Below are 65442 nucleotides of genomic sequence, written 5' to 3'. Positions count from 1 at the left end.
CATTTCTTTTCTGTGGCAGCATCTTCAGATAATAGTGATCTCAGTGCATGAATCCTATTTGCAAGTTTAATTAGCAAAGTGAATTTGTCCAGATAAACCCTTGGGATGTGGGGTTTTTTTGTTGTTTTTTTTTTTTTTTCTTTTTTTTTTTTTTTTTAATCTTTCTCACCTCTGGTACCAGCTAACACCTATGACTCAAAGGGCTTAAGACCCACGACATGTGCCTTGGTATGTGTGAGATGCATATTGCACTGAAACCTTGGAACTGAGCAGTGGATGCAGGCTGTCGAGCTAATCCACCCACTTCTGCCTGTCTAAGCCACGTTGAAAAGAATTTAGAAAAGGCTTCAAAAGCTCAGAAACTGGTGACTTAAAATCTTTCTCCCTGGTGATACAAAAGTGACACCTAAATGAAAAAGAATGAACTATTTGCTGTCGTTGGAAGACAGGGGTATGGTTTTAAAGATAACAACTGTCCAAATTCCAAACTCCTCAAGAAACAGATCTCTTGCTTGCTTGAACCTCATATTATTACAAAGGACTGTGTGGTAAGTGATGTGTACTTGACAACTTTTTCCTTTATTTCTCTTAAAAGCATTGTTTCACAATACTGTCCGCAGTTTTATTCCAAAACACTTTCCTAACAGTTAGCTGTTACAAACTCTAACTCAGCAAATCATTTAAACACTTGCCATTTTTAAGCTCTTGCTGTCATTCCTAAAGGGAAGGCTTTTGCCTGCAAGCTCACTGAAAACATAGGAGAAAAGAAATTTTCTTATCTCTGCAAATAAAAGGCTTTTCTGCCAGCAATCCCTGTGCCAGTATTTGCTGAAAACCAATTAGGAAGCACCCTTATGTGAAAGGGGACCACAACCGTTGCTACTGAGCTTCTGCCTTTGTTGTTGGAGTATTTAGAAAGTGAAATACAGAAAAGAAGAGCTAAAAGAAATATAACCAGCAATAACAAAGTGGCAACTAAAGTAATTATAGATAGGGACACACTACTATATTTATATTCAGTGAAATGGTCATTGCTGATCAACACAGGAAGGAGGTGGACCTGCTAGAGCAAGTCTCGAGGAGGGTTGGAGCTTCTACCATATTCCCTGATATTAGCTCAATTGGCTAGAGCATGGTGCTACCAACACCGGGTTGTGAGTTTGGTCCCTGTATGGGCCATTCCCTTAAGAGTTGGACTTGATGATCTTTGTGGATCACTTCCAACTCAGAATATTCTGTGATAGTCTCTAAGATCTCTCCTATGAAAACAGGCTGTGAGAGTTGGGGTTGTTCAGAGAAGGCTCAGGGGAGACCTTAGAGCACCTTCCAGTGCCTAAAGGGGGCCTACTGGAGTGTTGGAAAGGGACTTTTTGCAAGGATATGTAGTGATAGAGCATGGGGCAATTGCTTTTAAGCACCAGAGGGTAGGTTTAGATTAGATATTAGGAAGAAATTCATTACTGTGAGGGTAGTGGGACACTGGAGCAGGTTGCCCAGAGTTGTGGATGCCCCTTCCCTGCCAGTGTTCAAGGCCAGATTGGATGGGGCTCTGAACAACCTGCTCTAATGAAAGGTGTCCCTGTCCATGGTGAGGAGGTTGGAACTAGATGATCTTTGGAGTCTTTTCCAACCGAAAATGTTCTGTAATTCAGTTTTCATTAAACCCCTCACACCTGCACTTACACAGCAAGACCCAGAGACACCTTAGTATTAGATTTATGGCACATCTGTCTATTAGCATGTAACTCAGAAATGTATTGGCAAAGTACCAGGCAACACTCCTACTCTTTATCTTGATATAGTAGATGGCAGAAATTTTGAGTATCTTCCCTAATACTCATTCTTTAAGAGCTGCTGTGATGGGGAGTGGAAGAGTTTGCATACTTTATTTTGTAGTTTTCACGACTACATTCGTACATCAAGATTTCTGACTGTACATGTACTCAACATCAGTGTGAAACACTTAAGAGTCAGATACCTAAATACCAAAGCAGTTGAATTGTCAGATTAATAGCCATAGCAAACAAATACACTGATAATTAGAGCATTTATTTCAGTTTTCTGACATGGATTTCTGCTATTTTCAGAACTCTGCCATCTGAGCATGATATGTGCATGTCTATAGGTACTGCGTATTTATACCATTATCTTTGCTGTGTTCATCCTGCCTAGTTGCAAGAGGATGGGTTGCAGTGTCTTTGAATCCCGTTATGGTCATTCTATGCTTCTTGATCTGTGGAAATAGTTCCAATTTCTTTGGAAAGAAATTGGTAGAAGATTCTTACCTACTTACAGGTCATCTTCTGCTTAGTCTGCATGCAAAGTTTCGTGGTTTAAAGGCGCAATTGCTAATGATTTAAATAATGTTGATAGTCCAGACATTTACAAATTACTTTCATTGTGCTTCTGATCAAGCAGTTTCTAAACTGTCCTGTGTAAACCAGTACAGAAATTTTAGCAAGCAATTGACAGAATTAGGTTACCTCTACAACATTCTGCAGGCAAATAAATAATAGTAATTCCAGAAGGTACTTTAATTACATCTTGTAGAAGTAAATCCTTGGAATTCCCTTTTGTGAAGGGGGGAGTAGGTTTTTACTGAAGCTACATTTCACAGGCTTAGTGCTATATGCCTCTCTGTGAGCTATTCATTGTAGCTTTTGCTTGTCTTGTGCTAGAAACACTTGTGAAATCATGGAGTAAAGTTTTTATTTTCAAACAATCAGGGGTAGAACACTCAAGCTGTTTAAAAATTGGCTGCTTCCCTAGAAATAGACAAGATAGAGCAAAACAGTCCAAGGAGATCTGCTGCTGACTTGCCTTGTCACTTTAGGTATGCTGAGCTTTGAGTTACTCCAGTATTAGTGATGTCCCAGTCAGAGTCAGTATCTCATGTAGTTTGGAGCAGTCTGCATGCATTATACAACCTTTTTCTGAGTAAATTTACATTTCTAGTAGTTTTGGAGAGGGTCTCCAAAAGTAGAAGAGCCATTGAACATAAAGTAGCTTGACAAGACTGAAGCAGAGAAGGTAAGGTGGCTATTTTCTATGGAGAAAGTTGGGTACTTCCTTATGGTTTATGGAGCAAAAGAGCACTGAGCTGAAAGGTGCTGGTTATCTGAAATGATGTTTCAGATGTCAAAAGACACACAGAAGGGAAAATGCTGAACACAGGTGAGTTTCAGACCCTCTGTATCATTGTAGCTTTGACTGGGGAGAGTCTGGGAGTAGGAGAGCAATCTGAAGTGTGGAGCATGGAAACCTTCAGACTTATCCCTGTCTAAAAAAGAGATCAGAATTCTTTACTTTCCCCAGGAGACAGACAGAAAAAAGTTTGCTTGGAGGAAGATGTAAAACTTATGTAACAGCTAAGTGGCTGGAATACTTCTCTAGGCTGCTGAGACGGACAGGTTTCGAATTCAGCCCTCCTAGCAGGATGCTCTGAGCCATCAGATATCAACTTGCCTAGAGAAGCATTCACTGCAGCTGATGCTGAAGGTACCTAATTCAGGATTTTTTGGGACCAGAGAGAGGGTGGAAGAGGGACCCACTCAGGAAAGAAATACATGCATTGAAGTTGCAGGTGCCAACACAGTCATCCTACATGTGAAAAAAACCAAAACACCAGACCTTGGAAGGGGACCTGCACCTCCAGTGTTGTTGGTGCCTGGTGTCCAGGTGTCCAAAAGGTTGAGTCCCGTTTCTTTGATAAACGACTGCTGAATTCATTGCACAGCAAAACAGCCTCAGCAGGGGAGATGGAAATGCCAGCAGCCTGGAGACCAGACTCATCTTCTGCTAAGTGATAATGTGGATGTGGAGTTGAACCTCGATCTCCTGTTCCCTGGGAGAATGCTCTGATTCAGAAGTTAGACAATAGTGACCATTTTACAGGGATGCTCATGGTATGCAAGATCCTTGAGGAGTACTTTACTGAACTAAAGTAGATGGTGAGAAAGAGCTGCCTATTTTCTGAATTGTGGTTGGACTTACAGGGACGCAACATGCTGAGCTGCTCAGCCTTGTCAAAATACAGCAGTTCTGCATGTATTATAGATGTACAGGGTCAGACCACAAGTGTAGTGCAGAGTATTGTCTTGGGTTTGATATTGGCCAATTGCTAATCCCTCCCATTTTCTTCTGAAGCCCTTTCCTTTCCTCCATTCAGTCTTCTGCTTTATAGGTTTAAGTTCATAGTGACATTATCTTCAAGGTAATGAATGCTGCTTCACAGGCCATCCCCATACTGATGAGGCTACTCCTGCCCTTGGGTCCATTAAATGCAGATATTAATATTGCTTACATAACTCTATCAATTTTAGAATTGGGAAACTTTAGGACAACTGGTGCTTTGCTTTTGCAAGATAATACAAATTATCTTGTATGATAATTTTTCACTGGAATAAGTTAGCAGTGCTATTGTATTTATTTGAAACATGATATAAAGGCAGATATAAAGCCTTTAAATACTTTGTTTTCACAAATCATGCAAAACCACATTTTCCACAGTTCCTAGATAAAACATGGTCAAGTTTCCTTAGAAGATGCACTTTGAACAGTTAACAAGGAACTCTCGGCTAGAGACCTGCATAAAGAACAGAAATATCAAACTGAAATGAATAAGTGACAAAAAACTGTCAGCTTTTCAAGTTGCTCTGCTTGTCTCTGTAAACATGCCTGGGCAACTCCCACTTTTTCTTGACCCTATCACTTTGAATGTCTTTGCTGTTCAAGCTGATGTTATTCAGACAACATTAAACACCAGCTAATAGGAAGAAATTTCCTGATGTTACATTCACAGTTTCTCACCATTCTTCACTTTGGCTGGAGATGTCTGATGTTTAAAAAAGGAATAAACTTGTAGTACAATGAACTGTACCTGTGAGCTGGGGTATTTATAGCTCTATGTTCTGCAACAGTCTGGTTGTAGGGCGAAGAAAAGACTTTGGTTGTGTGGAGTATTTTTTGCTTTGTGAATTAGATTGCTGATTTTTACTGAGCAGTGAATATGGATGTGGAGAGGAGATTTTTGCCTATTTCCACCACCAACCTGAGTACATAAGTCCTTCTTTATCCCCTCACCTTGCCCACTTTGTGTTGTCTAGTTGCTAAATTGCTAATTCTATTGTTTTTTGCTGGAGGATCTTTTTGAAGCTCTTGTGGCTTGCGAATTGACAAGATAAACATGCTTAACTTTCCCCTTTTGAGGACCTAGGTTAGACAAATGCCCTTTGTCCAGGAGGACGTATAACTCTCTCGAGCAGCTGTCAGGATTGGCTGAAGCTTGTCCAAGACTGGTCATAATTCCCCAACTGGAAAACATTTCCTTCTACGGGTAATGAGCTTTTAATAGGAACTGTAACCACCTAGTAATACAGCCTGGGCCTTTAATTGGCAACAGTGGTGCATCTGCTTTTCTAATTGAAGCCTTTTGACTGGAATTGCTGGAGCACAATCTGAAGAAGTTATGTCCTTATGGAAGAAAGGACACAATCTTTCCAGGTTCACATTTGTAGCATGGACTTCCATCTCCATGTTCCTTGTAACTAAAACTGGGGTAAGAAAGAAGAGAAAATGCCACTTCTTGTCTGATGCTCATCTCCCAAGTGTTGTCCCAAAATAGGGTACTTTCGCCTGGTGTGCACAAGGCCAATCCCCACGGAGAGTCGAAGTATTTGATTTATTTATAGTTCTGTACAGAAAGGGGTGCTGGATGGCAAATCCACAAAGCCAGCATGATGACAGTCAAAACTCTTAATTATTGATACATTTCAGCAAACAAAGGCATTAATGTTCATTGGCTACAAGTTACACAGTTCTCTTATGAATTAGCATTCTACTTTCTATTGGTTAAATGACTCCCTCAATTCTTACGCTGATTAGTCCACATACTCAGTTTTTCCCTTCTTTTCAGTCACTGGGTTTCTTGGGTCAGTGGTCGCAGACTCCCTCTGTTGGAATTACCTTTTACCCCATTGGAGCTGATCTCAGCACAGCTGCTGAATTAGCTTTGCTATCTTAGGAGTTCTGCCAAATATCCCGTGGCCTGTAAATTCTTCATTCTTTGTGCCCACTATCAGTAGTACATCCTTGTCTCCAAGCTTTGTTAAGCTCCCCCTAGGTCGGAGATCATTAAAACATGTCAAGCTCTAAACCTTAACATGACAATTTTCCATCAAAAAGTAATTCACCTTTCTAACACCTGGACATCACAGCCACGCCTATTTTGTAACTCATTCTGCAAAGATTACTAAAAAATTACCTGAAAATGTACCTAAAATTATCTGTCTACCTAGTTTGATTGATGGATAGGCCATTAGAGATACTTGGGAAAAATACTTCCTTTGACCATTCAAACTGAAAAAAGTCCCAAACTATAAAAACCTTTCTCTTTATGAAAGCTGCAATATTCAGAGTAAAAATGAAGCTGAGGTTTTTTCGAAGTTGGGAGGTTTCACCTCAGTGATAAATGAGAAAGTATCTCCCTTTTTCATCTAATTACTCTTGTGCTTTCTGTTTCAGCAACATCTCAAGACCAGACCTTGAGATCTGGACTAGAATACTAACTGAACGCAGGTTTTGATATTCTGTTTAGTTACACATGGTGGACAATTTTGTATTCATAACCACAAACTTTCCCCCACTCCTCATAGTGCCAGATCCACCAATTTAGAATTGTTGCACATGGGCTTAAAACCATAAGATTGCATTGTGTGTTTAATGAAGTTTGATGCTTTCTTATATACCTCTTTTTCCTGAATCTTTTAAAGTGTCTTCAGACAAACTTAATTTTCCTCCCCAGCCAGAGGTGCTTGACTTACTGCTTTCTTTCAAAGAAACAGAAAATCTGAAGTGAGCACTTCCTTCCAGGAGCCAAGTATTAAAGAGAAATACCAATTGGTCATGAGACTCAGAGTTAAACCTCAGAATTTGTCAATAATGAAGCATATGACTGAATCGGACTGTTTGTGACAGGGAAAAGAGAAAGAAACATGGTCTGTGGTTGGATATCCTCTGTTTCTTTTCATTCCTAATAGGTAGGGTGGAGATGATCAGCAGTGAACACCATGTGGGCTTTTACAGCAGCTTTTTAGTCATCACCTAATAAAATGTACTGTAAAAGCCTCTTTTTACACAGAGGTATAGCTAAGACGCAATGTCATATTTCAAAATGAAGCACTTGGGCAGTGGGTGTGTGTGGAGGAGAGAGTGGGATCATGCTGTAAAAAGTGCTCACATTTTTAGCCAGACAGCATTTCTGCAGCAAATAAAATCTCTCTCTCCAACAGATGGAGGAGAGGTGAGTGGGAGGGAAGTTTGGAAGCGCACTTTGTTATTTCTGTTCGCTCATTGCTTCGTCTGCAAGGGAGAGTGCATGAAATACCATTTGATAAAGGAGTGTATAAAAAAGTGTAGCAGCATCAAGGAGATAGAGGCAGTTCTCCATGGAGCAGCTTCCATCTGGGACTGTCAAAATGCTTTACAAACATTAGACAGCTGAGCTTTATGATATTCCGGTGGACATGTATCGATCATTCCTATTTTGAGATTAAGAAATTCAGGAATAGAGAGTGCATGACAGTATTTAGGTGCACAAGAATATTGATTTGCATGCTACTGTCATCTTCTGCTCCTGTTACAGGACCTCACTCCCTATATGTTGTTCAGACTTTGACTAGCTGCCTGGCAGTAACATGAACAATTCTGCCTGACCCAGCTTCCCCCTGGAATACACTGTCATTTGCTTTCCTTGATCAGGTTTAATTTACCTGTCATTTTCATTAGCACTGATGACTTTAAAGCTCTTCTGGAAAGCAAATGTTCTTATCTGAAAATGGCAAGGAGAGAATCTCTAAGTGAGAGTACCTGTACTGTTTCCAACTGCAGAATCTTACTTATTCCCCCTCAACAATTGTTTTAAATGGGGGTAGGTGGATAAAAAAAACACCTCTGATAATTTGTTGCAATATAAATTAATTAGCTTTCCACAGTTTCTCAAAAAAGCACTGCTTTTAACCTTAAAAAAAGGTTAAAACCACAGTTACGTGAAGATATATATATTTTGGGTGAAATGTTTAAACATGGGCTCAGAGGGCTGTAAGATTTGCTGTCCCTGCACTGGAAGTAACTATGTGGGTATATTTGCACCCAGCATAAATGCTTCCAGACACATCTTAATCTTATTCATACTTAAGGGAAAATTGAGTAAATCTGGTAAAAATCAGGTTACCTTCATTGTTGTAAAGAGAAAACAAACAAAACCAGAGTCAGATTTTTCAGGTCTTACTGCAGGGCAGTCAGGTCTCAATGTACGAACTGAAGTGTACCTTCTGAAGTACTCTGACCTATTCATCTAGTCCGAAATCAAAACAGGGATGTTCTCTTGCCAGTTGGGCTGGACGTCGATAGTATTGAACTGAAGGCTGCAGGGCAATGAACCTCTTGTTTGCTCTCTCAGGTTCTTAGGTGTTGTCGAAAGTGTTTATTCCCGTGGCTGGGAGAGTGTGTCTCTGAGGATTTCCTAAGCTAACCCTCTGAAATATTAGACTGCTTGGCTGTTTTTCTTTGTGAGGTGATTCTGCCTGTGTCGCACAAGGGCCTGGTGTTCTGGCTGCTTGATTATGTAACCAAAACATGGATTCATCTCCTGAGTTTTTGCTTTTTAACTGTGATATCTCAAACCAATCAGTCCTGTTTGTTCTTGCCTTACTAAACTGAGGTAGCAAAATACATTCTGCAAATGTCTGGCATTCATAATTTTACTATATTTATAATTGCAAACTATTTATATAATTGCAAACTATTTATGTCTTCAGTGCTGACTCATAAAACAAGGTATTTCACTGAAGCTGAAAGGGAAATGACCCTGCATCTTTTTCAGCTTATTTGTCATTTCATTTTTTTGTCCCTCTTTGGGGATCTCTGTCCTACTTTCTGTCACACATATTAGTCTTGGCTGATTGATATGAAGAGATAAAGAGCCTTGAGCAAAACCAGCTTTGTAAACAATGATAGAAAATTATTTTGCTTCATGTACTTCACTCTGTTTAAGAAAAATATCTTAAGCAGAGTGAAAGAGCATGAACTGACCCATTCCCAGACTAAGTTAGAAGTAGGTTAACAAAGCAACTAAAATGTATATTTGGTGATTTATTTTTCTGCCATAGCTTGAAATAACAGAATAAAATAATAGTGGCTTCAAAAAAGACATGCAAATGGGCCCACTGTCAAGAATATTTTCTACTAGAATGTGTTTACTGCTTATGACCTGCATATTGCTATGAAAATGTATATTGCAGATTAAAGTTAATTATTAAATGCTTGTGAATTGCCTAGGAAAAAGTCTGTATTTGTTGTCAGTCACAGAAGTCCAGTCAATGTAATAGGTGAAATCACCTCTAGTGATTTGGTGCTTAGGATTTGCTGAAGCAGTAAATTATATGCCTTTTGCTGCATGAAAAGCTAAATTCAATACAAGGACCATTAGAACTTGACAAGTTGATTAGGTGTTGAAACCTGGGTGAAGAAAATTTACAACCTAATGGCAACCTTGAAGAGGAGGAGTTAACTTCCTCTGCTTCTAGATTATCTTGAAGGACATATGACCACAAAGAATTCCTTATTCAAATAGTTTTGACTTCAAAATATAATTCAATAAATGTTTTGTTTTTATTCATAGTATCCCATGTAATTATATTTACTTACCTGAAGTTGTGAAGTTTTTGCCTATTATATGTAATTGAAATTTCCATCCAAATTAGCTTAACTCAAATCGTGAATAGGAAGGAATCCCCTTAGAAACAAGAAGCATTATCTGCCTTTTTCTAATAGAATACAGTCTAACAATTAAGTTACCTAATATACATTCTTCTACTTACCAAAGAAAAGATACCAAATTTAGTAAAAACGCCTTACTTACTTGCCAAATAGCATGCCTTAATAATTGCTAAAAGTGAGAATCAATCTTCAGAAAAATAACTAAGTATAACCAATGTGAGATAAGAATAAAGCCACATTTTGAATCAGGATATGTTCTTTGCTGAACTAAATCATGTTAAAATTAGCTTTTTCAGCCTTACCCATATGTTACCTTTCTCTTTGAGCTCTTGTAGGCTTTGTGTGCATTTGATGATAGCTGCATTTGTGAGTTTATTTTATTTAGGTTTTCTTTCTGGTATCAGTTGAGTAATGAACAGTTAATAGATGACCTAAAATGATGCGGAGATCTCGAATGTACATCTTTCGCTCTCTCTCTCTTCTCTTTAGTGAAAGCACATTAAAGCAAATGTATTCAGTGAATGTGTTAGGTACTCAAATGCTTGGTGCTTGGCTCCACAATGAAATCCAAAATCTTCTGTTCAGAAATACATGCAGTTCATGTAGAGAATAAAACTTGTCAGGATGTGATCTAGTGCAACCATTACACTTATTTATGAGTTCAGCTAAAATGTAGAGTTACCTCAAGCTAGGCATGTGGAAATAATGGAGAGAAGAATCAATCTCTGCTTGAGGTGCCCTGGTGCCTACATGGGATCCATCTCCCTAAGACATCTCCTAGAGCTCCATCTTGAAGACACAAGTGAAATGGTGGGAGCATTTGTACACAAAATGTTAGCACAAACAGCCTTTTCTTACCCAGAATGTTCAGACCACCAATATCTGCCACTTTGAGACCATAACACAGACAAACTGAAGGCAAGGTTCCATCTTAGACCTAGTCCTTTCATTAAGAGACTTACTGGGTGAGAAAGGAAGGAGGTACAAGGACCAAGATCTTGCAGCCTAGTGCTGGGGCCATTTGGTGATGAAACCTGCTCACCTCTCTATGGTTATGCATTGTACACTAAACAGCTTCTGGATAAAACAGAGGTGCTGAGAGAACTTAGACATGGCTAAAGGGAAGGGGAGATGCTTAAGAAGGTGATTTTGGTTTGGTGAACTTAAGTCTCGTTGTATGACTTTCATCTCTGTCTTAAATCTAGTCCTTGGTCACTCCTCTGAGAATTTAGAAGTAAAAGAACCATCACTGCTTTGTTTCTCAGCACATGAATACTAATTGTTTCCCTTTGGATTTATACCATGTCATCTAAGAAAATATGCAGTGAATAAACAAAACTGTAAGTCATGTGCAATCATTCCCAACCTACTGGAGTTATTAACAGCACCCACTCATGGACTTCATAACAGAGATATTCAGGTTTCCTTAAAATTCTGGCTTAGAAAAGTGGCCATAAAAAATCCCAGGCTCAGATAGACTCCATTCTGAAAGAATTCTTATGGAAAACTTTCCTTATTTACCACAGCATGATTCTCTCTAAATTGTCCTCCTTTGAAGTGCTCACTGAACATTCAAAACTGATATTGCCTCCAGATATTTTCTATGCCCTGGCAATATAGGTGCCTGTATTACTGTAACACAGAAATTTGATTGAAACATTTACTTTTTTACATGTCTAAAATAAATTAATTTCCATTACTGCCTTAAAAAAACCAAGTCTAAAATATGAAGCAAGAATTTGTTCACATGGCGATGCTCCTTCCCTTATCAGCTTACTATGGTGGTAATTTTTTTTACAATCTTGATTTTCAAGTGCAGTTCAAACTCACCACAGGGTATGAAGCACTGAGTAGAGTGAAATAAGGGGTGTAGCTTCCTTCAATCTTCCAGTGGAAAGGGCAGGGGAACAGCTAGCCTGCACTCTTCTCAAAACGTAGTGTTAAAACCGGTTCTGCACAGACTGGATTCAGTTCCTCCTCTCTGATTCTTGTGAATTTGTCACACACTGGACCATATTGACTATGACAATGTGTGCATTGGCACATGTATGATCTATGTATTTAATACACTCTGTATTTATATCCTCAACCAGTCACTTGAAGTAGGTAAAATTTATACATGGAATGCTCATTTTTTTCTTTAAAGAGTAGTGTCTCCGTGTTTGTCCCTAAAATGAGAAAAGTTGTCCATAAAAGCTTCTCATCTGCTTGGCTTCAGCAGACAGATTAGGACTTTTTACATCTTTAGTTACTTGACTTGCTATTTTATTCATATTTAATGGCAAAACTCAGCAGATAATTCTAATTACTCTCAGATAAAATGAGGGTATGTTGATCCACATCTGCATCTGCAGTTTCACACAAATGTCTAACACATGTTTCAGCACCAGCTTCTTGTAAGGGAAATGCATCCTAGGAGTGTGTTTCACAGTCTTTCAGTGATCTTCAGCACAGGCACAGGAGGATAAAGCACTGGCTAACAACTCTGATCAAATTTTCATAGTAAATGTCACTCCTTCTCTACAAAAACTGTAAGACAGCTGCTGTATTTGTATCTTGTTAAGTAAATAAAAGACATAGCTGGTGAGATGTAGGACTTTTCATTCAGATTAGCTGGCAGATACTATCCACAGGGCTTTCCTGCTGATGTGAATAAGTTGCCTGGGTAGCAGAATATTTTCCCCAAGCTCTCAGAGAGCAAGTACAACACCACAGAACTGTTTCTAATATATATAGAGGGATTAGAAAGCGTTTGCTTACTTTAGACTGCTTCACTTCTGCTTCCTTACTTGAGAGAAATTTATGGATCATTCAGGAGAGGGATAATTGCTGTTTGCAGAGAACATTTTTGAGGTGAACTTGAATTTTTGGGTGACTTTGCTTGTTTTTAAGACAAATTACTGTTTAACTAGATGAAGTGATACAGGCAACTGGCTCTCACTGCATTGTGGTGCCTTTGTTTGAAGTGAGGTGCCACGTGGGATTTTGTGAAGTGATCTGCAGTAGAGCTAAGATGGCTTTAGAGAGACTGAATTTTCTCAGAGGGATGGAAATTGCAACCTGTTTTTCTTTTCTCACCTTTTCACCATTGAAATATCAAGTCTAATTTTCCTTGGTTTAGACAGAGACTGTCAGAAACACTGGCAAATGAGAAAAGTATAAATTAAAGGTTGTAGCTGTCTGCAACCACAACAACAAATATCATTGTCTGTACAGTTAATACTTCATCCATGTCTTCTGTCTGAGGAGACTGAAAAAGCATTCATGTCAATACACTATTTCTCACTATTCTGCAGGTACAGAAAAATTTCATCCCTTTCAGCAGGAGGAAAATTTGGCTAGTCTCAGGTCTTTTAGTTCAAAACAGTTTAAAACCTTAGTATAGCTGTTGAGGAATGAAATTTGAGTGGAGGTGTAGATCTGATAGAAAGCTGGTGTTCACATCTTGCAGAATGGCTAATTTAACCAGGTAACAACATCATTTCTGCAGTGGTGCACCTGCATTAACTGTTTCAGTTCGAATATCCCATCTAAGCAAGATGTTACAAATAGCATTGGATTGAGCAGTAGAGAATGAGCTGGAATCACAAATCTGTGCCAGGGAAGGAAAGCAGAAAACTTTTTAAACAGAGCATCTTATGCCAAGTTCTGTTCCAACAAAATGTCTCAGAGACAGGGGCAGCTCTGATCTGACTGAGCTGGGAGGTGGAATGACTGATTGTGCCCACACCATTTTATGTGTAACATATATGGATAGATTGTTTCTCTCTCCCTCTAAGTGAGCTTATTACTGTGTCTGAAGGACACATGGTAGAGGAAAGGTTATACCAGGCAGTCTTCTTGGCTGAGGAGCCATGGTTTGGGATGTCCCTCAAATTTTTCTCCACTTTCTTTCGCTCCACCATGAGGAGAAGGACAAAACCAGAAAAAAAAATTGTCTTGTTGCCATGTGGCTGTGTGCTAAAGCACCATATCCACCAAAAATCCTAATAAAGCACTTAGCTGCCTGCTCTTGCCTTTTACATCTTTCTCCTTTACTTGAGTATGAGTACATTGGCAGCTCTATGGAAGTATTTTTAGTACTTCAGCTTCCCCTGTGTTCTCTGGGGTCAGGCAAGTTCATTAGGGCTGGTAGAAAACCACACACTATCTCATGATTTTTCACCTTGTCCAGTTACATGCATCTCTTGCACTCTTGTTTTGCAAGACTAAATCAGGAAAGCAATGAAATTAATGCATAAAGAGCTCGAAAGCTTATAAATAATGTATTGCTGCATATTGGCATAGAAAGCAAAGAAAAGTGCTATCAAAAAGGTGACAAGGCTTTTAAAGTGCTTTTCTGAGAAATTGAAGTGAATGCTGTGTTGCTCATTTTACTGTATTGTCTTCAAATGGACAGTATGTCTGCTGTGGTCCCTATCAGAAAACCAGTGAGATTCAAGGAAGTTTTTCTGGGAGCAGTGGGTTTTCATAGCAATCCTGGTTTGCTATGAATTGTCCTTTGCCTCCAGTCTTTTATCTTCCTCCTTATGTTTTCCTCCAATTTGAGCAATGTCAGCTCTCCATCGTGTGCTGTTGATGCACCAGCTATCAACACTAGCCATGAAAAGCAGGGCCAGGGCTAATGTGAAGCTGCCCATGGATGATTACACATGTTTGACTGCCAGTGGGTTGTCAGCAGTTTCATGTGTGAAGAGCAGCTACATCCTGGTTGCTTTGCTCTCTGGAGGGAAAATAATTTGGCTTGCAGTGTATTAGCCAGCTTTAAGTTTTCACAAAATGTATACAAGACAGTTATATTTCAAATGTCTACTCTCTTGTCAATTTTGGTAGAAATTAGTCACTGCTGTCAAAATTATTGTACAAGAAGAGGGAAAAAGTAAAATGAGAAATTGGGGAGAAAATCACAGTCTCAAAAGGCTTTCTTCCTTGGCAATTCAGTCTCAAAACAGTCAATGCCAGTATTGCATATTTTTCTGCTGCTTCTTCAACCTGTAATGCTGGTATTTTCAAGATACTCTTTCTCAATCGGGAGGGCTGAGCATTTTTTTATGATAGTGCAAATTCTCATACAACTGTAGCTAAGACTTCAAAAAATAGTTGTTGGATTGTGAGATTAATTAAATATAAAATGTTGCTAGAACAGCTTCTCCTGTTTTAGTTCTCTTGCTGGCTTGGTATCTTGTTCATCAGAGTCAAGAATAAATAGCTAATTCTAGTTGGGGCTCCCAGAATTTATGGAATGGCACCAGTCATCCTAAGCATGCAGAAAAGGAACAGCTGGTGACTGTTTTTACACATAATCTTTCCCTAAATATTAGGGGGTGCTTTGCAATGCAATATTATTATTTATACCTCAGTAATACCAAGAGGTCTTAGCTGAAAGTGGAGCCTGAAGGTACTATTTTTTGTATCTACAACGCTGTAGGAGACAGTCCTGTCTCCTCTATCCCTTTCCACCAAAATATCATAGCTAATTAGGCAAAGGGTGGAAGAGGAAACACAGGCGCCATGAAATGAGGTAACTTGTGCCAGGCTCCAGAGCAGATTGGTGTTGTCTGTGCTGAGAAAAGAGCTCAGTCCCCTGCCTCCCAATGGGAATCTTGTCCCAAATAAAATGTTGCATTTCTAATATATTGTTACAAACCCCAAAGTTTTAAGGAAACATTATAAAAACTTAATAAACTTAGAAAACTCTTCAAAACACTTGAAATACTCTGGATACAGCTGAGCAGTGTTCATTTACTCTTATGCGAGGTTGCTAAAATCATTATTGAGACAAGAGAAAAAAGTGGGGAAAAAAGTAATTTTACAGAATCGCAGAATATTCTGAGTTAGAAGGATCATTGAGTCTACCTCTTAAGTGAATGGCCCATACGGGGATCGAATCCACAACCTTGGTGTTATTTGATTTTAAGAATTCTGCTTCATCATATGCTTCTCAGACACTCATGAATTGTCATTCGGCTGTGATTTCTCATGAGAATTGCATTCCTGTTAGGTATATTTGTGTTTACATTGTCATTGGCATAAAAGTGTGAACATTCCATGCATTTACCATGCACAAGCTTGTCTTGTGTCTTGGCCTTGTCAAAGTGATACACTTTTTTCACCCACCACATTCTGTTCTTTAATATACTTTTCTCTTTTGTAGATCGTTTCTTTCTTCGTTACTGACTTGGATCACAAATGCTCTTTATTTCCCTGTTTTTCTGAACTAAATAGCTAAATTCAGGATCCTGTGGATGTGAAAGGGGTTATGAGTCATACAAACAAAAATATGTTAACTTTTCCTTGTAGGGGTTGTATTAAGTTAGAAACATTCCATGTGGCTTAAGCTTGTCCTTTCTTCCTATTATAATTGACAATCAGTGATTAATTGAAGTGTAAATTTGGACCCAGGTCATCAGACTGTTGGACCTGTATAATTCCAGGTGCAATGACAGGCCACTTTACATTGTCACCTCTTAGTATTACTGTACTAGGACAATAATGGATTGATTAACTGGGATGGCAAAACAATCTTTTGAGGGTTAGTGTAGTAAAAGTGAAGGTAAGTTACACGCTCTAATTTCTCCTCCCTATTGGATACAAAGCCCTGTTGCAGGGGCTTTGTAGTTCTGTACAGAGAGAGGTCTGGCTCTCTTTAACTATCAGTAAGAGCAAGCTAGTCCTGTCTTTCCAGATGGTTTGACCTGCCTCATGTGATGGCTGAGGAGTCCTGCTGAGGAGTGCCAATGATGTCTGCGTCTGTGACATCACCTGCTGTGTAGGCTTTCTGTGTGAATTTTCCTTGGGGAGTAGGGGCAAAATGCTGAGTCTTTGTGTGCCTGAGTTCCTCCATTTTCTAAGAATCATAAGCATTATTAATCAGACTGAACCTTGCACAAAAGACAGTTTTCAAGTATTCTTAATGAAAGCACAGAAGATGGGATGTTTCTTATGACAATGCTAAACCTCGCATTTTATATTATTTGTGAGGTTTCTCAGATCAGATCTTCAGTTTTCAGATTCTTGCTTTTCCCACCAATAATGGACATTGTTTGTGTGACAAGTCCGTATTTCAAAAGGTAAGTGAGAATGAATTTAAGAGAGATCTACAACTATATTACACAGAACACTGACTGCAGTATCTCCGTGAGTCCCTCCCTTTTGCATGTATGAACATGACAGGCTGTAGCCACATTTCCCAAAGATGCAGCAGAGGCGGGGCAATTTGAGTCCTGTTCATCCACCTCTGGAAACAGAAACACTTTCTTTGTTCCAGCCTTTTCATTCAGTGCAGAAGTGAGGAATTGAATGTACTTGTTAAGCCCAGCTGCTGAACATGGGGAGAGAAACATATATTGCCCATCAAGTTACCTGAGAAGGTGCCCAGAAAATCAGTGATGCCTCTCTTGCCTTCCCAGTAGTAGCTGCTTTGCTCTGGTATCACTCAGAAGTCAGGCATGTTCATCAATACTGACCTGTGTTAGATTAAATGACCTTGGGGTAAAAGAGGGTGTCAGACTGGCATTGTTATTTCTGGTTTACTGGTCTGTTTTTCCCATCCATCTTTATTTTTCTGGTAGTGATCCATTTCTACAGTAAGAACATAGACATGATTAGTAAGTATAAACTGCCTGCTTCCAAACACTATGAATTATGTCATTTAAAAATGTATCTGTACAAACACTGTCTCACACTCTTTGCAGCTAAATTCTCTGTTGCCTGAGCCATTAGTGGCAGTGAAAATCAGTGTCTCCAAGAAGCTAAGGTTCCTCTTTGTTTTACATGAGGCATGAAAAAAGCTGATATGTACCAAATAGAAGTATTCACAGCAGGGAGAATGTTCAAAACTTCTAAGCAAGGAAGGGAGTGTAACTTCTAAGCAAGGAAAGGAGTGTGTTTTTGAAGCTATACTGTCAACCAGGGGATTTGGCTTCTTAAAAATCCACAAAGACCTTATGTAGGTGTGTTACCTAGAGTACTTTCAGAAAAACACACCCAGAGTCAAATATTGTAAGAAAAATGGTAAATATTGAGGCATGCAAAGTCAGACAGTTTGGGTCTGTGTTCTATTTCTGTGTCTTGCTATGTGACCCTCATTGAGTCTCTCTGTGTTTCAATCTTCTTGCTTCTAATATTCATTTAAGATACTAAAGTTTATGTATCTTAATTGCTTTTTTCCAGCTCTAGGTTTTGATCAGGTCGTCTATTAATGAAGTTCCTATGTGCCTCGCATCGTTGTGTGAGATTTCACTCAATGTTGATGACCTTTGCAACACTTGAATAAAAGACATTATTAAACGTAACATATAATAAATGTAAATCAAATATAAAATGTCTCCTTTGAGAAGTCTCTTAATGATAAACATGCCATTCTGTGAATCTTGCTAGAAGGCAAAAGTCATAATCCTGTATTATTTGTTTAGCACAGATAAAGCAGAAACCTGGAGTGTCAGAGGATGTCAGGCGATCACAATATCTACTCACTGGATACCAGTGAGTGTATCTTTAATACATAAACACTTTCTAAAACAAGTCATTGAGAATTATCCCACATCATCAAAACATTGGCGTTTATAATACATCTATTATCAATGCCCTTTTCCACTGCAGTTTCTAATTATCTGAATTTGACACTGATTAAGTATATTCATGACTCAGAAACTGAAATAAGGCAGTATGTTAGAGGAAGATAACAAAACCTACTTTGTTGAAACTACAATGCCCTTTTCTAAATACGCCCTTTAAACAAAAAGTTAATTCTGGAAAGAAGTAGAGAATTATATTCTTTATAATTTTCTTGATTAGGGAATAAGTTGCCAAAATCTGGTTTTTGCTTTGAATATCTGCTGGCCTGCTGACTGAGGCTGAGGAAGCTTTGGATTCTGATCTTTTGTTTTTAATCTTGTGAGTTTGCTCAGTGCAGTTGTTGTGTAAATGCCTATAACATCATTGTTCTGGCAAAATTATACAATGTCTTGGTTCCACTCTGGTATTAGGACTTGGTTTCTATTGGGAACTGTTTTCTTCATTACATTTAGCATACATCTAAGGACTAGCATGGATATAAATTCTTTGATTCTTTTTTTAAATTTATTTTTGAGCTGGAGGATACAACCTGTGTTGTTCACATATAGGTTGGCATTTGTTTTTTGTGATTTGAATAATACCTGTAATTTTTGATATTTTACTGATGGTGTTTGATTTATTATTGAAGAGATCTGAAATACTTGCTTGTTTTGCCCCTTGTATTTCATATATGCAAGACACAGAACATAAGATAGATATGTGGTTTAAAGAGGACTCGGTCTTATTTTTCGTCCTCTGTAAAGGTCAGGGTTTTTTTTCTTTATTTCTATATTAAAAACATATATTGGGCTTTTTCTTCTTTTTTCTTTTTTTTGTTTGGTTCTTTTTTTAAGGGAACCATATAACTGCTGTCTTATTTACAGTATAGATATTTTTTGCAAGTATGAAATCATCCCCGTTAGTTCTGCCAGTAGCACTGGTGTCAGAGTGACTGTCACACATGTCTGCATTTCAGGCTCTGCATCAGTGAAAGTTACTCTACATCACATGTTGTGACAAAGTTTAATGTGCCCAAAGCAACCACTGGCTCCTGGGTGTTTGGAATATCCCAGCGACATGGGATATTCACATTCATCTGAAAATAATACACACACTTTTCTTTATAGACTAAGAATGAATTACATTATAACACTGGGCTCCGAGACTTCAAGCCTTATTTGCCTCCTCAAGGACTATTAGCAAGCTGGAAAACCACTGTGTATGAACAACTTTCACATACAAATGACAAACTAACATTTTTATTATTGAAACCACATTATGAAAATGCTACTTTTATGCTGATTGATTCAATATCCTAGATTAGATTTCTGGACATTAGGAAGACAGCTCTTATCAGATGTTGTGAATAAACTGATTAAAGTAGCTGGTTTTTTCTTGTCAAAAAGCAATTGTAATTTCTTTTAACTTATGTAAAACGGAGGGAAATAAATAGATATATAACTCTTGCCACTTCTTCCTCACTTGATATGATAAATGTGTACAGCTGATTTATCATTTTCAAAACAGTGTGTTGTGATAGCAGAAGGGATAATCATATCTGGGATACAACTTCATAGGTCCACCATGAAAATATGTGGATTTTACTTTAATTATAGCTTCTTAAGAATGTGACAAGAAACACATAAAATGCAGTCTCTGAGCATGACCACCTAGAGAGGATAAATCCTAAGAGGATCAGTAGAATATTTTGTTTTACGTACCTCCTTTAAGTACAGCCCTTGAAACAGAATAGGTGCCAGCACAATCCTGGGTCTCAAGGGAGGGGAAAAGGGAGAGAAGAAATGATTTTGAAGACAGAAGGAAATTGTTGCTTTTAGGACAAGGTCAAAAATAGTAGGATTCCTACTAAAGGAGACTGAACATCCATTTCCAAGGCTGTATCAACATACCTATTGTCAGTCATCGCCATATGTCAATACTGTGTATGAGCTGGGTGTGCAACACACGGAGACATGTATTTGACAACTTTCTGCTAGTTAGTCATTGGCCTGTAATTTCAGTCTGTGAAATTAAGCACTGGGGTTACAAGGCTATTACTGAGAATCAAATATCATGGTTCTTGAGTATGCTTATTAAGAAATGGTAAGGAAGCTGTAGATGGTTTAGTAGGTGAATGGTGTGGTTAAGATCACTGGCTGGTTAAAAAGTGGATTAAAGGAAAATCAGCTTCACTGACTGACAGAGGTGACAAATTTCAAGAGGCAAGTAGGAATGAGGTGTTTTCAGAAGCCTGTATTCACTCCTCATCTGTTTTTCATTCTACAATAAGAAATGTGAGTACTACAGATTTAGTGTTGATTTTTAGGTCATGTTACAGTCTTATTTTGGAAACCAACTGCAGGGATTAATACCAGGTAATTAGGAGCGATACTTAGCTCTTCTAAGGATTTTGCAAATCCCTTTAACTGGTGTCATTATTGCATTTTACAGATGGAAAAAGTCAGACACAGAAGTGTGGAATAACCTGATGGAGGAGTTCCAGAGACAGGAACTGAACAGTCCCTGATTTCTTAAAGACAGGGTTAAATCATTGAGATGATTTAACAACAACTGCAGATGATTTCAACAACTGCAGAAATTAATGGTAGCATTGTTTAAAGAACCACGTGAAAGATGGGGAATAGCAGAAGACACCTCCCATCCACTTTAGTGAAGCCAAGATCTCACATGGGCATTGAGTGTGTCAGAAGAGGTAGCCAACTGCACATGTAAAAATGACTGAAAGGCGACCCTTTAGTTATGCTCTTCCAGGCAGTCCTAATCTCGAAGACTGATTATTTGAAAATAACTTTGATACACAGGGCAAACAGATAATGATGACTTCAGGATTAACAAACTCTAGACAAAGAAGTAAGGCAAACGTGAGAAAATAAATATAGAATTTGAGAGTTTTTGAGATTTTAAACAAATATGAAGATTGCAAATGAAAGTGAAATTATGATACATTTTCAGATAGAAATTTGATATAATGTATCGCATGTTTTGACAACCTGAGTTTTGACTAGTATACAAGATATTTTTTGTTTATGCTTTTATTTTACATGGTTTCATTCACCATATAGTCTAGCAAAATATAAATGCTCTATGTAAAAGAGTGAGAAAAGATATTTGAGCTTTATCCCTATATCTTTATACTCTACTCTTAAAGAGCACAGTAAACTACATTTCAGTATAAACATTGATCAAGATCCTTTTTTTCAAAGGTGTTTGTGTCAGACTGAGTTGCCTCAAAAATGATGAAATACTCCAGAAGTAAAATCACAGAAGACAAGCCATTAAACAAGGCAGCTGGACAAAATCTTCAGTAAATTAAAGAAATCAGAGTATGAGATATATGTTTAGCATGTTCTGCTTTGTCCTGTTCATACAGCTTGAGGCCAGAATGATGGAACACTTAGCCTGACCTACTGGATATCCCTGGACACTGAATTTTACCTGTGGTAAAATTATTGGGACACCGTGTATTTTCCAGAGACATCTTGTTTCAGTAGGAGATTTTCAGAGAATAAAACACAGCTTCCTTCCACAATTTGTGCCAATGATTAGTCTCTCCCATCGATAACTTTTTTGATTTGAATTTGTCCAACTTCAGCTTCCAGACACTGACTCTGTTATTCTTTTCCACTACAAGATTAAAGGGCCTTTTAACTCCTAGTATTTTCCCCTATGAAAGTATGTATATGGCCTCATCAAGTTGTATCTCCTTTTGTAGTATGGTAAGTGCTCAGACATCTATTTATACGACCCTTAAATCAGCTTTGTGGCTCATCCCTTCATTCTCATATTTTTCAGATGTGCCTGCCGTGTAGCCAGCCAGCATCCTATGGGGCAGCCTGGATGAAATAAAATCCCTTCTCATAGTTCACGAAGATGCTGGGCAACCAGTTGTTCACGCGTCCAACACACGCTTTATTCGCATCGCGTGAGCGCTTGTCTTTTTTAATCCAAGCCAAATCGAGCGATTTACCAAGTCCTACTTGGCACGCAAGGGGCGACAACTGAGGCTTTCTCACTCACGAGCGGGCTGGCAGCAGCGCCTCACGGCCCGCCACACAACAAACCCTCGTGCCGGGCGGGTGGGCGGCCGTGAGGGGGTAAACGGGGACGCCTCGCTGGCTGGGGCCGAGCTGGGCGTTGACAGAAGCGGGGCCCGGGGAAGGGCGGGAGGGGAGCGGCTGCGGGGGCGGGCGGCCGCCTGAGGCTGTGGCGGCGGTGGCCGCGGGGCGGTGCCGGCCGGCGGGGCTGCCCCGGGAGGGCGGCCGGGGAGGGGTGCGGGGGTGTGACCGCCGGTGTGGCCGGTGCGCGGCGCCGCCTCCCCGCCGGGTCCCCTCCCTCCCACTGCCCTCGCAGCCGGGAGGCGGCGCGGAGGGACCGTGCGTGCGGTGCGGGCAGCTCCTGGCCCCAGCCAAGCCAAGCCAAGCCAAGCCGAGCCTAGCTTAACCGAGCCGAGCCCCCACACCATGCCGGCCGCCGCGCCGACCCCGCTCCACCCCGCGGCGGGCTCCTGCTGCCACTGCGCCGGTGAGTGCCCCCTTCCCTCGGCCCTCTTCCCGGGGGGCAGCCCGCCCGCCGCAGTGCCCGACCCCCCTGCCCGACAGGTCGCCAGCTGGGGGGGCTCCTTTTGGGAGGAGGGGGCGAGCTGGGGGCGCCGCGCCCCGGCTGAGGGCGGCATGAGGCGGCTCCGGCGGTGAAAGTTCCTTTCCGGGATCTTGCGTGTCCGTGGGGTTGCGGTGAGCGAGGGAGGCTTTCGGTGGCCTTTGGGCTTGAAATGGGGGGCTTGAGACTGACGGAGGAAGGTGCGATTCCTCTTGGCCGTGGGATTGAGGCGAGGGCTTTGGGAGGGAAGAGATGTCCCCCAAGGCGCAAAGTTGGGGATGGCTGTTTCACCGTGTTCCTTTAATTACCTGTATTTTGTATTAAAGAGAAGCCTCCTCACCCCCCCTGTTTTGTATCGTCGCGGAGATTAGTGAAGTGGATTCGTTGGGAAGCAGAGCAGGGGGCTACGACTGCACGGAGAGCCAGTCCCTGCTGCTGGGTGGGTGTCAGGCCGTCTGTGCCCTCTTCCCGAGACCACCTCGGCAGCCGTGCGGTGTACCAGAGTAAGCTTTGAAGTCTGAGTGTGAAGTTAACTATTTGCTATTCCAAAAGGCACGCAAGTGTCTTCTGTGCTGCCGTAAAATTGCAGATTAGAAGTAACTTGCAGTCTTAATAGGCAGCATGAGTATAGTTCACTTGCGAAGAATGCTTTTGGGCTGCTGAGAGCACACTGATGCTGTGGCAGAAAAGTAAATAGCATTCAGTGTAAGGATTTTAAGCTGTTGCACAACTCTGTGTTAAAATACGGTTGAGGTTGGTGAATTTTCCCTCAACTGGGAAATCACTACAGCTGGAGGTACACGGGTCACGGGCAGGGGCTCAAAGGGGGGGGGGAGGGCTGCTGTGTCAGGTGGGGATGCTGTGACATGTGGTAGCCAAACCTCTTTGGGGAAGAATACTGGCTGTGCCCTTGCATCCCCTGACTTCCCCTATATCAGTTATGTTCGCTTCTATTTAATAACTGAACAGATATTTATAGGAAAACTATTCCATGACTTTTCACTGTGCAGTGTTATCTTCTGCCTTCCTCAGGGTACATTCAGTACACAAAGTCAGCAGGACTGGACGGGCCACTGGTTTGAGCTGATGGAACAGTTTTCAGGTTGAGAGAGATGCTGTGTTTGGGAACAACCCCATAAACTGAAGCTTTTGTTGTACTCTGTACTAAAGGGTTTTCGTTTTTAAAAAAAGCCCAAAGCCAACAAAACAAACCATCCTCTTGCAACACTGTAACAAGTTTCTAAAGCTTCTTCCTCTGAGCATTTAGATTGAAACCCATGCCGTGTGAGGGTATAAACTAAAAATTTATCACCAAATCTGATATGGTTTGTTATGTATGCTTTTGCTACTAACTTTACAAAGAAATAAAAATGTGCATATATGCAGGTCTGCATGCAAGTTTGTCTTCTCACCTCCTTGTTTCCTTATTCTTTAGCCCTCTTTTTTTCCTCTTGATGCTTCTTGTGGTCTTTTATATGGTTTGAATGCAGTTTTGACACTTTGAAATGTTGGGAACCCAACAGACTCCCGAAACAGCCAGCAAGTGAAATGAAGCTTACAAAACATATATTACAGCTACTTTATGTAGTAGAGGTGCAGTTATTATAGCAATTCTATCATGCTCTACTCAAGAGGTGGCTGCATTTTGTATCTCAGGAAGCCACCCTGCGGCTCTCCAGATAAAACTGATCCTGCTGAGTTAGTCCCTTTCTTGTAGTGTAATGGGTGTGGATGTCCTGAAATGGCATGACTTTTTCCATGAAAATTTTTGTAGGATGTTAGGACATGTCAGCTGAGAGTTAGCTTCTCATAAATCTCCATCTGTGGTTCATTAACCTGAATTGGTTAATTGGACTTAAACTGTGGGCAAAGATAAGATAACTTGGTTTAATTCAGGTTATTGGCAGCTGTTCAAGCCTCTGAATTTGAGCTGTGCTAAAGTTACCTTGTCTTTATAGGTTTTTTTTATACTCAAGTTAATTACCTTGGACATGCTAACCTGACTTTTGAATGTATCTTTATGTGGTAGTGTCACTTACATTCTTTGTATCTGTCTGCACTGCTGCTTTTTCTAGTCATATTCTGCAGAGCGTCACAATTTTGGCATCAGCAGGATTTTCAGCATGTGGTGACTAAGGGAAGTTGTGTGGGATTCATTTCCCCATTTCTAAGATTACTTTGCTTAGTTTGTTTTCTGCAGAAACATCTATAGTTTTGTAGAAATAAGGAAAGTTCATGATCCTTCCTTCTTTTGCAACAGCTCTGGGGTGAATTGAGTTGGTTGCTGTCATTGCTTTTTCTCATTTCCTTTAATTTGATGATTCCTTGACATTTAACAACATTTGAAATTAGCGTTATATAGATTTTGTTGTAAATATAGTTAGCATCAGAACATTATGGTGACTTTAGGAGCCTCAGTTAGATCTGATCCAGATCTCACTGAAGCTAATGTGAATCTTTTAATTAGCTTCAGTGCAACTTGGATCAGATCTGAAAATGTGGTAGTTGAAGAGGTGAATGTGACATTTCTCTTCTTAACAGTATACTGTTTTCCATGTTTTTCTCAATTTCAGGGTATGGAGTCTGTCCTTTTGTAGTCTTCCCTAGATTCTGGAAACAATGAAAAAGGAGGGGGAGCTACTGCCTTGATTGATTCTAATGTCAATTTGGAGTTTTGGTAATGCTTTCAAATTGTCCATCCTACCTAGCAGTAGCTTGCTTTCACTGCAAAGGGAAGACATGTTTAGCATCTTCCCTCTGTTCTAGCATTGTTTACTCAGTCTAATTACTGTAAGAATGCAAAACAATTATGTCATATATTCTTAGAAGAAGCTCTCAGTAGACATTGTATAAACACCATCTCCCACTCCATCAATATTGCTAGCTTGCACTTCTTCTCCCGGTTTTAGTTTTCTCATGACCCCAAATAATGTAGTTAATGGAAATGCTGAGAAATGTCTGGTGGTGTGAAAATCCTGATCTTTCTGCTTTGTCATCATGCTTTTGAGTCTAATTAACACTGGCTTACATTTTTCCCGAGAAACTAATTTTCTTTTGTAAGTTCTGTGAAACAATTTATTTTGCAATGTTGACTTTCCTATATGAGTCTCTTCTGAAAAAGTGGTTCTGTAATAATGGGCTTGGGAATTCTACATTTATATGTGAGTTAACATCTCCTAAATGTGCTATATTTCCAAAGAAAACTTTTGTCTGATTTCCCCTTTTGCAAACCAGATGGAGAATCAGACTCTGGCTGGGTCTTTCCTTTAGTTAGGCAACAAGGTTATTGGTAATAAAGGATCTGGAAGCTTAATTAAACTCTCAGTGACACCTCTGCAGGCTCTTCTTTTTTCACTGGGTTTGCTCAGTTGCAACTGATTAGTCATCAAGTTGAGATTTAGGAAACAACGCAAATAAAATCTCCCACAAGAAACACAATCCTGCTCCTTTGACTGAGGCATTGTTGGCTAACAGGACTAAAAAGCAGCTAAAAGCTTACTTTGTGATGAAACATGAATAATTAATTTGAAAGTATATGGTACTTCAAGAGTCAAGAGCATCAACGTGAAAGTGAAACTCCTTGTAGGCTGATCCTTTAGAAACACACTGAGGGCTTTACCAGATGGATTCTGGCAAATACTGCAGTTGTGTAAGATGTTTTTGTTTCCCTCTGTCAGTTTGGTCCCTCTCCTGAAAGATTCTTGATGGAGGGTCCTGATCTGCAGAGCTGACTTTCCTGGTTACTGGGGCAGACCCTAAAGCAGTCAAACTGCAGAAAGTAGTCATGGCTTCTCCCAGTAAAATACACAGCCTGTCATCTTTGAAAGAAATTAAATAAATGAGCAGTTTCATAATATTCTTTTTTTGGTTTTATGCAACTTAAACTGAGCCTCACACCTCCAAAGGCACTGATTCATTTCACGTGCAGTCTTACATTTCACATAGTCTTTACAGATTACGCATCTGTATACATCTCTATAAGGCTTTCTTTATTCTTGCTTTTTAATTTGCTACCCTTAAAATGTCAGAAAGAAGATAATGAAAGTGGGGTTCTGCTCCAAAAAAAAAAGTAAAAATTATGACACTTGTGAGTCATTATCAGACTCCATGAAATCTACCTTCATCTGCTGCTCTGGGGGTGATTCAGCTCAGTTTAACACTAACACATGGCAGTAACCATCTGTGTTTACTGTAAATATTTTATTTTTTTAATTACAAATGGCTTGATTTAAAAAATCTGAAACTGTACAGTGGAGTGATTGTGGGCCTGCAGTGGGAAGGAGGTAAGCACCTGGGAAGGTAATTTTTGTCCAACCACTGTTGCCAGGTTGGAAAGGGAAGTGTAACACAGAGAGCAAACCAGACTTCCCTGTAGCAGTCTGGGTGCTGCTGCTCCACTGTGGGGGGACCTGGGCAGGAGAGGGCCAACATAGACTGCAAAGGGACTCTGAACATTTAGGGAAGGAGAAAGGGGAAAAATGGACTAAGAAAACTCCAAGTTTATCTCCTTTGAGGAGAAAGAAGGAAAAGTGGCTGTGAAATGTCACTTATCCATTGGGATTCTCATACACTAAATATGGCCATTGGGATGCTGGGCCTCCCACATGCATTTCTCTGTGGGATGACTCCCACATTGGGACTGGGAGCAGAGGCGCCATCCATCCTGAGAATGGAAAATCCAGAGTTCACATAACCATAGCTAGGGTTCCAACGGGGAGGGGCTCTGTCTCCATCTCTCTGCCGAAGTCCAGCCAGCTGCAATGTTTTCCCATCAGACTGTCATTCTAGATAGTCCTTCCCATCCTGGGAACTCCTTTGCTACAGCATCTGCTGACTTCAGCTGCTCTGGTGCTCTTTGTCCTTTAGGATCTCCCATTAACTCAGAGGTTTGTGTCCCAAAACTGGCAGTGAAAAGGGAGTGAGATAAACAGGCAGGGAGAAGGAATTAGACTCACTTCTTTCTTTCTAGAGTGAAAGACTGGGGAAGAATGAGAATGGGTGTTTATGGGACTGAAAGATTTGAAGAACTCTTTTCCAGTTTGCGTGACACAATGTATGTTTATTCTTAAAATAAAAAGCAGGTATGTTGAAGATCTGCAAAATTTTGAAGTCGTCTTGCCTGCCCTTATATGAGGACAGGGAGTGGGTACAAAGGTGTGCATCTTCCATGCTCTTGCACTCTAGGTGTAGCTGCTAAGGACATTTTCTCTCCCTGCAGTTGACACTTTGGCAGCTCACCTAATGGGACCAGACATATTTGGCCGGGAGAATGTTTAGTTCTGTTGGCGACATGTGGGACAGAAGGAAGCCAACTTGACACACAGCTGAGTTTACAGGGCTGACAGTTAAAGGAAAAATAATGATATTGCATGCAAATTTAAGCATGCTTGATGTGAAATTGTGAAAGATAATGAACTTGTAATCCCATCATACTAACTTTTTATGATCTTTTAGGGCTAAAACTATATATTTATGAGATAGAGAGATTATTCTGATTTTTTTTTTTTTGGTGTGCGAGCCCGAATTAGTTTTTCTTCAGTGAACTTAGAATACTGTCTGAACTGCTGAGTGATTTTAATTCTCTAAAAATTGGGTTAGACTGGCTCAGCAATTGATCTCCACTACACTAGTGCAAATTGGACATGAATATGCTGGCATGAGTATGACTGGAGATGCCCATTAGGGTAGCATAAAAGATGTTACAGAAATTAAAGTCATTCCCTCCTTTTAATTTATTTTTCATTGTTACAGTATTAAAACTGTTTTTGAAAGATTCCAGCTGATAAATTGTATTTGTAATATTGAACATGGTTTTGTTTTCTTTCTGCTCCAGTAGCTAATGCAGATAAGAATTCATGCAAATACCATGATGAGGGTTTGTGGTTTTTTTTTAGTGTAATTGAATAAAATACACTTTGGCCGTCTAAAAATACTTTGACTGTGCTCCTTTTATTTGGCTTAGTAAGCCATGGTTTTATACAATATGATTTACAATAATATTTTATTGCAAAGTATATTTTATAACTGCCTTACCATTAAATGTATTCTGAACACGTAAGGTTTGTTCAATGTATTTCTTCAATGTATTAAAAAAATGCATTTCTATGAGGCCATGTTACAAAATCAAGCCTTTATGATTATTGATTAGGACTGCTATCCCCCCCCCATGTTCCTGTGTATTAAGATATGCACATTAATTACATTTTCAGATGCTGCTTTTACTATCCCCAAGGGCTATGGCTCCATCAGTGTATGTGATGGGCAGAGCGTATCTAATGAGCACCTACTTACTGTTTGCCCTGGCTCTTCATGCCTCCTGCTATGTGTTTTCTGAACCCTGCTGTTAATACAGGCTTATTAACTTGAGGGCTTTTCTGTCATGGCTATTGCTGCAGTAGCAAACATGGACTAGCCTATCTGCAACACCTGTAAAGAGAGGGCATGTACTGCATTCAGCAGGAGTCATGGTGCAAAAAATAAAATCAAAAGTACTTTAATCTGCAGAAGAAAGCAACTTGACATGCCCCGTTCCTGAATTTTGGGATGACTTAGCATTGTCGTTGTGTTGTGTTGTGTTACCTTGTCTGAAGTACCTCTTCTAGTATATGCCCTTGCAGCTGTGAGCACTGAGCAGGTTTGCAGATCAGGTCTCAGAATGTTCTTCTGGGTACCAGACTGTAATCTTCTCTGAGAAATCTAGATTAAGGTGATTGCTTTGAAACTCAGTGGAATTGGTTGAGACAAAATCAGTTCTTCAGGGCTGCACTGCCTTAAGCAAAGAAATTATTCTTCCTATAGTTTTTCACACACATTTCAGCTCTTCTAGTTACTCTTTTTTTTTCCCAACACAGTCCTTTAATCTAGTTTACTTGTAAAAGAGGATCTGCTGTACCCTGGAGTAGACATAGGAAAAACTGTATACACTTCTTAACTGTCTTGTATGGAAGGAGGAAGTAATTTCAAAAAGTAGAATGGTTTGGTTTGAAGGGACCTCAAAGATCATATAGTTCCAACCCCTCTGCTGTGGGCAGGGATCTTACACTACACCAGGTTGTTCAGAGCCCCATCTAACCTTGCCTTGAACATTGCCAGTGATGGGGCACCCACAACTTCTCTGAACAACCTGTACTCTCACAGTAAAAATTTCTTCCTCATATTTAATCTAAATCTCTCCTCTTTCAGTTTATTACACCTCATCCTATCACACCATGCTCTTGTAAAATGTCCTTCTCCAGCTCTTTTCTAGGCCCCTTTAGGTGCTGGAAGGCTGCTCCAAGGTATCCCCAGAACTGCCTTCTTCCCCAGTCTGAAAAGCCCCAACTCTCTCAGTCTCTCTTCATATGAGAGGTGCTTCAGCCTTTTGATCATCTTCATGGCTCTCCTGTGGACTTGCTCCAGCAGGTCCGCATCCTTCACATGTTGGAGGCCCCAGAGCAAGATGCAGTACTCCATGTGGGGGTCTCATGATAGTGGAGTTGTGGGGAAGAATTGTTTCCCTTGACCTGCTAGCCACACTTCTTTTGATACACAGGGTATGACTGATAACTTTTGCTCCTGTTTTACTGATGAGCTTGCTAAGGTTCTTTTAATGTAGTCAGCTGTTTGTGTGCATGTAGCTCTTCCTGTTCTTTAAAAAAATGTAAATTAAGGTGAACTAATATGGCAAGTGACAACAAAAGCACGTAGATGTCCTTTATGGATACTGCAAAGGAGCAGACCGTGCAAGGATAGTTCTATTGCTGACTTCCAATCCTATCCTTTGTCTAAGTTTGGCATTCTACCTAACTTCTTGATCCACTCTTATTCTCACCCTCACATTTTACTGCTTCCCTATTACACTCTTCATCTGCTTCCACTGTGTCTGTAAAGTTCAGGGAAATTGCTATCAGACAGTATCAAAGTTCATAGGAACTGGTGTCAGATAATGCCTGACTATGGCACTATTTGCTTCATTCCCTGCGGTCTGTCCCAGTCCCTCTTAAAACTTCTTTTCTCTTATCCTCCCTGTCCAGTTCTTCACTATGTTTCTTTTTTCAGTTTCAGTTTTATACCTCTGAACTGTGTGAGCCTTTGGAGCTTGCTAAGCCTGGAACTAGCAGGAACTGTCCTGCTACATCTGACGCTGTCTTGATCCAGTCCTTTCTGAAATTTGAGTTTCTTTTTCTACTAAGTATTTTATCTGATCAAAACTGATACAAGTGTGTGTGTCTGTCATTGTTGCTGAAATAACCACCAGCTCTGACTCAAACAAAACCTCTTCCTTAAGCTGCTGTACAGCATGGCAAGGAGGTGAGGATGAGCATCAGGGAAGGAGAGGGTGCTACAGAGGCTCCTCAGAGAAAAATTTACCAGTGGTGTTTCCAACACTAGGGCTGTAGATAATGCCCATGTAAAATTTACTTGCTGGAAAAGAACACTTGTGATCATGTTTTGTTTCCATGTATCTAATTTGGTGAATTGAGACTCACCACACTGCTACTTCAGTCTTGGGCACTAACAGTGTACGCTAGCCCTGGAAGTTGCAACTTTTAATAATTTACAGCAAGGAGAGGAGATCAAGATGGCATGTTTCTAGAGGACTCGGATTGCATCCTGGGACCAACTGCTGATGCACACTGGTAACCTGTGTGAGCTACATGCTTGGCTGCTCTCAGTTCAATACCAGAAACATTCTTGACTCTCAAGTACTTGAAGACACTTGTTAGTATGGTGACATGAACTAAATGTTTTTTGTTCCAAGTAAGATTATTCTTTTTTTTTTTCTAGTTTTTTTTTTTTTTTAAATTACTCAGCAGGAATTTCTAGGACTTAAGGAATAAACAGGCATTTGTGCTGTTGTTCTTTCCCATCCCATTAAAGCAGTGTTTTGTTTATCCTGTATTTGTTTTTCCTATATTGAGACCAACACATCAAAACAACTCCCAGATATACGGTTTCTGTCATGTGCAACTTTAGTTGTGTGAAGAATACTGCTAATGATTTGGGGCGTTTTCACAGTTGCTTTTGTAAGTGGAAGCCTTCTAAAGAAGTTGCAGGGTTTAAATAACACCATCTTATTCACAGAAAGCAATGCCATACCTAGATCCTATTTCAATGCTACCTTCTGTTTTAAATTGTGTGGTAAAACTCCTTTTAAAAATTTAATTCCACTTCAACCTGTGAGTTGATAGCAGAATTAGCTGCTGGGTAAACCATTCAGTTAATTACTGAAACTGTAATCTCAAGCAGGAGAACCAAGAAGAACTCAAGATGAACAAAAACTTATAGACTGGTCAAGGGAAGGGATAAGTTTTGAATGACAAATGGCAGCAATACATTTTTAATTGCAATATGTGACCTCTGGCAAACCCTGTTACTCTGCTGTTGTAGGGAGCGTAGCCAGGCAATTCACCAAATGACAGGATATTCTGAGTTGGAAGGGACCCACAAGGATCATTAAGTCCAGCTCTTGAGTGAATGACTTGTACAGGGATCAAACCTGTAACCTTGGCATTTTTAGCACCATGCTCTAAACAACTGAGCTTATTAAATTCCTTAAGATACAGGTTGCTTTAAGTTCTGTATACAGAACTTCTTCAGAGCTCAAGTCTTCAGAATTCACTTTATTTTACTCCAAGTCCAGAATATGATCGAAAACACTCCAAGGAAAGGTCTTCTAGATGAATTTTTGTGGTTTCCCCCCCATGCTTTCCCACACTCCCCCTACCCCCACAGTGGGAAGGACTGTGACAATCACAAATGATTTGTAAATTTTAAAAATGAACACAGAAGCCGTGCTCCTTTCAGGGGAATGCATCTTCTCTCTAGGGAGCACTTGTGCTCTGGTCATAAGTGCTGAGTTTCTTGTTCCTGCTACCTGTTTGAGCCCCCAAATCCCAGTTTGTCTTATACTCCATGCTTCTCTAGCGACTTGGTGTCATTGTTTGCCTTGTTAGACCATCATGTCTTCATCATATGGAGATCTGTATTGCTCTGTGAGGTCATTTTCTGGTTTTTCTGTTCCAGTATGTGCAGTTTTGGTGGGATGCAAGGTGTCCTTGACCAACTGTGTTGCCTTGCCCTTGCCCTTCCACAGCAGCAGGCTTCAGCATCCCCCTCAGCCATGGTGTACCACTGATACTCCAATACACCAGCATATATAGATAGATGTGTATACAGATAAAAATAGACACACTCATGCATGCATGAATCCATTTTAACATTTCTAAGAAATATTTATATTTGATAATCATTAGCTCTCAGTAGGACAGTAAAAGAAAGAACACCTTTTATTCTCTGATGTATAATTTGCCAGTACTTGAACTCATTGAAGTGTGTTTCTGATACCACCTCCCTCTTCCTCCTTCTCCCACTTGTATATAAATATGGAAACATGATTTTGAAGCAATAGAAGTTGTAGCTAAAGGATTTGGGTATGTGTGTGACCTCTGAAGGCTTTCTAGAAATGCTTGTTACTGCTTTGAGTGTGTGCACTTTCCTGACAGATTGAGGCTTGCTTCATGTGTATCAGTTAAATATAGCATAACTGACAAACAACAGAAATTATGACTGAAATAGTTGTAACAGGCAATTGAAGTGAATTTTCAGTTTTATGTAATATATAATCATTGTGACCACCCCTTTGACAGAATTTGACACTTCTCCTTTTCTTGGAAAATATTAAAAGATTCTTTTATGCGTTGATTTAAGCAGTCATGTAATTTTCTTTTTTCATCTTAGAAAAATATGCAATACTATTCTTATTCCTAAAATTGTTATGTATTAACTTATGGCTTTTGTCAGACTGTTTTTCGCTAGGAATCAAGCCAGTTTAAAAAGCACAAAACCACATTCCTACATTGTTTTAATAATGACATAAAACTGCTCTTATTCCATTAGTTATAGAATTAAACAATAAACTTGGCTTCTGTTTCAAGCTTAGCCAAATTAGTGAAGAAAGGAAAAATAACTGATGCTTAGGTAATTGAAACAATCAACAGTGCAGCCAAGCACTTAAAATCAGTGGTTTATAGAAAGGTATGATAATAGCAGCATAGCTGGGAGGAACATAAGCTGTGGGAAAAGTCGTTATTGGCACACCATTGTTTTTATGTTGTACCAAGATCATAAGCAGTAAAAATGTTAAGCACTGTTCCCATAAACAAGGTAATGCTTTGATGACAGTGTGTACGCAAGAATCTGGAAACATTGATTAAATTCAGAGCTTCATCAGTTCCTGGTAAGTAACATGTTCTGGAGTTGATTTAGATTTCAGAGAACTATTATTATGGCTGATTTTTTTTTTCTTCCCCATTCACAGTAAGCTTTATTCTGGGTGGAATGTAAATATGCGATTGCTGAAGAATCACTAGCACATATGTAGTCATCTTTTGATAACAAGAGATCATCCTTAAAAAGCAGAATGAAGACAGAAATAACTTATACAACCACCAAGCATTAGTCACACATAGCTCTTATATAATGCTTACGTCTTCAATCAGCATGCTGGCAGCTGGGCTTTTTTGTAATGTTTGTTTGGAGAAGCATCTATCTCATTTGGCAGAGGAAGAAAATGAAGCCAAGAGTTAAGGGACATACCAGGGGGCACAGAGTGCTTAGCTGGTGAGAGTATCACAACTAAGAAGTGTCCTTCATCATACATCAAGCAGAGCCAACAGCAGAGTGGAATTCTGTAGCGGTGTCTCCTCATGTGCTTTCACCACTCAAGCCCTGGCCTCTTGGACACACTATTTTTTGAGACAGAGCAGGAGAATGCTGAAGCACCTGTTGCAGTTTTCCCTTTTGTTTGTCGTTCTAGGCGAGGAGGCATATTTTCTCTTGCCTTGATGAAAAAGGACAAATAAAAACGTATAGCTTGAAATACTGAAAATGTCTTTTCTGCAGTTCAAAACCAAAATGTAGTAAGCTTAAGCCTATAGCACCAAGAGGAGCACTCATATGTGCAGATTTTCCTTTGAGGATTTGCCCACTGCACTATGGCTATGCAAGTGTAGTAATGTAAGAGAATGGGCAGGATTGTCTGGGAGATAAGCCATTTGGTATAGGAGTTTCCTAGTAATGGTTCAGAAAACATTCTGGCTGCTTTCTTTTGTCTTGGTCCTGTTAGTTTATATATATTGAATGTTTATTCCCAACTGAAGTGTGAGGCTATTAAATGGAGTTGGAAGCTCTCTGTAATCTCATTGTGAAAGTTTATTTCTTGAGGCTGAAAATAAGTGCATTGTAATCAGGTTTTAATCCTAACAAGTACAAGAGATCAGAGTACTTTTAGGGGACATTTTTATTCCTAGCTTATTGTTGTATTGGTAAACAGGGAATTATCTTATAGCTTGGTTTGTCCATAACCAGATGTTATGTTATGAGTTCTTCCTTTTCACAATTAGGTGTAACAAATGGTGCCATTTTCTTTGGTTGATGTTCTAAGATGAAATGTCAGATGGAAAATTGTTAATGTCCCTAGAGAATACTCAGAACTTCGTGTGATTTTACATAACTTTTAGAATAAAAAAGTCAAACCAAAATATTGGAAAACCAGAACTCCAGTTATCAAACAAAACTAAGATGGCCTTTTTTTAAGACAAAAGATTACATTACACTACTATTAGATGATCTATAAAATTGCTGTAAAAGTTACAGCAAAAGTAATGTCTTTTAAAAAGAATTCAATTTATTTTATTTGTTATAGAAGGTCCAGGGAAGGTGAAGAGGAGATAATTACTTATAGAAATGTAAGGTTTCACATACAGCACCATCTGGTAGTAATTTTAAAACGCAAGTATTTAGTTTATTTTACTTCATGCAATGTAATTTTGGAACTTGTTGCCACAGGGTTTACAGAGGCCAGAATTGTAATTGGGTTCAGAAAGGACTGAGGTAATGGTAGATATATTTAAAAGAGAATGCTAAAGAAACTCGATGCAATCCTGGCACTTCTTGAGGACTTCTGAAAGATGAGAGGAATTAGAAGAAAGATCTGTTTGTTTTCAATATTATTACTATTTTTAATGACATTTCTCTGTCACAAAATGAATTTACATTTTCTCGCAAACTTGACAGTGTTTGTAGTTGCATGTATGTGGAGATACTCCTTAGTGGCAGTAAAGTTCTTTATAAGCCTTGAAGTCACCTACCCTTACTCTCTGAGGTAACATACACTGACATGCAGAAAATGGTTGCTCAGAAAGGTCTGATGATGCAAAATAATTAATATACCTGTTCTTTGTTTGCCTTAGGGCGCCGAGGCTTGTTGGACCATTCGCCACACAATGCAAGCTCAAAAATAAAAGAGAGGAAACTACATGGGACTTGTCCTCCTATTGGTCGTGGGAACTATGGGAAACCATGTTTGAGTGAAAGCAGCCATAGGTCCTCATTTTTCAGTCCCCGCAAGGGTTTTCACACGATACATTCAGAGCACAGCCCTGTGAAGCCAAGGATAATTACAGTGGTGAAACCCGGGGGACGCACGCTCAGGAGGATAACCTTGCTTCTCAACAGGAGGTCAGTCCAGACCTTTGAACAGCTCATGGCTGACATTTCAGAAGCTCTGGGATTTCCTCGTTGGAAGAATGACCGTGTGAGAAAACTTTACAATCTGAGAGGCAGAGAAATCCGTAGCGTTTCTGACTTTTTCAGGGAAGGTGATGCGTTCATAGCTATGGGGAGGGAGCCCCTCACTTTGAAGGATCTGGAAGTGGTATTACAAGAACTTTATCCTGAAAATCCTTATGCTACCAGTGCTGCCATTCAGCAGAATGAGGAGCAGTCCCGAAAACTGAAGAGCAGGCTGTATGACAAGGCTTTGAAAGTAGACAGTGGCTTTGATGAGACAGAAATTACCAAGAACTGCAGCGATGGCATGTCTCCCCAACTGGTAGCTGGACATGAAGGAAAAAGTCAAGCCAAAACAAAGGAAGAAGAAAAAATGAGAACCAAAAAAAAGTGGACTAGAGAGAGCTGGAGTGGTGAACAGGGAGTGAAGCCTTCTAGGAAAACCCGAGAAAGTGAGAGGTACCTTAACCATGAGAGGAGTTCTGAGGAGGGTTTAGAAGAGAGTTCAGAGGAGGTGCTGAGATGTGAGAAGTGTGAACAGGAAAGGCAGGCCAGAGAAAAGTTACAAAGGGAAAGGAAGGCTGAGGCCTCATTTGAAAATAGAGACCTGAACACAGGCGCATGTCAGAGGTACCAGGTAGAAAGAAATGCAAAAATCAGGAACTGCCGAAAATCTTCTGAAACTTGTCTGGATGGTGAGGAAGTTGGCTGGAAAGATAATGGCAGTAGGAGGATGTGGAAACCCCTACAAAAGATTGTTAATGAAGGGCTGGAGAAGCAAAAAAGGAACATGGAGAAGGATGTGGAGAAGCATGAAAACCATGGGAAGGAAGTAGTAAAAATCAGGAAGAATGCTGTAGAAGGGCTCCATCTATCTCATGAAGTGAAAGAAGATAATGGAAGTAGCTGTGTCATGAACCAAAGTGGTTGGCTAAAGAAAGACACTCTGAGGGATGCTGAGAAACTGTCTAAAACACACAGGGAGGTCAGAGAGGGACAAAGGGCTAAAGAGGAAGCTGCCAGAAGAGAGGGGAATGTCACACATAGAGAAAGTGACATGACTAGACGGGAAAAAACAGGGGAGCGCAGAGTGAATAAAGAGGAAAACAAGGCTCAGGGATTGGAAAGCACAAGCCGGAGGTATGCCATTAAAAGCAGAACTGATGTGGAAAAACACTATGATATTGGTAGAACTATTGGGGATGGGAACTTTGCAGTGGTGAAGGAGTGTCGCCACTGTGATTCCAATCAGATCTACGCCATGAAAATTGTTGATAAATCCAAGCTAAAGGGGAAAGAGGACATGATGGAAAGTGAAATTCTGATCATTAGGAGTCTCTCTCATCCCAATATAGTAAGCTTAATTGAGGTGTATGAGACAGAAGCTGAGATCTACTTAATCCTAGAGTATGTCCCAGGAGGGGACTTATTTGATGCAATCATAGAAAGTGTGAAGTTCACAGAGCATGATGCTGCTGTCATGATCACTGATCTGTGTGAAGCACTGGTTTATATTCACAGCAAGAACATTGTCCACAGGGACCTCAAACCAGAAAATCTTTTGGTAAGTATTGTCAAACAATTGCATATATTCAGGAATTGAATTTATTTTCCTTCTTTGAATATTTTTAAGCAAATACTATGCAGAGATAATGTGCTGTGGCAGGACTGTTTGGAAAAATGGGTACAATTTTGAAGTGAAATTACAATTGTAGTTTTTCTTTACATAGATCTTGTGTGCATTGCAGATAGAAGTTCAAGTAAAAATTATCAGGCTTTCAGGAGTAGGAAACATTTATATTCTTCTGAAATCAGGCCTGTTACTTAGCGTCTGACTTTTAGGTGTGCAAGGATGATTCATAAGGCATTTTCCTTGCAGACCAATATTTATTAAAATTGTTAATTTAGCTTATTTATTTGTTAGACTTTTTTTCCACTGCAGTTACATATTTTTCAGACTGCTGTGCTAATCGTCTACTGTAGTGATTTCTATCTTGTGACAACTTATTTTCTTAGAAGCAGAAGTATGATGTAGTTGATTGAAATAATCTTACAGTAAAATGTGAATGTTTTGGTGAATACAGCATTAAAGTCAGCTCAAATAGTAACTTCATGCCAAAGAGAAAAGTTCTTATTTCCATCACATTTCTGAGGCTACATTCTTTCCATCCAGCACTGAAGTCAATGGAGTTACTCACATGTGAATATGCGTAGAAATCTTTGTAGTATTGATGTTCCACAAGATACCCTTTGTAGAACCTTAACAGTAAACAACTCTCCCTTTCTAAGTGTGTGTTACATTCTTGTATTCCAAATTTCATGACAAACAGATAAATACCAAATATTTGCCAATCTCTGACAAGTAGCATTTGATCTGCTTTTGTGGAAGATCATAGTTAGGCAGACAAAAAAGGTAATAGGTTATTTAATCCTATGTGCCATTCAGTACTTTTAAGAGAATTAATTTATGGAGAAAAGCAGCAGTGTAGCTTCTAGGACATGCAGAAGTTGAACAAGGCTGGGCTGGAATGGTTTGGTCTCGAATCTTTTAATTAAGCAATAGCACCTATATTAGGTCCTGCTATGTGTCCTGCTTAGTCTGATGAAAATTCTTGTTATGGGGTCTGAATGTAAATATAAGGTGGTGAGTGCAAGTGGGTGGTTTGCTGGAAGAAGTGTAGGCCCTACCTTTGTGTTTTGTTTGGCATTAGAACAAAACTTCATTTAGAACTGCAGTGCTTTTCCCATAAGCTGATTTTCCATTATGAACCAGGTTCTACTCCTTCCTATTTGCTGAACACAAGCTAGTGCATGTGAAACACCTGAGAGTAGATGCATCACTTCTCTCTAATACGTACTGTGATGTAGGTAAGCAAAGAGGGGCAAGGTACAGGTCCGTTCTGGCTGTTTTCACATTTAGTTCACGGAACTGCAAAACAGAATGCTGTTGTGTAGCACTGAAATAATCATGTTGCCCATTCTGACAGCCAGAATGTATTTTTCAAGGATAGACCAGCTCTCAGACTGTAGGTATTTTGTCATACAAGAACAGTGTTACTTAAACACTCTGGGAAAGAAAATTGTTCCTGTTTCACCTTGCTGCTAACTGAGTGTGAGCACAAGTATTAGATACCATGTACCTAAAGCATCCTTTTAAAAAGTGAATCTATTCAACCAGCTGGATGAGTTTATAATTTCTTGATAGTGTTGGATAGGTCCTGTGCTGTCTAATAAGCATCCTTATAAATACGGGCCATTTGAGCAAGATTCAGGTTTTTCTGACTTTTCAATGTGCTACCTCTGTCTCCTCAGAGTGGCTGGAGCAGTGGTAGAAGCAAAGTAGGAAGGACAGCTGCCACAAATCTTAACATAAGCCAGTGCTGAACAGTAACAAAGAGTATTGAAGCAAATTTCATGGGTTTATCTACTGTTGGTGGGTCAGGGGCTGGGGGCACCCTTCTGGAGATGAAGTGCAGTGCTTCAAGTTTGCAGCAGCCTGCAGAGATGTCCTTGGTTGTGGGATACCTGTTGTTTCACTTCAGATTGCTACACTGAAGATTTTTAATTCTGAATAAGTCTACCTAGACTTTGTACACAGAGGTCAAAAATAGGTATGTACTTAGGCTGTTCACTTAATGACTTTTGAACATACTGGCTAATTTTTGTAAGAGTTGCCAGAGAAGCAGCAATCTGGGGAAAAAATATTTCCATAAGTTTTCCAAAAATAAGCAGCTGGGGAAAGAAGGAAAACCTTTTCTGTCCCTACAGAAGAAAAGGTAGAAATACGCTTTGATGTCTAGTAAATTGTAAAATTATTGACACAGGAGAGAGTTGGAAACCTGGTTTAATTATTTACTGCACTTCTTCCTCTTATGGAACTATCTTCTAGTTATAAACTTCTGTACCAGGCCATCATCCTTTCTGCTTTTTCCCCTCCCTCTTTCACTACTGTGTCTGCCCACAATGATCAGACTTTTTGCAGCATAGCTGTGAGGCAGAAGGGTGGTGACTTGCGCTACAAAAACAAAATCTGTCTGATGACTGGTGTGAAGACAGCTGCTACGACTGCCTCCCATCTGCTAACAGAATCACCTCATTTAGGACTAGGTGTTCAGCGAGAAAACCTTTGCTATCAAGGATGGGCAGTGTTGTGTGTTTGGTCCCACAAATGAAGTCACTTCTTTAATGCTACCTGGTGGAGCAGGATTTGCTGGCCACATTTTTAGATAAGGGACTGTTTAATTCTACAGATGCTGGCATTTCTTGATTTGTGAGTGAGAAATTAATGCCAAAGTGGGGTGGTGTTTTTCCAGCCACAAAGCCACAAAGGCACCTCCTTTTAGGGGGAAGGGATAGGGCTGTATTTCTGATTACGTACTTATCTCCTTGTACACTTCCCTACCATACTAATGTTGTAATTGTTTAACACTCAACTTCGTAAATAAGTGTTACAGATTTTTATGCATGTGGGCTTCTCTCCCACCCCTGTTTCTCAAGTTTTCATAAAAGTGTGAGAACTTCAAGTATAGTCTTTCTGTCCTTTAACTTTGTGACTCTATTAACGTACACACAAAACACTGTCAGTTGTCTGAGTGCATGTGAGTTAAAGTCCTGTTTAACCACTTACCTGTCAAGAACTTTCAGTATGATAAACCTACGTAGGAAGTTTTCTGTATGATTTTTCATGGAGATTCTTCTAGCTATCAGCAAGAGGTGTCTGAAACTCAAATGTGTAAGCAGTAATTTTTCTTAAGCTCTATCTATTTCCAGTATACCAAACATCCCATGGGCTAGCTTGCTTTCATTATGTCCATTAGGAGAATCTGTGCTATTATATATATATGCATACAGTGAAATATTAGTGCTGTAAATTATCATCTTGAACACCCTGATGGATTTCATAAGGTAGATATTAAACCAAATAAGAACATTAAGTACTGGGAATCATCAACAGACAGAAGAAAAGGAAAAGATTATTTTTTCCCTTCTTTGAAGATGAACTTGGCTTTGTATTATGACCTTTGTATGGGTGGGACAGCTAGAAATCCTGAGGCAATATTCTGATATCCTGCCATGTCTTTTGCATTTGAGAAGGTAGTGAACAATTCTGACTGCCTTTAGTCCAAGGCCACCAGATGTTGGCTTACGTTGCAGTTGAAAGACCTTAGTAGTTGTATGGCCTAAATTGGCTGTCTACAGAAAGTGTACTGAATACTGGTCTTTCTTACTTTAATTAACTCTATGGGGACGCAGCACTTTTAAATGGACTTTTATAACAATTCTTTTCAGTCTTGAATGCAGAAAGAGTAATAGCTATCTTTTAGGTGTCTCTGGAAAGGCTAGTGTGATTTAATGTTACTCTTTTTGCTTTGTACTCACCATTTCATGGAATACATACTGTGGATGTCAGAGGCTAGATTTCTCTTGAGCAGGTTGTACATGTCTGTAATACTGCTATGAATAAAAGGAACCTGAGAAGCTTTTGTTTCTGCAGTGAAGCATATTTGCATGCTCAAGGTGATGCCAGGTGATAGAAAGGTAGACTGGAGAGTACAAAGTTGGGGATGAAGGGAATGCTCTGAGCTGACTGATTTGTTCTGAGCATAGTGTTACTGAAGCTGCTGAGGAGTTCTGGGCTGGGGTTTGCAGGCATACTGACAGGTTACATGCTGTCTTTGAAGTGATTGTCACAATGCTGTGAAAATATACCCATGGTGCATGCTGTTCCTACCTGTTTGGTTAAGTAAAATGAACTCTCAGTGGTTTTGTCTTGGAAGAACAGATGGTGCACTGTTGCCACCTTGTGCTGTGATGGGAGATTAGGAGTCAGGCATCCTGAGGAAAGAAAAAGTGCATTTTACAAAGCAAGAAATTTCCTAATGATTCTGGGATTGGGATTAAGACCAGTGTGTTCTCCATCCTTCCCACTGGTTTCTAAAAATGTATATAAACATTTCAGTATTATTTGTCTCAGTAAAGTAGCATGGAGTCACGTGAAATTCCATGTGACATAATTTTCATTTATAATTTAAAAAAAATTATGTAGGCAATAGGAAAATATATTCATGCTCATATTTTCATAGTACATATAAAATTGAACATTTAAATTGTGAATTTTTGTAGCATCCTATCACTGTTAGCCTTATTGTTAAAATATAAATTCTGTAGATAGATGCTGTTCTAGAAAGCGTTATCTTTATAATTTTTTTTTCATTTTTATCTGTGTCCACAGTGTATCATGGCAAAAAAATCATCATGTAGTTGCCTAATATAATAGAGAAAATGGCTATGGCATTTTCGCTTTTCCCTGCAGAAATTTTGGCTGCATTGTTGTAGTAAACTTTATTTTCAGTTTCATACAGAAAAATATTTTTCTTGAAACAGCAAGAAAAAAACCCAAAGTGTTTTGCTTAATCAAAACTAGAAGAGTGCTTATATCATGGAATCACAGAATGGTTAAGGTTGGAAGGGACCACTGGATGTGATCAAAGCCCCCTACTCAAGGATGTTTACCAAGAGCACATTACTCAGGATTGTGTGCAGACGTTTTCTTATTATCTCTAGAAGAGACTCCACAACCTCTCTGGACAACCAGTTCCAGTAGTCAGTCACCCTCACACTAAAGAAGTTCTTCCACATCTTCAGATGGAACTTCCTATGCTTCAGCTTCTGCCTGTTGCCTATTCTCCTGTTGCTTGGCACCACCAAGCAGAGCCTGGCTCCATCCTCTTGACACCCTCCCTTCAGATACTGATATAGATTGATAAGGTCCCCTCTGAGGCATCTCGAGGCTGAACAGGCCCAACTCCCTCAGCCTTTCCTTGTAAGAGATGCTCCAGTCCCCCAATCATCTTTGTTGCACTCCACTGGACCCGTTGCAGGAGCTCCATGTCTCTTTTGTACTGAGGAGCCCAGAACTGGACACAGCACTCCAGATGTGGCCTCCCTAGGACTGAGTAGAGGGGCAGGATCACCTCCCTTGACCTGCTGGCAATGCTCTTCCTAACGCACCCCAGGACACTGTGCGCTTTCTTGGCTCCATGGGCACACTGCTGGCTCACGACAGCTTGTTGTCCACTAGGATCCCCAGCTACTTCTCCACAGAACTGCTTTCCAACAGATCAGCACCCAGCTTGTACTGGTGCAAGGGGTTGCTATTCCCCAGATGTAGGACCCTGCATTTGCCTTTGTTGAAATTGAAAATGTTCCACCCTTACCTGTCTCTCAAGTCTGTTGACATCCTTCTGAACGGCTGCATAGGATTCTGGGGCATCAATCACTTGCCCAGTTTTGTACTGTGCATTTTTTATAAAGAAGATAAAAAGGGATTAGTAGGCTATATTGTATTATTTTGTAATGTAATACTTTTATTCTTAAAAAAAAAAAAAAAAGAAGAAGCCCCAAACCACTTTGCTTAATCAAAATCGGATGACTGCTTATGGTTTCAGTAAAGATGATAAATGGATTTGTCATCTGTAATGTACAAGAGCAAATTTTGTCCCATCTGTTTCCTTAGTTATCTTATAATAGAGACCATCTTGAATTTTTGGCTTTCTTAAGCAGTGTCTGATGGCAAAGTATGAGGTGTTAAAGCGTGGAGTATACCTGTCTCATTATATTCCAGTTTGTCCATTCAAAACCGAAGTCCAGATTTTCTTTGCCTTTTTGCAGACATTTTAGCTGCTGATCTGTTCCCCATGGTTCTAGAGACAAACAGTTTTTCATTTAAAGGAAATTCATATTTTTTACCCTTCAAAGAGTTTGAATATCAGTCACTGGTATTAACCATACCAATGTATTTAATTATCCTGCTACATTGTTTATGACTTGGGCTTTGAATATAGAATAATAGAATAGTTTGGGCTGGAAGGGACCTTTAAAGGTCATCTAGTCCAACCCCCCTGCAATGAGCAGCAACATCTTCAGCTAGGTCAGGTTGCTCAGAGCCCCGTCCAACCTGATCTTGAATGTTCCTAGGGACAGAGCATCTACCACCTCTCTGGGCATCCTGTGACAGTGTTACACCACCCTCATCATAAATCATTTCTTCCTAATGTCTAGTCTTAATCTGCCCTCCTTCAGTTTAGAGCTATTGCCCCTTGTCCTATTGCTGCAGGCCCTACTAAAAAGCCTGTCCCCATCTTACTTATAAGCCCCCTTTAAGTATTGAAAGGCCACAATAAGGTCTGCCTGGAACTTTTTCTTCGGAGTGAACAACTTCAGCTCAGCCTTTCCTCATAGGAAAGGTTCTCCATCCCTCTTTAGTGCCCCTCCTCTGGACTCTGCTCCAACAGGTCTGTATCTTTCGTGGGCTGGGGACCCCAGAGCTGGATGCACCACTCCAGGCGGAGTCTCATCAGAGCAAGAGTAGAGGGGCAGAATCACCTCCTTTTACCTGCTGGTCACATTGTTTTTGATGCAACCCAGGATACTGGCTTTCTGTGCTGCAAGTGCACATTGCTGGCTCATGTCCACTTTTTCTTCCACCAACCCCCCCAAGTCCTTCTCCACAGAGCTGCTCTAAATCCATTCACAACCACGTCTGCACTGATACTGACGATTGCCCCAGGTCACGTGTAGGACCCTGCACTTGTCCTTGTTGAAGCTCATGAGGTTCCCATGGGCCCAGTTCTTGAGCTTGCCCAGGTCCCTCTGGATGGCATCCTGTCCTTCAGGTGTATCAAACTCATCACTCAGAGGTGTATGCCAGCTTGCTGAGGTTGTGCTTGATCCCACTGTCTGTCATTAACGTATTTTATTTCTTAAAATAACATTTCATTAGCTGCATTACAAATTAATGCTAAAGACACATGCATACAGAATTAGAATTGGAAAAAATGTTTTGACTACTTGCCAGGTGGATGTAGGAGATGAGAACTGCTGAAAAGACCTGTTTTGGAGGTCATTCTGCATGGATTTTTTTCTTCAATTCTTCCTATGTGGTGACCATTGCTAATTTATTTTCAGGACAGCAGGTAGAGTAGCAGAGTAATTTGGAAAGAAAGTAAAGTTTTTTGTTGTTGTTGTTTTTTTTTTTTGTTAGACCAGTATGATGGAGGTATGCTTTTCATGTATCCTGGTTTTAGCTGGGATAAAGTTATTTTTTCTCTCTAGTAGGTGGTACATTGCTGTGCTTTGGATTTAGTATGAGAATAACATTGATAACACAGTGATGTTTTGACCATTGCTGAGCAGTGCTTACCCTAAGTCAAGGACTTCTCAGTGTCTCATGCTCTGCCGGGGAGCAGGTGCACCAAAAGCTGGGAGGGAGCATAGCCAGAACTGACCCAAAGGGATATTCCATACCATGGAATATTATGGTCAGTAAATAAACTGAGGGAAACTGGGGACAGTTGTCCAGGAGTTGCTAGTCACTGCTAGGGGGCAGGCTGTGCTAGGGGTCAGTGGGTGGTGAGCAATTGTGTTGCGCATTACTTGTTTCTCTTGGGTTTTATTCCTCTCCCTCTCTCTCTTTCCTTCTTATTACAGTTGTTACTATTCCTATTGTTATTATTTTTATACTTTATTTCAATTATTAAACTGTTCTTATCTCAACCCCTGTTTTTGCAGATTCTCCTCCCCAGCCCACTGTGGGGAAAAGGGGGATGAGTGACCAAGCAGCTGTATGGTACTTAGTTGCTGTCTGGGGCTAAAACACAACATCAAATGACACTATAAAGTCAGTAGCTTAAGTATAAAGTTATTGCACTTAAGTATAAAGATGCCCACAGCATTCTTTGCTTTCCCTAGGAAAAAGAACAGTTTACTTTCCCAAGAGGAAATAATAGCATTTAAATGACTCTTTGTTATTTTTTTTTGTTCCTTCTTTTTATTTCTTGGAAATTGCAGTGTGCCAGAGTTTGTAGAGAGAAGTTTTCTTTTTTCCATAATTACTTATCCTCTAAAATATATGCAACCTCTTAGTATATAGGGAAAACCCCCACATTCTGAAGACTGTTTCCACTATTAGTACTGTTATTAGAACTTCTTCCTGTTTTATTAACGACTTCCTTTGTATTTTGCTGTCTTAAAATGCATCTGGACTAAATATATGTATATTTTGTTGGTTATAGGTTCAGCACAATGCAGATAAATCTACTACACTGAAACTAGCAGATTTTGGCCTTGCAAAGCAGGTTACAAAACCCATATTTACAGTGTGTGGAACACCAACGTATGTTGCCCCTGAAATACTTGCTGAGAAGGGTGAGTGTATATATTTACAATTTTTCATAAATCATACAATTACTCTGAAGTTTCTAATAATGGAAATATTCCAGAATGTTTCAACCTACTGATAAATCTTTTTAAGGTAGGAAGTTGGTTAGCAGTGTAATCTGGGAAAGGAAAACTTTTAGCTTTTAACAAACACGAGCATGAAATCAGTCATTTTTGTATTATTACTGCCTACGTGAATATAGCACTGACTTCCAAGCAGATAAACCATGAAGTATGATAGATGGTAGTTGCTGAAGTGGGGAAGTGACCAAAAGTTCATGGTGTAAGTTAGGGGTAGCCAGCCCCATTTCATGACTGTAACCCAAAAAACTTTCCAAGATGCCTAATGATAAAAAATCATTGCGAACATGTATGTTAAATTTATGTAACAAGCCAAAACATGTTTCTCATCAGAGGGAATTTTTCAGATTTCATATGTAAAAAGATTCAGACCTGGAAAGAAGTCAGTTTTGTAGATGACTCAAGTAAAGCTATTTCTGGTTTTTGTTCTGTGGAGCTGGGTTGCACATCTCCAGTTATATCCAGTTTCAATGGAAACTTGGCACTGTTAGTGCTTTTTTGAAGGGAATCTGAGGAGAACTATTTTAGAAATATATGCTGTGTTTTCTCAATTAGTCTCCAATTGACACTGGCCTTGTGAGGCAGTGTTTGTGAAACATGTTGAGGAAGAGAGACACTTTGTGAGAGCTGTGGTTAATCATAGGCAGCTTGTAAGCCTGGCGTACCAGCCATTTATTCTTTTGTTGACCTCGTCTTTTTGAGGAACTGAGCAGAGATTCTGTGTTTCTTTTTCATTCTATTTCCAAGAAACAGTTCCCTACTGTGAGATTTCTTTCTAAAACAGAATTTATGGTTTGTCCCTTCTTCTTTAGGCTATGGGCTCGAAGTAGATATGTGGGCAGCTGGTGTCATCCTTTACATTCTGCTGTGCGGTTTTCCCCCTTTTCGCAGTCAGGACCGTGATCAAGATGAGCTGTTTCAGATCATACAGCTGGGTCACTATGAGTTCCTTTCCCCTTACTGGGACAATATTTCTGCAGGTAAGATTCTGCACTTATAGCAGATCTAAGTGACAGTCTTCTTCCCTGGAGTGGGGGAATCTCTCTTTTGCTCAGGACAGTGAGCTGAATGAACATGGGGTGTCTTACAGGTCTCTTTTGTGTGATTCTGTGTTTGCTTTAGATATGAATTTAGTCCTCTGGTGCTATCAATGTCTGTGTTTCTGAATATTAGCTCTGAATGTTTTAATGGATTGCTCCCTTTCTAGGCAAGAGCAAGGATTTTCCTCACCTTGCTTATATGTCTCTGTAGAAAAAGGTACCAAAATAATCTCAAGAGTTACATTAGATTGTAAAGGTATATGCAAATATCTCAAAAACTGAGAATGAAATCCTTGTCCTGCATCCCTCTAGTGTGGATTTTCTTTTGACATCAATGGGGTCTGCACATAGCTTTTTCCTTCTCATAGGCTAGTACAGTGTATTTTGTGCACTCTTCAGAATCAGAAACTCTAAAACCCCCTTGCACTCTGTACAGTCTTTTAAAGAACATATTCCACAGCATTTTACAACTTTTATGATCGTTAAGGGATGAGATACTCAATGCACAGGTGATTGCTGTTAATCACCTAGCCTGATGCCTTCAGCATGCTTTCAAGATTAAATTCCCTTCACTTCCTCCTCTCTTTCTGAATGGGAGAATGACATCAGTTATGGAGATTTAATATCTTCTGTTACTAATTCTAAATGCAGTTGTTAGAATATTTCCTGAGGATAGTCGTAAAGGTCATTATGGTAAAACCAATGAAAGAAATAAGAAGGACATTTTGTGTAGGTGTAACTGTCAGCATCACAGAATGGGTGAGGCTGGAAAGGACCACAGTGGCCATATGGTTCAACCACCCTGCTCAAGCAGGATCATCCTAGAGTACATTGCACAGGACTGTCACATCACTGTACTTCACCCCTCTCTCTCCTTTTCTTTTTTTCATAACAGCGGCAAAAGACCTCATAACCAGGCTGTTGATAGTGGATCCCCTGAAGCGCTACACAGCACGTCAAGTACTTCAGCACCCTTGGATCAGAACAGCTGGAAAAACTAACAGCAGGAATTTGCAGAGGGAAGTGACAATAAATATTGAGCGCCACTTCCGGGCCCAGCGCCGAAAGGAAGTTGCTGATGAGAACACATGAAGTCTATTCAAGCTTGTTTAGTCTTCTTTTTATTGATTAACAAATCATTTATGTTTTCTTTTCTAAATGAATTGGGATTTTAGTGTATAGCTGTTGGTGGCTATCTCCATACCTTTTTTTTTTTTATTCTGAGATTCTGAAGGACAGAGATAAAATTCACATCCAGGTGCTCTGTTGATAGCAGTTGGGACTAGAAAAGTCCTGGAGGGTGTCTATTATTTTTCTTTAAATACTGATTTGGGCTCTTATATATGTTTTAGATGACAAATGTTTGCTTCTGTGGCTGACACTAGTGATGAGTCTTCTCTCATCCTTTTTGTATGATATGTTCCAGGAGTTTTTTGTTTATAATGTTTTCAAAATAGCTGTCTGCATATACATCTTGCACTAATTCTTTCAACTGTATTTCCACTAATTCCCTCTAGCCACAGAGAAAGAAGAATAAAAAGTAAAGATGTTCTTTAGCTGTAGAATATATTAAATAACCAGCCAGATACTATATTTATTAAGTTGTGAGAGAAGAAAAATCCTTATAGACTAAATCTGATGTTTTTTGATGTCTGCCTTGGCAAAATCTCTCGCTGGTTGTTCTCAGGGTCAGGGTAACAGATGGTACAATGTTTCTGTTAAACGATAATGGTGCTGTGTAGTAGGGTAGTTTCATTTGTTTTTGAGAAGTGGGAAGATATCATGACTGATACCTTTTCAAGACTGTGATAATGAGGACTTTCAGAGAGCTTTTCTTCCTATTCTGGGAAGTAAGAAGATGAGTGTTTCGAAGGGCACTTTGGTTCTTTTCCCAAAGTCATAATTACGGAATGATAACTCAAGCATTTTTCCACGTTCATTTTTTTCCTGGGAGCCATCCATGTGCATCTGTGACTCTTCCATGCTGATGGAGAAGAAAAAGCTGAGAAACTATGACTAAAGTTAACCCTTGCCTTCACAGTTCCCCTTTCATCAGCACACTTCACAGCTGAATTGCTTTTATACACTTTTTTAGTGTAGTTTAGCAATTGCTGGGGTTTTTTTCCCCCCTCTTACCCTCCCTGGGCCTCTTTCTCCTTGCTTCCATGAGAATGGGCAATGGGATGAAATTACACTAAAGTCCAACTTGAGGAAAAGCAACTTGTTGGCTATGGAAAGGTCTCCCAGGGAAAGTGTCAGATGTTCTATTGCATGTAGGTTTTTTATATTTTTATTGGATGTAGTTTTAAAGAAATCCTGAGGGGAAAAATACAGTCCAGAGAAGGGTTGTGACCTGGAATAGCTTTTGAATCTCAGAATTTTTGGTTAACTAATCAAATTCAAAAAGCACTTGAGTTGTCCATTTAATAATTCTTTGTTCATGAGTTCCGTATGCTAGAAAATAATATTGATGTTAGAATATCAGTGGTGTTAGGATTGAATACACAGCTTTGAGAAATGAATGAGGGTATTTTCCACTTGGAGACCTGCTGCTCTGCCCATGTATTTCATAATGAGAAGTGTCAGAAGCATTTCAGAATTAGTAGAACATGTTCATAACTATATGAACCAGAATATTATTTTTTGGTGAGTGTTAATATTTTGTGCGAACTTTCTGAATAACCAAAAAGTGTAAGGTGCTGTCATCATATTTCTGTTTCATCTTGTATTGTTCTGCTTTAAGATTAATATATGAAAATAGAGACCACTTGACTCTCAAAGGAGAATTGCACTTTAAATTGAATTGGCTTATTTCTTATATTTATTGGAATAAGACTTGCTGTGGAGTTCAAGAATTAGTGAAACCAACTAATTAAATCTTTACTGTATGCCCAAGTGGTAGCTATATGATATTTCATACTTCTGCTTTGGAGTCTCTGACTCAGGAAGACTTTTCCTATTTCTGAAAAGAAGAATGGATTTAAGTGCTTCCCTGAGTTAAGGTTATGGTGTAACCTAATATTCTAAACGCATTACATGTTCTTTAAGTACTAGTAATAATGTCTCATCTGTTTATTTAAGTCTATTTTGATAGGAAACTGTGGAAAAAATAGCTTCTGATGTGCAATATTATATTTTGTAATTATCTTATTTTTAATATAGTCGTTTAGGAATAAAGTTTGAAGTGACAAAAAGAATATTTAATTAGCAATGAATCTGAAAGTTTGGAGATTGTTATAAGTTGCCTTTTTCACCTCTAAGAACCTGTCTACAGCCTTATTCATAGTGCAGAAGAGAGAGAATTTGCTTGTAATTATATATATTGTTATTATATAAGTAATTATTTTTTCAATGATTTTGTTTTTCTTTCAAGTTCTCTGGGTTCTAGACAGACTAAATGTGGATTGTGCTGGGTAGTCACTGCATTGCATCTTTATATACAGATGCTGCTGTGGTGGCACTAAGGCACTGGTTTGTCAGTGTTGCTAATAGACGTGTGGCATTAGGCTCTCCTTCTTCAGGTTGGAGGCTGAAAAAGCTTCCAGGTGCTTCTCAGGGTTCTTATCTCTTTCTTTCTTTCTCTCTCCTACTTAGATATTCCTTCTTTTCTCTCATTGCTTCCGATGTTCTTGCTCTACTTCTGTGCTGTTGTAGGGAATTCAGGTCCCAAAACGTTATGGTTTAAGTTACTTGTAACAATGAGAACCCATATGATTTTGGAGAGCTCAGCCTCAAGCATTGCTTGCTTATATTGAAAGTAAATAATATTAGAGAGGACTCAGACAAAAAAGTGTGAAAAACCCTTACCCTTCTCAAAAATCTTCAATGTCCCCTCATCTCATATTGACTTTTCTCAGGCTTTTCTCTTCCCACTGTGTGACATTTCAATGCAGACCTCATCGTTATGCTCTGTAAGACAATTTCTAATACATGAACCAAGTTCACACTTTAGGATTGAGGAATATCACTGTTCTTCCTTTCGTGTGATTTTTCTAATGTATACTGTCTCCTTGGGTTCTGGAGTCATCTTCCCTTTATGCTTGCACTTCTTGATTGGTTCCTCTGTCTGTGGGAAGTCTGAGGAAGGTCAAAGCTGGGGGACATTAAAATCTCAGAGAGAGCAAGTTCTTGCTGATTTGTTAGTAAGAAGATATATCCCTCCTTGCCTTTCCTTAAATCTTTGTGGATTAGACTCTCCTTTGGCTTTATAGTCCACTGAAAGTAAAATAAGTTATCCCAGATCTTTGAATTCTAACAATGAAGAAAGTTTGAATATACCACCAAGAAAAGGAAAAAACCTGAAAAAGCTAAGTGCAAAGAATGGATTAGTATTGCAGACCTCAATAGGAAAGTTCCACTTCCAGAGGATTTGCTAGATCTAAGGCAATAGAAGGGAAGAACTTGTTTGCTTTTTGCAAGCTTTTGCAGATCAGCTGAGTAGGAATCCTTTCATGCCTCTTAAAGGTGTTGGTTGATTCCTATCTCACAATAAGTGATTGAGTTCTAGTTATTCCAGAGTTATTTCTTTACTATCTGGTATTGACTACTCAAAAATTTTTCTCTCTTTGCAAACCAGAGGCTCTCCATGATTTATAACCATTGGTTTGGCTATTCTCTAGTTGGTTGCAGCTTTTAAACATACTTGCATATTTTCGTACCCTAACTGTAATATGTCTCGGATTTGTGAAGCACAAAGATCCAAACACATAGAATTGAGTCATCAATATTTCATTTCATAGTGACACACATTCCTCATAGAGTTGCTTTTTCTTTATTTTAAATTTTTTAATTTTTTATTTTATTAATGGGTCAGAACTTAAAGTCACAGTCAAGGCTTTCAACTATGATAGTAACAAAAGGGGTCACTGAGGGATAGTTGGGTTTTTGGTAAGGATGTGCTACTCGCAGGGGTCAGCCAAAGGGTCCTGTGAAGCACTCTGAGTATCCTTAAAAGCCAGTGTTACTAGCTTTGTGCATCATAAACTTTCTTTGACTGTGTTAGAAGTCTCTGAACATTAAATCCAGGCTTTTAGTGACTGCCTGTGACTGACAAACTAAGTAATAACTCTCTCCAGTGGCGTGCTCTCCACTGTCAGAAGATAAAGTTGTCCCTGGATATCTCCTCCATTTGTCCACCAAGGTCAACTTCTTCACTTTCCCATATGCTGTTACATTTCATTGATCCTAGACCTCACCTACCTATTTTCTATCACGTATCATCTGCCTACTGTCATCTACTTCTTATCCCCTTGGATGACTCCCATTACTGAAGGATGGTGAAATCTGCACATTAATGTTTTTCTTCAGGAAATTCTGGCCTTAGAAATGGGAATGATCAAAATTTTTTTAAAGTATTTAGGCATCTAAAGCTGTGCAAAAGACTGGCATTTCACATTGCATAGTGCATAACCCTCTGAAAATGAACAATGGGAATTTGGTTGTTGCTCATATCTTCAGTCACCTATTCTTTAAAAATGTCTGCCCAAGAGACTTGTGATTGAAGCAGTACAGCAGAAACGGTTTCCTCTGAGACACAGATACTTGAACTTCTTTTAGTTAGGGACCTTCTTCTTCATCTAAGATTGTTTAGCTGCTCTGTGGAATAGCTGGATTCAAATACCATTAAATCTGCCACCTCTGTTCTGACTGGTGTTACAGGTGGATTTCCCATATCTCCATTACTGCAGTTTTTGGCTGTAGGGTGAAAGAGGGATAGTGGGATGTTTTCCCTGAGCTTGGGCCTTTTGGGTTATGGTCTTGTCGTAGATGAACTTTCTGGAGTCAACTGCTTACTTTTCTGCAAGTGTCCAGATTGGGGAATTATTCGGTCTGCTTGAGAATATAGTAAATTTGCTGTACTTATAAACTGATCTTCCCAAAGACATGTAAGTATCACTCTGAAATCTTTTTCCTATAATTTCTTCTGTCAGCTGGATTTCTTTTAGTTTAAAAGATGTATGGAAAATGTTTTTTTATGTTGCTGCGCATGCATTTTTCCATCCTCTCTAAGTCCACCAGTAATACTTTACTGTTGACATTCTTGCTCCTGAAAGAAATACGGGCACTTTAACTGGGCTGACAGTGCATATTGCCACTGTTTGTTCTACAATATGGTTTATTTGTAACTAGGCTGAATGTGTAATTTTCTAAATTAAAACACATTATGGATTTCAGCAGAAAAGTTGTTGTTCCTCCCTCCCTTGCTCCCCTAATAAAGACAAAATATATAGTGGATGTATGTTTCAATTCTTTCCAATAAATTGGGAAACAATTGTGTGGTCAAGTTGTGGTTTGGGTTTTTTATTTATTTATTTTGGGTTATGTTTGTTTGTTAATTTGTTTGATTTTGGTTTTTCTGTGATTTGTTTTGTTTTGTTTTTTATTTTTTATTCTGACTATCTCTTTGGGAAATGCTTGTTTTAAAAGGTTTGCAATTTCAGTAAGTATTGTGTGTAATGTCCTTTATGAGTCAAAGAACCCATTCTAATGCTGCAGTCCTTTGAATACTTACAGATGTGTTTTTCTTTACTGCTATATGTAATCTCATTAAAAAAACCACAAATCTTTGCAGAACTGGGGCTAAGATTCATTCTCCCACCATTTTTACCCCCTATACTGCATTAGTCATATTTGCTATGATATTAAAGCAATCATGGCAAGCAGATCTGATTTCATTGAGGCTTAATGCACACAGAACTGATTTCTCCCATCATTTATTCTTGTTCTGTAAAATGCAAGTTTATTTAGAAAAAGATTTGCTTTCTTTGTGGAAACAGACTTTCTAGTTGAATTTGAGTTGCTTGCAAATGTGGCTTTTTCAAAGGACACGGTTTCTTAGTACCTTGTGTATATTTCAGTTCTGTTATTAAAAGTGATATTTTCCTGCAGACGTGCAGTATCATCTGAAGCAGTGGAAATATAACTGTGTCTATTATATTGATGGTGTTTTTGAAGAAATTACTTCCTCCTCATGTGAGCATGTGTGACAAAGTGGCTGCCAGTGAGAATCGCTTATTGCATGTTCGTCCTTAAAGACATCACAGCCTCTTCATTACTCTAAGAATAGCTGTAAACTCTTTGGAATGACTGACTTTTATGATAATCACACAAACTTATTGCACTGCATTTTGAAAATTTGTATAGGCAGCTAATTAAATCTGATTTAATGCTTTGCTGTTACAAGTGGGATTCAGATGTGTTTCCTGTGTCAGAAGTAGCTGAAGGCAGTGTCCAGCAGTGCAATAAATTTGGGTGATTATCATAAAAGTCAGATGTTGTATTCCCACAGAATTTTATCTTTTGAAATTAGAATGGTTTTCATGATGTAGCAACTGAAAAACAGAAAAAGTAGAGCTAATAACCTTTAATTGTCACCAGAAGTATATTTTGTTTTCTGAATTCAGAAACTGAAGTGAAGAGCTGGAAGCATTAAAAAAATTTAGAGAAATGCAAGATGATTCCCACAGTGTTTCAGCAATTCAAGCAATAAGAATATTTGACCTGGTGAGAATAGTGAGCCATGAAGTACATTGCTAGGGCTAAGCAGAGGCTGCAGCAGGAACTGTTTGAGATTGCTATACTGGATAAGGAGTGCAGGTCTGAAAAAGTGCTGCTCCTTCTAATCAATGGAAAAATGAATTGCATCATAAGCAAAAGGTTATTCCTGTGTTGTCATTGCTGTCTTAGTGAAGCTTTCTAGATTTCAGTGACAACCACTGTGTTGTAACAAGGCATTTCTAATGAAGAACTTCAGCATAAAACATTTTAGATAATGTTTAACATAAAGGATTTCAGCAATGAAGAAAATTTTCTTGGAAAATGGAAGTGTATGATTGTTAACCACTATGGTAAGTTGTCAAGAAAACTTTATTGCTAGATTTTCAAAAAGAGTGCAATTTTGTGATGCTAAGCATTTGTAGCTACCCAGCTTGCAATGTTGACAGTTTCAATGACATTGCAATACTACAGTATATAAATTCCTTATTTAACAGGTGCAGAAGAAACTTTTGTACCTAGTGTAAGGGTGGAACTAAATGGGTCAAATACATCTTATTAATTTCAGTTTGGCTGAAAATAGACTGGCCAAAATATTGTTCATATGCTGACTGACGGGTGAAAAATATATTATTGACAAGTATTTCCAATATTCCTTGGAAAGGTGAACATGTTGGCTGTTGGGCTAAAAGCCAGCATGTGTCCTGGTAAGGTATTATTTCTTCAAATAAAGATTGAGAGAGAGACACCATGTAAAATATTCCCTCATGATTTGAAACAAAAAAAGATTCTGAAAGAAAAAAAGTGGGAAAAAAAACCAAGAGGAGGAAAAACTGAAGAAAACGTAACTTTTTCCTAAATGTTTTATTTTCTTAAGTAAATAAATGCTGTAGACAAATCTAACAAAGCTTTATGGGTGAAATAAAAAATGACTTTTCCCTTGCTGGTGTATAACATTCCTGTGGTGGCTCCCCAGTTACTTCTGTGTGTCTAGGAATAGCTAATTCCAAGCAAATACTATAACAACCACTAGCACTATCTCACCTGGATAATAATTTTCTAATGACAGGGCAGGAGAAGAATCCCTTAAAAGAAATAAAACCAAAACTGCTCCACCGTGTAAATAACTGAGCAATTATTCGTGCAGACAAGAAATTTATGGAAGTTTATGTGTTTTTGTAACTCACGCAGTTAATGCTCAAGGGACAAAAGTCAGAGTTGGATGTTAGAATGTGACAGTACTAAACCCCTCCTAACAGATGAAACCTTCTGTGGTGTGACTCTTGGGGATGGTCCTGTGCAGGGCTAAGAGTTTGACTCGATGATCTTTGTGGGTCCCTTCCAACTCAGCATGTTCTGTGATAAATTAGTGGCAAATGACTGGTAAGGTTATAAAATCAAAATATTCCGAACCCTGTGTTTGGGTACAGAGTTCACCTGGGGAAAGGCAGCAGGATATATAAGGAAAACTGGAAAAAAGATGTGCAGATAGGTCCCTTAATGGAAAGGAAAATGACTTGGTTCTCTAATTGCCAAAACAGACCACTGAATGTGATGGTTGCTGAAAATGAACCTGCATTTCTTTTAAGATGAAATATTTCTTTTAGTATTTTTTTAAGCTTCAATGGTGGGAATTCTAAAAGCCACAAATGTGGGGGTTAGATTATCAGTTTTTGTGAAATAATACTAGAATTTATGCTTTTGCTTTGAAAATCCCACCTTTGCTTACAATATTTTCTACTGGTTATTAATCCAGGTTTTAAGGAAAACAGAAACATTTAGTGTCATATTTCCATGACACTAAACTTGGCTACTATGTACTTGCCATTGGCAAAGATTCTTGAACATGAACATCTTCCAAAATGTATATTTTGAAATTAAAAGATCTACTGGTATTTCTGGGAGCATTCCTGTGTGTCCCAATGGATTAGAGCTGGTGTTGGAGACTTTTGTCCCTTAGCTGCAAATAATTATTGCTTGAGGATTTTCAGGTTTGAAGCTTCTGGAGAGGGGAGATGTGTGTGTGTGTGTGTGTGCGCACATGCATGTGTTTTAATGGTATAAATGCTGTATTCTGTGCCAGCTCTTCTGTTGTGTTAGTTTTTGGGGCTGTCTGCCAGCATTACTACTTTTCCACATGGCAGAAAAGAAAGAATACGTTATTCAAAATGTGCTGTCAAAAACAGTGTATTCAGATGATTGTTTTAATGAATCTATGTACAAGGGATTCTGGGAAGAGAATTGACAAAGAATTCAGCAGCTTCATTCTGGCAAGGTAAATCACCAGGACTGACTGTCAGTTTATTTTCAATGTTAAATGGACTGTTAGAGGAAGGGTAAGGATGTGACAGCTTTGTTTTTTAGTTGGAAACCTCCTTATTGGCATTCTGCAATTGTTTGGATTCTGAGGATTTTTTTTTTATGCCAGTCCAAACTATATTTTGAAAAACTGTAAGTTTTTCAGTTCACATATATGTATACATCTGTAATTTGAATAGGACAGTTCTGTGTGGGCTGAAAAAAATTATTTTCATTGATATATTAGCTATTATAATTAGCTTACTGACTTTCAGGTGTGGTCTTTTTTGGTGGAAAATAAAACTTGCAAAACTGGATCTATATTTAGCCCCGTATAACCACAGATATTTAGGTTTTCAAGGTGACAGTTGGTGTATGCCTCTTCAAAAAGAGATCCTTTGTATTGCTGAGATGTGTGGATATTTTTTTTGTTACTGTGAAGTTTTCCTACATGTGTATCAGCTAGTAATAATAAAAGTGTTGCTTTTGGGCAGTCTCAAAGGCTTTCATGAACTTTAGTTCCTGTTTATTTATTAGGCATAATTGCCTTGATACCTCGGTGAATGACACTTCTATAAAAGCACAGACAACCTGAATTCCTTCCTGAGAGGAATGCCGGAGGACAGGGTGCAGAACTGGCATCCAGGATTCACTCAGCCTGCTGAACTGATGCTAATGTGGCTCCAGTGTGGGGAAAACTCCTGATGTGGAGGTCTGGAGGTCAGGGGCTGCTGCTGAGGAATGAGAGAGGCTTCATGAACACAGAGCACCAGTGATCTTTAGTCAGAGCAAAGCCCTGCCTGTCCTCTTGCTCCTGCAACTGCGGTCCCCAGTGGCCTTGGGTCAGGGACAAGGTCTCCTTCTGTCCTCAAAATCTGTCTGTCTTCTTGTCTTTACCATGTCCAAATTTGAAGCCTCCGCTAAAAGGAACAGTGAGAATAACAGTGCACGTACAGCACTTCATGTGTTCAAAGCACTTCACAAATGTTAACTAATTAAGCCTCGGCAATTCCTTATGAGGCAGGTATTTATTCCAGCTGAGTGTTTGTATCCACAATCAAGAGTATGCTAGACATAATCCTGCTGTCAATCAGCCTAATTGATTTAAATGTCTAATTGGGTAGATTCCTCCAAGCAAATTCTGTTTTAAGAAAGGTTAGCCTGGGAAGGAGAGAAAAACGAATTGCAGTAGAGAAAAACGAATTGCAAGAAGAAATCCTCAGCCAAGGAAAGGCAAGGAAGACTGTCAGTGATGGTTTTAAAGTAGCCAGGGAGACACAAGCTATTTTGTCACTGCTTGACTCTTTTTGTCAAAGAGGCTTGAATTAACCTGAAGATAAACAGTCATTCTTTGTATCCAGGTCTATTTCAATCCAAGAAATGCAAAGAGAAAACCCCTAGTAGAAGTAGTACTAGCAAGGAGAGCAGCAAGGAGGCTGCTCTGTGCATAAGCATGGGTTCAGACTGTCTCATCTTCACTTTTCTTTTACTGGAGAATGACAACTGCCTTTTACATCTTGCAGGAGGCTGTCATGTTAAAACTAAGTGATATTTAAGTTCCTTCCAACCAAAATCACTCTATGATTCTAACATAAACTCTTCGTTCTGTGGTATTGAATGGTGGTTAGTATCTAAGGTGCCAGTAGATGATACTCAAAAGATTAAATATCTTTTGTCTGGGATACATGAGTTTAAGGACAGTTGGAACTGGAAGGCTGAGCAGCAATTTTCAGTTATAACCACATAGAGTAATGAATATTATAATCATTATGTGTATGATGGATATAGGGAACTGGTATAATTACTACTCAGTTTTTCTAGCCAGCCAGGTACAGTGGTGAGCTCAGCCCATAGGACTTCTTTACTGAACCAGTCTGCTTTGTGCAACAAATTTGGGACTTGGGTACTCACCTCGCTCCTTTGTGCTTCCTGCAGCCTAAGCAATACACAGCACACTCGTACGGTGCAGCACTGTGAGCTGTGCACCCATTTGCCACAGGTCCATGTTGTCTACCATGGGGTGTGGAGGAGGGGAAAAAGGTTGCAAACGGGAGACCTGAGCTGGCAGGTACTGCCAAGGGAAAACCCCAGGCTCAAAGGGGGTAGCTGAGAGCTCTTTTTGCTGTTGTGGTCTCCCCTGGGTGTTTTCTGTGACTCTATAGGGGCCTAGAAAGCATTTCAGGAAGTCACCACTGCATCTTCTTCCAAGGTAAGATTCTTGTGGTATTCCTTATGGACACTGGCTAGCCTATTCTTTAAAAGCTTAAGGAAAAGGATCCTGAGTGTGATGAAAAATATTTTGTATGCTTTTCAGGCAATCTGTGTGAGTATTTTGCTCTTCTTACTGTTAGAAAGAGTTTCCTAATTTTTCTCTTGTGAAATGAATCTCTCTTGCCAAGACCTTAGCTCTGTTACTTCTGCTCATGGCCAGAATGGGTTTGGAGAACATGTTATTTCATCTCTCCTGCATCTGAGGGTTGTTCTTCCAACAGTCACCTCTCTGGAGATGGGACAGGACTGGCTCATACCTTCAGCTAGAAAATAATTGGGAGATGGGTTGAAGTTTTGATGTATTCAGGTCTGTTCTCCAGTGGGCTTACTGTCCTTTTCTTAGGCATTAACAAATATCCAACAAAATCAACCCTACAGTGGAATCGTACATCCCTGTCTATACCTCATTTCAGTGCTGTGTGTAAGCTACAAACTCTTCCAGATTGGGTCCTGCCTCCCTCTTTGCACCAGTCTCATTTCTTTATGGGTGGCTTCAGCACATGCAAACCTGTATAGCCTGAAACAACACTACTGGAGAAATACATTTGAGAACTGAATTTTAGTGGGATTTTATATGAAGATTTTAAATACTTTACTTAGATGAGCCCTATGAGGTTTAAGAAGAAAGAGGTCTACAAAGACTATTTTAAATATGCTGTGGAGCAGCATGCAGAGACTCTCTTGTTGTGGTAGTGGAGGCAAAGGAGAGTGTAAAGAGCAGCTTAGAAAAAAAAATCCCAATGCCATTCTTCAAAATTTCACTTCAAAAGCAACCCTCATGGAAATTCACAGTGAAAGTAAGCAACAGGTAATATCTTTGCACCTGCTGCAGAGAAACCATCTTCTTGCCTGCATCCTTTTCTACAATCTGCAAGCTTGGCTTTGAAAAAGACATATGGCTGTAGATTCAAGATGACAAATGTTGCAACATGAAATTAATTTCAGAGGGGAAAAAATGACAATTTGTAAAAGGATGTTTAGGAAAGGATATGGCTTAGGAAGCTGTATTAACCTGTTGAAAATGTTGCTTTGTGTATTGTAACATCAAGAACTTTTATGTCAAAGTAAAGTCCAAAAAAGTTACCATGTTTTAAAAGCAAACACTGCCTTTTTTTTTTTGTATTCCGATGAAATTTCTGTGATACCGTTAATCAATTCTAATTAGTGTAGTCTTGTCTTTTCAATGTCACCCTGTAAAATTGGGCCCCTGCAATATTAGGAAACAAAAGCTACACTACATTTTGTTACACAACATGTGCTTGCACGTGTACTTATCTCATTTTTTTCCAGTGATGCTGACTGAAAAAAAGTGCTGAGCAGAAACTATACTGCTCACAGTACAAAACACTTGAGAGGATTTTTCTATTAACTAAAATGATAAAGGTTTATAGCGCTGTGGTGTCTTGAAGTGTCTCTTGAAGTGAAGAGCCTTTCAGGTAATTCTGTCTTTATTAAAGCGGCTTTGATATTTTAGCAAAAAACCACCTCTCATCGTGTGGCTGTATTTAGACAAAGTGACATCCAGAAGATAAACAGGACAAGTACATGCTGGATGTATTTATCACACATTTGTAGTATTTGTCATAGGTACGGTTGTGTGACCAGCCAGCTGGTCTATTCGTAGATGATAGGAAGCGTTCTTCCTAAACTCATACGGAAAATGAAAGTGGAAAGGAAGGAAAGCAAAAAGAAATGAGGGGAGAAAAAGAGGGGTGAATGACTGTATAAGCTGACTGAATGCTTTTGCTGTGGTTCCCATGATCTAGTAAGCTAAAGGTGCCTTGGGTGACCTGAACTTGCACGTGCTGCCAGGCTGGGCTCACAGGTGTTTGGTGCAGGCTGCTAACTCCCAGCTTAGCCCTGTCTGACCCTTGCCTCCTTCCTGCTCATGTTGTTGTGAGGTCTTTTTATTTATTAGTACTTCAGGTAACTGGTGAGTTCACTTGCCTGCTTGTCTCCCATGCCAGGCAGAGCATGACTTTCTTCAACCCTTTTCAATTTGCCCTCTGATCCATTCAGCTCTTATATAAACTTTTCAGAGCAGTATACTTAAAAGCACTGGGCCTTTCTTATCCTTTATGTATGGGCCTTGAGGCATAGCTACTGGGAATTATTTGTTATATGGACATGCTCCTTTTTCATCTTAAGAGAAGTGTACATTTTCTTTTTCCTCCCAAAGATTTCCATTAAGAGCCAATAACACTTGTATAAATTGTTTCCCACAGGGTTGTCTCCCTTGCCAGGACTGAACCATTTAATGTATTCCTGCTTCAGGTAGCAGGAGGATGCACACAGAAACCCCACGGTGCTCAGGAAGGTCTTCTTTGGTGAGCGTGCCCCAGGGAACCTAACGAGTGCGCAATTCCAGCCAAAGCCTGGGAGCTGCATATGGAAAACTACTGATGACCATGTATTAAACACTCAGTTTTAGGCCTCAGGATCTTCACAGCTTCAGAAAAACTTGTGGTAAACCTGTGGGACACACTGGGTAGAAATAAACTGATAGTGAAGGGAGGGTAAAAAAGGGGAGATGGTTGTCCATCACTGGCCACACCAGCAGCACCAGACCTGTCTTGGCTGGCTGAGGGTGTAGGGAGCTGTGCATGGAGCAGGGACACGCTGCTGTGCAATGCAGCACCTTTGGCGCGGCGGTACTTGCCTCCCGTGAGCAGCAGAGCTGCTGTCCTGGAAAGTGAGGTGCTGGAGGAGGAGAAGACAAGTGCCTGCCATAGTAGGACCATAACTTGCTTTCTCAAAGCCTCTGCAGCCCTGCACATTCAACTGATCCCAGCAAAACCCACTCCGTGACTCTTCCCTCTTCTACAAGGCACCTGTAATTCAGGATGTTGGCTGGGTTTCATACACAGGACTTTATGCCCATCTTATCATACAGCTCTATGCATAGCTTTAGGTTTCTAATTTTTCCTTCCCCTTTAAGTATTTTAGTTTTATTACGGTTTCTAGGGGAAGAGAACAGTGGCAGGGAAGGCCACCGGGTGGTGCTCTTGGCACAGAAATGGGGAGACTGGGGCACTGCAGGGTGCTGCTCTCCGCTCGGGAATTAGCTCCAAGACGAGGTTTTTGCAGCAATAATTTGCGAATGAACTTTAACACGAGCAGCTGTTCCTTTCCAGGATGCACAAAAGTCCCCTGACTTTGAAATGAGTCAAAAAAAGCATGTTAAATAGAGACATCTCCTTACAGTGTCTCCTGAGGGGAAAAAAAGGCTTTAATGTGGTTGCAAAGACAGTCTTCTTTCCTTCTCCTACTGAGAATCCCTCTAGGTTTCCCTGTTGGGAAACTCAACACCCTGTTTTTTCCTGGCATGGTTTCCCTGGCAAAAACCATGCCTTTAGCAGTCACCCTTTGGCAGCGAATGACACCTTGTGATTTTTACAATTTGAAGACTTGGCTGTTTTGGCCATTGTTTTGCCCTCACCTCCCATTCAGCTTGTCTGTTTTGGAGACAAAATACAAGATTTGTTCCCATTGCTGAGATGAGCAGAACAGTTGTCAGTGATGTGCCATCTGACACTATCAGATACAAAGAAGGATCCAGACAGAGGTGAACGTGTAAGTCATGTCCCCGAGTGACAAATAGATTGAGAATGGATGGAGATGCTGGAGATAAAATGTGTTAGTTTATTCTCTGTCTTACTAAGCTCTGTGGGCTGTTTGCTTTCCCCTGAGTCAGTTGAGGAGATTTGTCCTAGTGTTATGCTAAGGCTGACCTGTGGTGCTGCAGCTTAGATACTGTGGTCCTGAACCAGCCATTTCCAACTGACTGAAATTACTGGGATAGGTAGGAGTCTGCTGAAAGCGGGGGCTGTTGCCAGGCAGAGTCTCAGAGCAGGACTTGAGATCTCAGCAACCTCCCTTTCCTCAACTTTTTTTCTGATGTTTTACTTCTGCTAGAAGCAAATACTGAGTTTTTATTGTACTCTGCTTCTTTAAGTTCCTGCACTCAGATTCTTCTGACAGCCTCCAGCATCTTCATGAGAAGGTGAGGCACCTGGCAGAGAAAAGGCCTTTGAGGTTCTGGTGGAGCATTTCTCTCCTTGCTGCAGAAGATGACAGCCCAGTACACAGTCATTAGCATTCATTTTGGGTATGGCATAGGTGCAGTAACAGCACTGGCCTTTCCAAATTACTGTCTGGTATCAGCTGTCACAATACAGAAGACACTGACCACCGGTGCTACTGTTGTAAGGGGTGATACTGAAAAAGACCAAACCAGACACCAGAACGAAACACTGGAGTGTCTGTGTGCAGTCCTTTAATGACTCATCACTGCTCTTAACTGATAAACAGCCAGTGTCTGACAGCAAATTTATTTCTTCATTTATTTTTGTGTTTGGGGAGCCTCAGATATTTATATTTCCCTTACAATATCCAGTAAAACAATTGCAGCCCCCTCTGGTTCCTGATTCTTCGGGTCATGACAGGTATTCTTGTGGGTTATTTCAGCCCAAGTTTTGAGACCTGATGTCTCAAGTCATGGATTTCAGCCGTTCCACTGTTGCTGCCACCGACGGCTGTTGTGAGGCAGCACTGAGGCATTGACTGCAGGTCCTTGTCCCACACTGACTGTGGGAGTTGCACTCTTGAATCTGGGGTTTGAGCCTGTGGCAGAAATGGCCATCACTGAGATTTGTTTTGCAAGTCTTGTCGAATTAGCCTTGCAGTGTATAAAAGCATTCTGATGAGGAAGACTGTGGTAACAATGAAGCTGTTCTTAGATTTGAGTCGGAGTACATCAGCTCTTTGAGCACTGATATGCAAACAGCTCCCCTGATGATATCACTGATTCCTGTTTGCTAAGTGTGTGTCATGTAGAGATCCCTCACAGATTTACAAATATACTTGCACTCTGTATCAACAACCTTCACTGTCGGTGTGTGATACACCCAGTTCTTCAACTGTCCAAATGGAGGCCAAGCTCCATAATACACGGAAAAGCTTCTCATTTTAGAGACAATAAATTTCCATACTTTGGAAATTTCCATACTTTGGCTTTTTTGTGCCTATTGTTTGGTACAAAAATTTTGTTTTCCTCCACCAGCTCTGACTTGCTTATATTCTCACTTCCTTCCTTCTTTAAGAGACAAAAAATGTAAACCACAAACTTCAGATGCTTGTAAAACAATTTCAAAATGTACCTGGGGTCTGACTTCAAGTCTGTTGAAATAAATATAAATTTTTATGATGGATGGAAATCAATTTTCTTTCTTGCTTAAATTGACCCTCCTTTAGGGCTGTCTTACTAAACCGGCATAATAGGTCCTCTGAGGTTCTTTCCTTCTGTTATTTGAGCACAAAACTGGTGGGGATGTTAATTTAAAGAGCCCATGAGTATGGAAAGAGGGAAAAGACTAGGAAGGTACCAAGAAAGCACTGTAATGTGGTGTGTGTGCTTGCAGTACATCGTTCTGTCCCAAGAGGTCTCTCTGTCATCTTCCAAAGCTCAGGAGAAATGAATTTGCTAATAAAAAGTCCAGCTATGAGGCAGCCCCTCTGCAGATTATTATTATTATTTTTT

The 65442-nt window shown here is 39.7% G+C and overlaps 1 protein-coding gene across 3 annotated transcripts; it reads left to right on the top strand.

The window, feature by feature from the left end:
• Positions 1-22541: 22541 nt before the first annotated feature.
• On the top strand, positions 22542-62206 carry DCLK3 (doublecortin like kinase 3). 3 transcript variants are annotated; one of them, XM_051768582.1, is made up of 5 exons: positions 22542-22875; positions 36183-38065; positions 46575-46707; positions 47613-47780; positions 48736-51373. In XM_051768582.1, exons 1-5 carry the CDS (start codon positions 22815-22817, stop codon positions 48930-48932), a joined length of 2442 nt encoding a protein of 813 aa, XP_051624542.1. In that variant the 5' UTR covers positions 22542-22814; the 3' UTR covers positions 48933-51373. The 3 variants fall into 3 exon arrangements, with proteins under 3 accessions (XP_051624542.1, XP_051624543.1, XP_051624544.1); XM_051768583.1 differs by having other exon boundaries at positions 47692-47780; positions 48736-48860; XM_051768584.1 differs by lacking the exons at positions 47613-47780; positions 48736-51373 and adding an exon at positions 62129-62206.
• Positions 62207-65442: the final 3236 nt, after the last annotated feature.

This window comes from Manacus candei, unplaced genomic scaffold, assembly GCF_025592945.1.
Source record: "Manacus candei isolate 608988 ecotype Guabito, Panama unplaced genomic scaffold, ASM2559294v1 h1tg000095l, whole genome shotgun sequence".
Classification (NCBI taxonomy): Eukaryota; Metazoa; Chordata; class Aves; order Passeriformes; family Pipridae; genus Manacus; species Manacus candei.
Note: the sequence above shows the minus strand (reverse complement) of the source record. Positions and strands in the feature narration are given on the sequence as shown.

Excerpts from the sequence above, each read along its gene's own strand:
- DCLK3 (XM_051768582.1), top strand. The coding sequence starts at position 22,815 with ATGCCGGCCGCCGCGCCGACCCCGCTCCACCCCGCGGCGGGCTCCTGC. Across the intron at positions 38,066-46,574 it reads TCAAACCAGAAAATCTTTTG|GTTCAGCACAATGCAGATAA; the intron begins GTAAGTATTGTC and ends TGTTGGTTATAG. Across the intron at positions 46,708-47,612 it reads TGAAATACTTGCTGAGAAGG|GCTATGGGCTCGAAGTAGAT; the intron begins GTGAGTGTATAT and ends CTTCTTCTTTAG.